Source organism: Choloepus didactylus, chromosome 8 (genome assembly GCF_015220235.1).
Source record: "Choloepus didactylus isolate mChoDid1 chromosome 8, mChoDid1.pri, whole genome shotgun sequence".
Classification (NCBI taxonomy): domain Eukaryota; kingdom Metazoa; phylum Chordata; class Mammalia; order Pilosa; family Megalonychidae; genus Choloepus; species Choloepus didactylus.
The window spans coordinates 136,125,513-136,197,601 of record NC_051314.1 but is presented as its reverse complement, the minus strand read 5'-3'; the positions used below and the strand labels follow the sequence as shown (position 1 = coordinate 136,197,601).

At 40.5% G+C, this 72,089-nt stretch overlaps 1 pseudogene; it reads right to left on the bottom strand.

Annotated features, from left to right (window-relative positions):
- Nucleotides 1–15,205: 15,205 nt before the first annotated feature.
- LOC119542947 lies at nucleotides 15,206–48,998 on the bottom strand (annotated as a pseudogene).
- Nucleotides 48,999–72,089: the final 23,091 nt, after the last annotated feature.

Below are 72,089 nucleotides of genomic sequence, written 5' to 3'. Positions count from 1 at the left end.
AGCCCAATTGTTCTCTAACCCCAAATGCACACGAGTCTGTGTACCCGCAGGTCACCCAACACAATGGGCCATGGAGGAGGGGCCAAATGCAGAAGAGGTTAGTGCTGAGGCCCGGGCCTTGTAAAACTATGGGTAGGAGATTTATTTCGAGCCCCCTGTGACAAGCATATTAAAGTAGTCTCAGTTTTCAGGGCAAGAATGAACTGGAGCAGAGGATGTATATGTCACTAGGAGCTCAACCATCCGTCCTTGTGTGGGATGAGAGGCAGGTGGGTCCAGCTTAGAGAAACAGGCTGACTGACCCCAAGTGAAATGCAGTCGGTCCAACAACTGTTTGACTCACTGTGTTCAACTCACGGTATCATTTCCAAGAAAGGCAGCAGGCTTAAAAGAAATTAGACTGTGCGCTTAAGGGAAATTTAATAACTGCCTCTCCTTTCTGTTCCTCTTTTATTGGGCTTTCGTAGGGATTTGCGCTGGCGAGAAAACCAAGATATTCTCTCCTCATACAGAGAGCAGGCGAAGAAAGTGACGCGAAGTCAAGGCAAACGTGCCAATTAGGGAAATTGTGTCTAGTCCAGAGATGTTTTTTAATCTGTTTGCCCGGCTCCTTTGAGCCCCAGGTATTTCAAAGAACACTTCTCTGTTTGTTAACATTCCTTTAAATAGGTTGAGACAATTCCACTAAGCAGCCATGGCACACCTTCAAGCACTCCACACACCCTCCTCTCTGAACAACACATACACAAACACATCTGTACATACACACGCGCACACACAAATAAATACACACACACACATACATTGTTTTGAATTTGTAGAGGGAGTAGGGAGCAAATCGCTTCCATCTGGCCCCACAGTTGGGAAACCGTCTGTTCTCCTGGGCTCCTCTGCATTTATTTGAGGGCCTCAAAGCATTGGCTTGGCTTCCCATCAACAACAGGGCAACTTGTGCCTCAAGATTTTCTTTTCGTTTGCTTGAATGTTCTGTTTCTTTACTTGTTTGGTGTTTAATTAGAGAAGCCACTCGATTAACATAGGGGCAGGGGAGGAGGGGCAAAGTCACCAATTATGGTTGGTGTTTAGCTTAAGTGAAGAGCCAGCAAGCACGGCCCATAGATTCTGCACCACCAGGACACCTCAAACTCAGACTTTGAAGCAACCTCCACCCTACAGGAGCGAGGTAAAGGGCCAAAACTTCTGCCTTTCCGTCTCTCTCTCTTGCTCTCTCTCTCTATTTCTCTCTTCTTAGACTTTGAGATCCCACTGTGACTCCTGTCTTGCCCCCCAGGTAATGGAGGGATACCAGAGACTCTTGCCACCAAGTCCACCCATCTCAAAAATAATCTGCTGGTTCATGCACCAGTGTTTCGGCTGCATGCCTCAGCGGGATCCCGAACTACCTCCCTTCAGGGATCTAAGAGAACGTTGGTGATGGAAGCCAGGTAGATTGTCTATGAGAAGGGGAAACGTGGGCTTTCTCCCAGTGAGTAGAATGAAAACGAGAGCATGGAGGCAGACTTTCACTGATCAGATGCATGCCCTCTTCAGCGAGGTATTTCATTCCTCTAAATGTTATAGCTGAATTTACAATATTTACCAGCAAACATAGGCTTGACTTGTTTGTGATCTGATACATAAATAAACCTTGCCCAAAGGCAAGAAAGATCTAAAGGAAAAAGAAGCCTTTCTTAAAATCATTTAGCTTCCATGATGTTAAAAATCTTTAATATAATTCCCATGTTGAAAGTACTCTGTTATACTTTCCGGTGCCATATCTATAAATCACCTCAAATAATTTCTTAAAAGGAGAATAGTACTTTCAAACACAACTACAACAGGGGTTTATGGCAAAACTAAGAACTACCTTTCTGATGATGAAAGTTAGCAGAATATTACTGGTTCTTGAAGTATGATCCCGGAACCAGAAGCATCAGCATCACCAGGAAACTTATTAGAAATGCAAATTCTCAGGCCCTACACCGGGTCTTCTGACTCAGGAACTCCAGGGTGGGCCATCAATCTATGATTCACTAAGCCCTTTAGGTGATTTGAATACAACTCAAGTTTGAGAACCACTGTAATATATAAGCTAGGTTAGTTTAGGGGATGATTAGCACCTTCTTTTTGGAAAGGCACATTGAAACCGTGCATCTTGGCTGTGAATTTGCACTTTTCACCACCATCCTCCAGGGAAACAGCTCACATTTAACAGTCTTTCCCATTCTCCCATACTCAATCACCATCACTGCCTATGTCTATGTAAATCTTCCATAATGAGAATATGTGTATATGTGTGTGTGTGTGTGCATGTGTGTATACACAGAAAATGTATACAAAATTTTCTGCATCTCCCTTTTATCACATAAATATACTTCATGTACAGCTCTTCCCTCCTCCCTCATAAGTTGTCCTCACAAATCTATGGTATTATTCAATAATTACTAGATTGCCTTCCAAATAGGGCATAACCCTTCTCTTCTCCACCAAAAGACCTTCTTCTCTACATCCCTAATTTCAATAGATGTTTGGGTTCTTTTAACTTCTTTGCAAGTCTGATAGCAATATAGTGATATCTTAATATTTTAATTTTGCATTTCCTTGATTACTCAGTGATTTTTTTTTTTTTTGTTAGTTTATTTGTCATTAGTTTAGCTCCTTTGTGAATTTTCTATTTGTATCATTGGCCTTACTTTTTTTTTTTAATTGGATATCTCATCTTTTTCTTGTAATCTGAAAATACTCTCTGAATACTACAGAAATTGGCCCTCATTCTGACATCAAATTTATGTCAGATTTGTAACTGATCTATTGACTTTGACTTTTGTCATACAAAAGTTTTAAATTTCTCAATAACAAAATATCTATATATTTTCTTTTATCACTTCTAAGAGTCCACTGTTGATCAGGAAATTTGCTGATCATTAGATTGGACATGCAGTCTCCTGATGACACTTGCAAGGTTTTAATTGTTTTGTCTTGCATGTAAGGTTTCACCATCTAGAATTTATTTTGGTATACAGAATGAGATAGAAGTTAGCTTTCATTTTCTTCCAGATGTATGGCCAGTTGTCCGGATGTGCCATGAGTTCTTTTTCTTACAAGTAGACTGCTTTGCATGTTTTGAAATATCAGTCTTCAGGTCATTTTGACTTGGGTCTTCTGTTTTCATTTCTAGTTTCCTTTCTCTCTTTCCTTCTGTTCTCACCCATCCCTTCATGACAATTTCACATTTGCTCCAACTTATTCTATTTAATGACTTAATTACAATCAGTTGATCACTCCATTTCATCAATGTCACAAGAAAACCATAATAAATCCCATTTGCTGTTCCAACTATTACTTTCTTCAACAAAACCTAAAATAAAAGCCTTTAACACAATCACTGTATCTACAGGAGAAATAAATCCCCGTATCTACTTGCATTCATTTGTTACAATCATGTCACCAGAAGGGGAAAAAGCCCGGGTGACAGAAGAACTGCATCCAATTAAGAGATATCTCCCTCAAAAGCCAAGGCTATGAGTAATTGATACCCTCCAGCCAGAGCAGAGGCAAGTCAGAGCAGAGTTTCTTTAGTACATAAATCAGGCGGTGTTAATGGCACAGAGAAACCATTCTTTGTGGCTTTTACTGCTGCTGCTTTATTTAGACTCTTGATTGCAAGAACTGCATGGGATTCCCTCAGACAGGGCTAACATGAAATGGAAGGTGAACATGAATTAAAACACAGCTCAGCATATGGTGAAAATACATATATGAACAGAAGGTGTGAAATTAAGGGAACATGGTCCATAAGATCACTCTCAGTTCTGATAACAAAAATGGGGTTCCCGGAACCACTCTCAGATTTGATGATTGCTAGAAGAACTTCACAGAACTCACTAGAAGCTGTTCTACTCATGATTGTGGTTTATTCCAGGGAAAGGTTATGGATTAAAATCGGCAAGGGAAGGGATTCATGGAGCACAGTCCAGAAGGGTTCCAAATGCAGAGCTTCTAGTTGCCCTTTCCCTGTGGAGTCACGGATGGCATTACCTCCTCTGGGCAGTGATGTGTGACAATATGCACAGAGTTGACCCAACCAGGCTGGTCTATCTTGAATTGTGCACAAGCAAAGCTAACACTGGAAAAATTAATGTTTTAACATTTTTTTCATGAAGTGGGTAGGTGTGCCAGTTTGAATGTATTGTGTTCCCGAAAATGCCATTATCTTTGATGCAATCTTGTGTGGGCAGATGTATTAGTGTTAATTAGATTGTAATTCTTTGAGTGTTTCCATGGAGATGTGACCCACCCAACTGTAGGTGATAACTCTGATTGGATGATTTCTGTGAGAATTAGATTAAGTTTAGCTTTCACGCAGGGTAGGGGCAGCTCAGGGTTAAGAAGACAAGCTGTAATTGGTGGCCGGTCCTCCTGTTTATCTGCCCACTATCCTTGCAAGGTGGAGACTGGGGGGTGGGGTAGAGGTTCCTAAAATAGCCTCATAACTTGGTACCAAAAATCTCAGACTGGCTTTGCAGTTAAAGAACAAAGGAAAGAGGCCATGTAAGCAAAGAAGTGGCATCAGTGCCTTAAATGGGCATAACAGTGATAGTCAGGGGTGGAGACTTGTTTCAAATGTTTCTTGTTTCAAATGTTTCAAATTCACCCAGGAGACTTATTTTGAATGTTTCAGTTTGCACAGACTGCATGTTTCAAATTTGTGTGGGTTAGTTAGGCCTGTCAAACAGGCTATAGCCTCTGAGGGACACAGCCAAGGGAGAAATGGGAGGGACTTGCGTATTAGGCTTAGGGCATAAATAGTACTGTGTTCTATTGCTCTGCATGCCAACTACCACATTTTGTTGCCTGCCTGTTCTTGCAAGATCGTGAATAAATTCTTTTCTTCTCCACAATTGGGTGTTTATTCCTTTTTAGGTATAGTGCTTGTTTCTCACAATTCTCATGGAGGTGTGGCACCGCCCATTCAACATGGGCCTTAATTAGTTTATTAGAGCACTGTATAAGCTCAGACAGAAGGAGTGAGCTTGCTACAGCCAAGAGGGACACTTTGAAGAATGCATAGGAGCTGAAAGAGGAGCTTCAGCTTACAGAGACATTTTGGAAATGACCTTTGAAAGCAGACTTTTGCTCTAGAGAAGCTAAGAAAGGACAAATGCCCCAAGAGCAACTGAGAGTGACATTTTGAAGAGAAGCTGCAGTGTAGAGAGGAAAAAGCCATTCTGAAACCAGAACTCCAGAGCAGACACCAGCCACATGCCTTCCCAGCTAACAGAGGTTTTCTGGACACCACTGGCCATCCTCCAGTGAAGGCATCTGATTGTTGATGACTTACCTTGGACACTTTATGGCCTTAAGACTATAACTGTGTAACCAAATAAACCCCCTTTTATAAAAGCCAATCCATTTCTGATATTTTACATCCTGGCAGTATTAGCAAACTGGGACAATGGGTTTAGTGCCTCAGGGTGTAGCACAGGTTTTCTCAGAGAAGAGAAACAATGGAAGGTCTGGAGTGGGGCCGAGTGAGGAAATTAAGTGTAGCGGTGAGAATGTGGTGAAAATGGTGCCTGACTTAATTCGTGACATTAACAGTATAATCTTGAACAAGTGGTTCCAGCCTTCTGAGTCTCTGTTGTGTCATCTATAAAAAAGGAATAATGATACATATGGTTTTAAGAATTAAGTGAAACAATATGTAGGAAAGTGCCTGACAAATGGTGGGAATTTATTAGTTTGCTTTCCTTTCCAATAAGACTTTCCAATAACATGAGACATCAAGTGTATCGTAAGGTGAGGAACCAACAAAGAATAGACTGTAAATATAAATTGAACCTAAATTGGATAATAAAAAAGCATTTCAGATTCACTCTTCCTTTTGAACTTCTAGCCTAGTACTCAACTTCCCCCAAAAGTTTTCCAGACCTCCCTGAAGCCCATGGCATTTTGTTCCAAGATGAGCCCTAGTATAGACTCAGCACACAGTTAGAAATAAAAGTATTGTTAGCCTAATAGCAATATCTGATCCGCTCTCCTAAAATTTTATCCAAGGAAAAGTTCAATCAATCACCCTCTTTTCCTCTTGGGCCCCAGGGATAAATTACATTGGGCAAAAGGTAAATGACTAAAAGCAAAAGGCAGAGAAGCAAATATTTATCGATCAATACATTCAAATTTGCAGACAATTCCCCACTAATAGGAGTGAACATTGATTGAGGTTTACTGTTTGCCAGACACTGCTCTTTGTGTGAGATTTCATTTAATAACCAAACGACTCCACCTGGAGGTACTATTAGCATGCCTAGTTTAAAGATAGGGAAGCTGAAGTTTATAGAAATAAGGAACTTGCCTAAGGACAAATAATTAGTGAGGGAGAGGGTGCAGCCAGAACCTGAACCCAGGCACCTCTACATGATACTGTCCCCCAGTGTGCTTTTGGGGACATTCTATTTCTTGTTCAGAATTATGTCCATCTATCATGTAGACCATGAGTTCGGTGACTATACTGAGTGGGTGCTTCAAAAATTACTTGTTGAATTGTTGAATGATATTCAACTTGAACTTGACAAAGGCATATAAAATAACTGACCTAGGTGACATAACCTGGAACAGGAATCTTTAACCATTGGGTGTGTAACTCTAACAGTTCTGGAAAGCATAACCCAGAATATCTCTAGGCTATTGTTACTTCTGTACATGTCATTTGCACCCTACTTCTGCCAAGTCTCCATCTTAGAAGGCTGTTGGGATTTGCATGAGGGTGGATGCACCACTTCTTTTGGCTCACTGGCGAGAATTCCTACCAGCATCCTCCTCACCCATCCCAACCCTGGAACTGTTTCTCTTTTTTTGCCCCCTGCCTCCCCAGCACGTGAGCGAATGAAACATAAAGCTCTTTCCCTCTAAAGGTTTGGAACCACTAGTTCAGTTCAGATAACGAGAAGGCCTGAATTCCTACTTTATCTGTTAATGCTGATGATTTATACAAACTCAGGGAGCATTCTTGTCCCATCAGTGTTCTCATTTTCCACTTTGACAATTGGGAGTTTAGCATAAACTGTTTTTAATCCTGAAGTTAACCAACCAGAAAACTCATTATCAAATGTTTTTTTAAAAATCATTGGTCAGGAAGAGCAATCAGCCAGAAGACCCGAGATTAAGCCAAACGCTAAGAGAGATGATGATTGCCTGGTTCACTAACCAGTGGCTGGTGTGTGTGTGTGTGTGTGTGTGCATGTATGCTTAACAAACGAAATGTCCTTCATGGGGGGGGGGGTAGAAGCAGGAGGTGGATGCAAAAAGAAGACAGGAAAAAATGGAGCAAGCCTAGAAAGAAGAGTGTTAGGAAAAGAAGAGAAAAATTAAAGACACCTAAGTGTATAGAAGCAAACTGAAGAAAAGAGGGGAAGTGAAGGAAAACTGAAGACTGGTGAAAATAGTCAATAATTTAAGTGTGTAACAGGCAAATGAGAGCTGGATAGTATAATAGGATATGAGTCATAAGTATTTCAAAGTATGCATAATGGGATGCAAACAAGAGAAGCATAAACAAGAAGCACTGATTTACAAGAATGTAAATAGTTAATGTTTTAAAAGGGGTGGAAATGGGACAGTTTCCACGTATTATCCATGTCACCTGCATCAAGATCTATATACGCACGTTCCTTTTGTCACCTCTCATTTAGAAGTGGTGACTGGCTAGTGCCCTGGATTTGAGTTTGAAGACTTGGATTTGAACCTGACTCCATCTCTTATTAGCTGTGTGATCTTGAGCAAGCGACTTAGCTTCAGATTCAGTTTCTTTATCTATAAAACAGCTATAAAATACCTGCTTCGTAGGGCTGTTGTGAAAACCGAATTAACCAAAATACATGAAAGCCTAACATCGTAAGGGGCACGCAGGGGCGCTCAGAAAATGTCAGCGTGCCCAGACAAATGATTTGCATATGTATAAATTAACTGTGCTAAACAACATTCACTATGCTTTGCTCTCAGCTAACAGGCAGAGTCCCTGATCTCGGACACAAGTAAAAGCTTTCTGTTAGGAAATGCAGTTGACTGGCTTTGTGGACTCTCTGAAGGATGATATTTTTAAACTGGAACAAGTGTATTGGAAGCAAGATAAATTTGGTGAAAAAATATTTAGACTATGCAACTGCAGAAGAAGTTTGTGAATCTTTTAGAACATGAATCTTTTAGAAACGTAATTGTGAAACATGGTCTTCGCCAAAACAATTTGAAATGCAGATGAATGTTTTGGCAACACTTGCTAAACTCCAGCATTCTAGTTCTAATTTCATAGGAAAGCAAAGCCTTGTTTTAGTGCTACAGACTCAATAAAATAAAACTGTTCAGGCGTGAAAAGCATGAACTGGTGTGGTATACATTGATTTGTTGTTTCCAAAGACCAAGTAAACTATACAGAGTCAAAGACATTATTTTTCTTATTTGTCTCATAATGTATTTATCCTTCCAGTGACTTCCAGTGAAAGTACAATGTTAAAGCATAGATTTGCCTAGAGAGAATGCCTTGTGGAGTTCACACCCAGGAAAGTAGGATTTGTATCTGAAAATACTTTTTCCAACTCCTTGCTTGCCATTAATATACATCATTGATTCAATCTCTATACCCAAATATTATCCAGAATGTAGGATTTACAATGACAGAAAATAATATAAAGGGAAGTTGATCTATCATAAGATTTTAAATCCTGGATTAACAAATGATAGGTGATTTTTAAAATTTCTTTTTTTTTTTTAGCATGGAATTCTTGTAGAAAGAAAACAAGTAAAAACAATCTGGTATTATTTGGCAGATGTGTATTCTAACAAAGAATTTGAAGACTTTCATCTTTCAACAAACACCTAAAGTGAATTCAATGAATGCAGTAATCAATAGCAAGTGATGGAATTTTTAATCTAGTAATTTTGGAGAAATTTTGTTTTGAGCAATCGGCACAACCACATCCACAAGCTACTTGCCTAAGGTAATGTGTTAGTTTGAAAGTAAACTTTATTTGCACTACATTAAGCAAAGCAAGGGCAGTTAGGACTGGGCATTTTATTCAGTTGTGTTAAATAATTGACTGCCAGAATAGCAGTTTCTCCCAGCTGGGAGCTAGCGTTAATATAATTTCCAACCTGCTCTTTTAAAGTTCAAAGCTGAATAGATACATATATGCTTGAATATCTCCCACATGTGAAATATTTTTCTTTGAAAATATAGTAGCACATGGACTTCCCTAAATAATGCCACACAACTTCAGAAAGGATTAAGTAAGAAGCTCATTTTAGACAATTTTGAAATATGGGTCTCTAAGATACCTTAATCTTCTTGACTTAAAAATATAACCATTGTTAGAAATAGTCCTAACGAAAAAAAAAGAAAAAAATTTTCCTTTGATCATCTATGAATTACGTTGTTCTTTGTTAAGAATCAGGAAAATAAGCAATGAACTTCTGAAAGCTCTAGAAAATTATATTTTCCAACTACAAGAGGTTTTATTTTTTGAAATCATGGTATTAGAATATTTAAGAATAACCCTTTTATTTAGAACCAAGGTTATTGAATTCTGTCTATAGGGGATTATTTTGTATCTGCTTATATCCTGTTTTTAAGAATTCCTCAATAATTTTTAGGCATATATCACATGTATTTTTCTTGTCACTCCTTCATAGTGACTGACTTACCCCACCCCTGCCCCCATCACCCTCCCTTGTCTGGTTTTACTTGTTCTAAGGGACACAGGTGTTCTAGCTTATATCCATATTATCCTTGAGAGGAAAGAGAGAGAATTCTAGAAGTTATGTCCTACAGGGCACTAAGGTCACCAGATGGTTAATACAGAAAATAACTAAAACAATGGAAGCCAGAGGAAGAAGGGGCCTTGGCAAGACTCATTATGACCAAATAAGTTGCAGAGCAATGGTCTGAATTAATTCCAAAGACAAAATGGCGATATGCCTGTGCAACTGTAAGGGTCAGCCGTCCCATTCAGTGGGGACAGGCTGGCCCTCCACCTCTGACCTGATTTAGGACTCTGCATGTAGACATGATAACTTGCTCTGCCATCAGCAACAAGAAGGCACACCGAGTCTTTGTGCTTTGATCTGCTCCTCTATTCAGATATACATGCAGTTTCCTTTATGCACGCTTTAGATGCTAAATACAGTGCCTTTGGGTTTGCATCCATGGTGTATCATCTCCCACCATAGCAGCAGCCCCTGAACCAGAGTGGGATCTGCGTCGTCCATCTCTGGCACTGCTCACTGGTCCAGCTGTCTTCTTCCTAAGAGAGAGCAGTGGCCTACTTACCCCACTCAGATCCCCACCGCTGCCCTTGTGCGTGATGGAACTTTCCCTTCTTTTCATCTATGCTACAGACCAGAGGAAAACACAAATGAGGAGACAGGGGTGGCCGCTGCTTACTGGCATTGGGCTTTTGCTATTTCTAAAATAAAAGGAAGGGAGACATTTTTGAAATTGGGGTTATAGCCTTATTTTAGACAAATTATTCTGTATGCAGCTTCGGTAAAAAAATAAAAAAAATAAAAAATAATTTGAGCTTCTTAGCACTGACCAAAGATGCAAAGGGATTACTAGATTTGAAAGTCAGATGTCTGATCTAGTTAGGCGAATTGAAAGAAAAAAAAGAAACTATAATTAGAAATAACAATGTTGAGAGAGAGAGAGAGAGAGAGAGAGGTGCCTAAACATCAATCAGATTTCTAAATACTTTAGTCGTTTGGCTAACAATTTGCTAAGAATCAATTACATGCATGACAGAGTTAATGCAGGATTTAGAAATAATTTAGAGAACTAAAAAAAGAAACAAAACTGATCTCTTCTGTGGAGGAGTTGGAAACTGGAAGTTGTTGTGTCCCTCTTCCCGGGGTTCATATGCTCATCCTGACAGACTCCTCTTTGTCTCCCAACCCGACTCCTATCCCAGGCATGCACAACACTCCCAACAGAATATTTTTGCAGCTGAATTGAGATGCTGACTTCAGCACCGTAAAACATTGCAGCCAGGGAGCCCAAGCGTAAGGGGTTGATTTGCTGACAGTTTTATAAGCTTCAGTAAATGCCAGCAGCCCCTTCCTCCTTTCTTTGTGTGGCTTGCAGTTCAGAATCTCTCAGGCAAATGCTCCGCAGCCTGTTCTGGGAGCTTGCTGGAGGAGCCTCCCGAATGTATCAAAATGTGGCTTAGTCCTGGGCAGAAACTGCCACCGTTTATTCAATCCCATCACATTGGGGCTGCTTCAATGCTGGTACACACAGACCAAAGTGTGGGGAAATTCTGGAGCACTCAGTACTTCTGCACAGGCTGGCAAGATGATTAACCGCAATTCAACAAACACAGAGAAGCTCCGGAAAGACGTGCTTACCAACTAAATAAAGGCTGGAGGACATGCCAGTGTTTCTTGATGTTGTCTTCTTTTTTAAAGGTTATTAGATCCAAGAAATGGAGTCCCAAACTTCATGCAATGGTGGAATCTAGAGAAAGGCGTAATGAAGAATCTTGGAGAAGCAGAGATATTCCCTATCTCTGAGGACTCTGCTCACATTCCAGACAGAATAGACACACACATTTGTGAGCAGGTGCACACACACACACACACACACATACACACCACCCTTGCAGGCTAAGAATGTTTGGCGTGTGCAAGTTAATGCTGCTGAACGAGCATGCCCATGTTGCTTTCATCACATTCAACTTGTAAAACCTGAATGTGATAGAAACAGCCAATCAGTGGACACAAACCTGTTGTTCAGATGCCTTCCAGGCTGTAGGGCATTGTACTTGGCCTTTGGCCACCACTACAATAGTGAATATAAGACAATTTGTGCCCTATGCTGTATTAATCTTTTTACTAGCATTTTCTCACCTAATCAGCTCACGTGAATACAAAACCTTTTCATGGGCAGGTACATTTATTTTCTCATCCTTCACGACAGACCTTTTGGCTTAGAAAGTTTGAATAATAGCTAAAACTAGCAAGAGACAGAAGTCAATTTAAGGCCATATCCCTTAACTCAAACCCCCTTTGCATCAGTTAGTTCCTGCCACAGAGATGCAACGTAACAAATAACCCCAAAACATAATGGTATAAAAGAACACTAATTTATTCTCAAGGAGTTGTGGGTTGGCTGGGGCTCAGCTGACCAAGGCTGCATGCAGCTAGAGGTGGCTCTGCTTCATGTGCTTCTCATGTTTTCCATGGGACTGGTGACCTGGCCAGAGCATGCCCTTCTGATGATGATGGCAGACATACAAACGTTACGTGGAAACACACAAGTCCTTGGTCTGGTCTTGGACCTGCCACATCATCATTGCCCTCTCATTCTATTGTGCAAGGAAGACTCTTGGCCAAACCCACAGCCAAGAAGTGGGGAAATAGATGTCACTCCTTTGGTGAGAGAACCTGCAAAATCTCTAGGCAAAGAATGTAGATAGGGAGCAGTGAAGAATTGGGGCCAGCGCACAATCTACCTCCTCCATGCCTCTACTCTGTGTCCCTAGAATTACTCTTGGAGGGTTGACCATTCTGGGAGCTTTATAAGTTCATTTTAATGAATATTTAATTTTAGGAGACAAAATAACTTTGTGGTTAACAGCATATTTGCTTTGGCATTAGCATCTGTTTTGGTTTGCTAATGCTGCCATTTTGCAAAACACCAGAAATGGATTGGCTTTTATAAAGAGGGTTTATTTGGTTACAAAGTTACAGCCTTAAGGCCATAAAGTGTCCGAGGTAAGGCATCAACAATAGGGTACCTTCGCTGGAAGGTGGCCAAAGATGTCCGGAAAACCTCTGTTAGCTGGGAAGGCACATAGCTGGCTTCTGCATGCTCCCACATTGCCTTTCAAAATGGCATTCCCCAAAATGTCAGCATCAGCTTTCAACAGCCATCTTCAAAATGTCTGTCTTGGCTGCAGCTATCAGTTCCTTCTGTTCGTTGGCTCTTTTATATGGCTCCAGTGATTTAATTCAGACCCACCCTGAATGGGCAGGGTAACACCTCCATGGGAATTATCCAATCAGAAGTCTTGCCCACAGCTGATTAAGTCACATCTCCATGGAAACATTCAATCAGAGGTTTCCAACCTAATCAACACTCATATGTCTGCCCCCACAAGATTGCATCAAGGAACAAGGCATTTTGGGGGACATAATACATCCAAACCAGCACAGCATCCGAAGCCTCTCTTTCTGAATCCTAACTGTTCACTCAGTAATTACAGGGACTTGAGCAATTTACTTAAACCCTCTAAGCCTCATTTTCTGTGTACATAACGTATGCATGTGCTGCATATGGTGGGTTCAGTGGATCCTGCTGTGGTGGTATGGAGCTGTATGTACCCCAGAAAAACATATTCTTAAACTTAATCCATTCCTGTGGGTGTGCACCCATTGTAAAGAGGACTTTTTGATGAGGTTACTTCAGTTAAGGTGTGGCCCAGCTGAATCAGGATGGTTCTGAATCCTATTACTGTAGTCCTTTATGAGCAAAATGAAATTCAGACAGAAAGAAAAAGAAAGCCAGAGTTTGCAGCCGGAAGCAGAACATCAACAGAGCCTGGAAGAGAAGGGAGAGAACAGAAGATGTCGCCATGGGACAAGCCAAGGATCAAGGATCATGGGCAGCCAGCCCCAAAATGCCGCAGTCTTCAGGGAGAAGGCATCACCTTGATGATGCCTTGAGTTGGGCTTTCTTTTCACCTTGAAACCATGAGTGAATAAATTCCCATTGTTTAAGCTAACTCATTGCCTGGTATTTGCTTGAGCAGCCTAGGAAACTAAGACATCTGCCATTTTAGAATGTACAACCTAGCTGGAAGTCAGTTTCTTAAATATTCTTTGGCAACTATCCATGATATGCCACTTAAAGGGGCTATTTCTGTCTCAAAGGATGTAAACCAATGGGTCCGTTTATTCATCAGACCTCCTTCTTCCCCTTCCAGGATTGGGAAATGAGAATGGCAAAGTGCTGCTCCTTCCTCTTACTCTCAAGCTACTAAAGATGAGGCATGCTTTCCTCTCTGGGCCGTGTGACCTGGCTCAGTATTTTCATGCATCAGTGCGGCGGTGGTGGGGGTCTGGGCTGGAAGTGGCCTCTGCTTGCTCTATAGAGGGTGCACTACAGCCCATACCTTGCTAGAGCCATTCAGTTCACCATCTAGTCCCCCATCTTCAAGGCCCATAGGTGAAGTAGGTGGCAGCATAGCACAGTGGCAAAGTGTACAGCTTTATAGCCAGAAGGCCTGGGGTTCAAATCCAAGGTCTGCTGCTTATTGATGGTGTGATCAAGGGCAAGTTTTCTTAACCTTCATGCCTCAATTTCCTTATCAGTAAAATAGGTATAATAGCTCTGAACTCCTAAGGGTGTTGTGGGTTTAAACCACATGTATTTCCTTTTATTGGTCATATGTAGATAGTATCTATGACACAAAGTCATAGATATTATCCCCTTACCTCCTCTCACTCTCTTGTGGAGGCACTCCTCAGCTCCCACCATCTCAGCCAGCCCCAAATCACCCCCCACGTTGATTATGTCAGGTTCCTTTGTCATAAGAGTAGCTGACAAGCAGTATCTCTTCAACGGGTTATAGTCTTGGAATCCTGGTGTCTTGGTTTTCCAGGGCTGCTTTAACAAATACCCCACACAGTTTGGCTTAAACAACGGGAATCTATTTTCTCACAGTTTTGGAGGTTAGTAGTCTGACTCAAGGTTATTGGCAGGCCATGCTTTCTCTGAAGTCTGTAGCGTTCTGGGGGTGTCTGGCCACCATCCATAATTCCATCTTAGTCTCCATCACATGACCGCCTGTCTCCATCTCTCTCCTCTGCCCTCCTACTGCCATCCAAATTTCTTATCTTCTAAGGACTCCAGTCATATTGGATTTAGGCCTCCCTGATTCAGTTTGGCCTCATCTGCAAGGGCACTTTGAAGATTTGTTCACAAGTGAGCTGACATCCACAGGACCAAGCGTTAGGGCTTGAACATGGCTTTGTAGAGGACACGATTCCATACATAACACCAGTTTTTCAAAGGCCTTCACGGTCTGGACCAAAATAGCCCTTCGAATTCTATCACCCAGCACTTTCGTAACATGAACCTTCACTTGAGTCACACACACCATTCATTGCCTCCTGAAAAGTTCAGGTAGATTTAAGCCCCAGAGCCTTTGCTTCTTCAGCCTGAACTCCTTCCTCCCTTCTCTCCATCTGAATCTAACCATTCTACAGGGTCCATGCAACCAGACGCCTCACTTCTCCGTGGGCAGCCAGCAGGGGATGGCTGGAAGGTTGGAGCAGAGATGGTGGGAGCTGCGCCTGGCATGGAGACCACAGCGCTGCCTACTTTTGAGGGCTGTGTGAGCTCAGACCATAAGAGCATCTGCGAGAGCACGGCAGCCTGAAAACGGAGGACCTGACCAATATTCTGCTTTATGTGGGGTCCCAGGGCTGCTGCAGGACTGTGGCGAAGGAAACGCCAACTCCGGCTAAAAGAGAATTTTTCCCTAACATTGTGAGATGAGCTCTAACCAAGAGTAAATGTGATTTTAGGAAAATAATATCACATGACAATTCTTGCAAATCTAAGCTTGTGGAGGAAAAGTAGTGCCTGCTATTTTCTGAAACAATGTAAGTGCGAATCTGAGTTTATATACATTTCAGTGAGTGCCAGATTTGGGGGAAGATATTTCTACTTTTTGGGGTCAAGGGATTTGGGATAAAGAGCATATTCTAAGAGGAGAGCATATTTGAGCTGCTGATAAAAGATAAGGATTGACTGCTTGGCTACAGAGGGCCACGGGCACCTCCAGGCAGGGAGAAGAGTGTGAGTCTCACATGCAGGCAAGACCTGGGTGCAGAGAGCCCCAGGCTCTCCCCTTCCTTGGGCCACTGAGCCACCCACCCCCTCTGAGCCCAGGTCCCTCTTCTGAGGACAAGGTCACATGACCAAGGGCTCTAGCAAGGAGCATGTGAGAGAAGGCTCTCACCCTCCCCCCTGCTTAACATTTACACGGGTCATGTGTCCACAGCCCAACATTTCCCCCAGACGTTCTCTGAGGCATGTTCTCATATTGTTATTTCTTCTGGGGGTGGGGGAGGCTGGGGGTGGTGGTCACGTCCTCTATGGGTGGGTGGATTATCCCCCACTGCTGGGTAGGAACAGTGGCACATTTTATTTCCCCACCCCATGGTAGATTAGCAGCACGCTCTGCACCAGTGAACCCTCGATAGTGATCGATTGAATGAATGAATGAATGAATGAGCAAAGGAATCAGTCCATCAGAATGCACTTTACCTTCTACCACAGGATGGCAAGAACAAGTAAATGCTTAAATAAATATGATGAGACTTTGTGGCAAAATTGCATGTGGCAGGAAGCAAGTATGGGTGGGGATGTGATCCTTTTTGACACTGAAACCATTGCAAAGAGCTCAGTGAGTGGTTCCCAAACCTGAAGGAGCATCCCAATCACCTGGGGAGCTCTATAAAAATGCAGATCCCTGGGACCCTTGCCTTCCTTATCGAGTCAGAATTCCCAGGGCTCTGGATTCTCAGGTGAGCCTGATGATTGCCCAGAGGTAAAATCCAGAGATGAAACATGGTGGGTCTCTAACCTCAGAGAGCATCAAAATCCCCTGGGGGTGGGGGTGGGGGTGGTATTTGAAAACACAGCTCCCTCAGCCCCGCCACCAGAGTCTCTGGTTTAAAAGGTCTAAGGTGGGACCCTAGAATTTGTACTTCCAAAAAGGTGATGCAACTGCTGGTCCAGGGATCACACTTTGAGAACCACAGATGTGGCTGGTCCCTCCGCAGCTTCCTGACCATCGCCTATCCCTGCAGGCTATGTGTGTCTCATTTCTTATTTTTGTCCTGTCGTTAAAGTCACCAGTATTAATGATTGGAAGATGTGGAAAGAAGATGGCAGGGACTTCAGAGTTGTCTCCAAGCACCCCATTTGCTAGTAATAAATTAAATTCCCAGGAGCCAGCTCTAAATTCTAAATTCTAGAGCTGACAGAGCTGTGACAAACATACTTCTCCATACATCCTTGATAGGTGTTTGTGGCAAGAGCAGCCCATCCAATCCTCACAGAAACGTGACTGGGAAAGGATTTCTGTCGGCTCATTGCATTTGAGAAAAATGCTGTCTTCTAGGACACCATGTGCAATCTATGTGGGTGTTTTATTTGCAATTTATTTTTTTTGTTTTTCATCAGAATTCCCTCTGAACTAAAACCACTCCCTTATGTTCATTAACTTGAATTACAAACGAGCAGTCTTCAGGGATCGATGTTTAAATATACCTTGAGATGGTCTCGTTGAAATACGGCTCCCCCCACATTTTCTAAATGACTGTTAGAACTCACTCTAGTTTTCTGCAGGTTTCTCTTAGAGTTGAGTTCTCCCTGGTGTTGCCTCAGCTTTATTGCTTTTACAAATGGTTTGATTAATACCTGCCTACAAAGGCATTTGCCGTGGGCTGTTTACTTCAAGGGATCCTGATGAACAGCGGCAATTAAAAAGGCAAAATTAGTGTGGGGACTGTCGGGCGATGAGCAGAAGGGACAGAAAATCACAGCAAACCTCCCTAACGCTGCAAAACTCCGGATTCGGGGATGTTATTCTTCGAAAGCCATTCGCGCGTGTGTGTATGAGCGTGTGCACACTGTCTCCGGCAAACTGTTTTCCTGGATGAAATACAATCACAATTCGGAATCACAGGCCCTTTGATAGTTTTAATAGATTTGATTTTATGGAGCAGTTTTGGGTTTACAGAAAAATCGTGCATAAGGCACAGAGGGTTCTCACATACCCCTTCTCACTCCCTGGCCCTTTGATTTTAATATCCAAACCCTAAAATTCCTCCTGAAGAGTTTGGCATGAAACCATTGTGAGAATAAATCTTCACCTCTACCTGCTTCACTGTAGGGACACTGGGCCCTAGAAATAGTACTGCTGTAGATGCTTTACTGAGGATAAACAAAGAGTGTCAAAAACCTTATCAGAGCAAATTGCAGTACATCTTGTAGTGGGGTCAGAGCATCCATAAAAATGGGCATCTGGTCACCTTAGAAGGTAGGATTATAGACTACATTTCTCTCTTCCTTTGTATTTTTATTTTCTGAGTACTCAACAAGGAACTTTCCCCAGGAAGTGGCCTCACTTCCTACTCCCCTGCCACATCCTATCCCACCTCCACATCTGCCTTATGTGGACCCTCACCCATTGTCATAATGCCCCATGCATGCATCCATCATTGCACTTACCAAAGAGCATTTTAATTATCTACTCATTTTCCTGTCTTCCCCATGAAGCTATGAGATCCTTGAGGTCAGGGGCAGTGTTTTATCAGTGTGTGTCCTCCCAGCAACTGAGGGCATAAATACCACATGGTAATTGCTAAGTGAGTATTTGTTGGATGAATGAATGACCCAAACCATTAAATGTGGTTGCCTCTAGGTGGTGAATTTTATTTTATTTTCTCTTTGCTTTTTCTTCGTCTACCTTTTTCACATTGAGAATGTATTACTTCTACAATCAGATTTTTAAAGAGTTTTAAAAATTTAGGCCATTCCTTTCTCCTCATTGATCTAAGTCAAGAAAATACTTTGATTAACTATATCAAACAACACACTTCTGCTTAATCCTACTATGTGTACAGCTCCATGTTGTATTTAAAGAGTTCCTTGGGTTTTATCAAATATATTCCCATCCAGAATTTTTCAAAATGTTTTGATACTTTGGAACTCAAATGTGTGAGAAGAATAAACTGCAGTAGGTCCTTATCTGGCACCTAATAGTTTAAGATACAGAGATGGGTGGTTATCAGAAAAGAGACTTTTTCTCCCTGAACTGGTACGAGTGGTGTGTACTTTTTAAATACGTGCACTTACTTGCCCAAGTCTTAAGATTGTTTTATTTCTAGCTCATGCAACCCCATTAAGAAGAAGGATGTTCTGTCTCATAAACAATGAAGGGGCAGCACCCTAGGCAGATCACAGCTTTCATGTGCACAGAGGAGCGTCTCCATCACTGCTCTAACCTGAGGGGCCCAGTCCCTCTTAATGTGCAGAAGAGGAGGAGGGGAACGGTAATGGCGGCCTGAATTTGGGGCAGTCTTGTGGGATCCACTTCCCTACACCAGAGAGTGCTAGGCACAGTGAAATGAGGAGCAAGGGCCTCGAGCGCCTTTCCTTACTTCTCCAATGACATCTCAGAAAGAAGACAAGCCTCCCCTGATGTCTGGGAGTTGATCTGACCTCACATCCAGGCCTCAGTATTATTACAAACTGATCTGATGCTTACAGTTGAGCCATTTTGTTCTCCTGTTGGACATAAACAGTTTCACAGTACATCCACCTCAGACAAGGGTCACCATGCAACCCATACATTCCAAACCTGCTAAATGGGGAACTGCTACATCTTTACAGCTTATCCTTGCTCTAGTCTGTCCTTACTATAGATAAGATTTATTGAGCTGCTCACTCATGGAATTGCCCATTTTCTGACAGCCCAATCTAGAGCAAACCTCTGCTTCCTTAGACCCTCCGCCAGCCACCCAACCAAAGCCCTAATCCTATAATAGATTCTTACAACCCTCTTATGTTGAGACTCTCTCAGTTCTCTGTGGTGTGTATTCTCTCTAGCAGTAAGGAGAAATAAACCCAACTCGTTCAACTACCATCTTTGGTAGTTCCAAAGGCATTCATGAATATAAAAATGAAGACCTATGTTTCCCATTCAATCCTGTTGATATTCTGCCTGACAATTTCATTCTGGTCCTGATTTTTACGGATTTCCTAGGAAGCCTATCATTATCATCTACTTTGGAATTGCTGGAATTGCTTTAAAATGCTGGGTGACATCCATCAGTGTACATGAGCTACTTTGTATGATGAGAGACATCAGAATGTAAATAGTAAGGACTTGATTGGAAATAACCCAAAATAAGAAATCACAAGATAAATGTGGCATTAAGACACCAATGCCCAGAAGACGTGCCATGCAGAACCCTCCATGGAGAGGTTAACGTGGCTGCAGAAGGGCCCCCTCCTTTCCCTGGATCCCCCTACATGCACTCCCCATGGAAGACCTCAAATACCAATGCTGAGATTGGGCCACCTTCTACACTCTCAGGATTTGGCCACTGCCTCCACCTCCACCATTTGCACAATCATTTTGACAATTGAAGAGGACCCTCAGAGGTGGTCAGCAGGCTCAGTTCTTATAATCTTAGAAAAGATGTCAGATCTGCATTAAAGTCTGAAGTTTTTCCCTGCCCCATCCTGCTCTCCCCTTTTGTACTTTGTATATGTTACCCCCAATAAACTTCTTGCCATAAAATGTTGTAGTTTGCTAATGCTGCTGGGATGCACAACAGCGGAGACAGATTGGCTTTTATAAAAGGGGGTTCATTTGGTTACACAGTTACAGTCTTAAGGCCATAAAGTGTCCAAGGTAACACATCAATTGGGTACCTTCACTGGAGGGTGGCCAGTGGTGTCCGGAAAACCTCTATTAGCTGGGAAGGCACATGGCTGGCATTTGCTTCAAAGTTTTGGTTTCCAAATTGGCTTTCTACCAGGATGTTCCTCTCTGGGCTGCAGTTCCTCAAAAATGTCACTCTTAGTTGCACTTGGGATATTTGTCCTCTCTCAGCTTCTCTGGAGCAAGAGTCTGCTTTCAATGGCCATCTTCAAAATGTCTCTCATCTGCAGCCCCTGTGCTTTCTTCAGAGTGTCCCTCTTAGCTGTAGCTCCTCTTCAAAATGTCGCTCACAGCTGCACCGAGTTTGTTTTGTTTGTCAGCTCATTTATATGGCTCCGCTGATCAAGGCCCACCCTGAATGGGTGGGGCCACGCCTCCATGGGAATAACTCATCAGAGTTATCACCTACAGTTGGGTGGGGCACATTTCCATGCAAATCTAATTAGCACCAAAACGTCTGCCCCACAAGACTGCATCAAAGAATATGGCTTTTTCTGGGGGATATAATACATCCAAACCAGCACACTAAAAAAAAAAAAAAATGCCCTCATTTTTTGGTCACTGAGAAGCCCATGTTGTGTGTTCTATTTGTGTCCTCTCATTCACCTGGATCAAAAACGACCTCCCATATCACCATTCAGGAATTTGGAATCGGTGAGTAAAACTTTACTGAGCATCTATGGGCTTAGCTTTGGCCTAAATCTCATTGGGGAAAAGCTTTGTCCTCATATTTGTTAACTAGCCACCAAGTACTTTATACAGTGTGGAGACAGCTTGCTTTGCACGTTCCCTCTAGAAGCTGTGGAGATTACCAGACAAGTGCATTTTAATAAACTTGAAGCTACATTCATGAACCTGTTATGCCATCCATCAACTCTTTCTTATCATGGAATTGGCAGGATGCATTAACAAAAGGGTAATTATTTTTTAATGGTTACTTGAAACCTGGAGTTTCCCCATATGATTTCAAAACACACAAGGCCATTTATTTTGAGCAGTTTCGACTTTGATAAATTGAGTATTCTTTCATGCTGGGAAAGGCAGAAATGCAGGGGTGCTAACCAGGGTAGCTATAGAAACTATACTATCCCAGTCCAGTCTTAGAACATCCCGGAACAATTATGCATGTGAAAGAAACATCAAGGGGATAGAAAAACCATCTGGTCTTTCTAGCTAGAACACTTGAACAGCTTGTAAAGGGGGGAAAAAAAGTAAAACTCAAACAAAAACCTGGCAGATGATAAACATAAGATTTTTACATTTATCAAGCCAGTTGCTATAGACCAAGATCAATACACAGAGAATGGAGAGCACTGTCAGAACCCAGCACTTCTGACTGGAATGAAAAGACAAGCAGACGAAACTCAAAAAGATTGAGACTGATTATGGTTATACTACCACAAGCACACTGCTCTCACAAAAGCAATTTATTTTCCTTACAGATGATGGGAAATCCACACAGAATAAAATTATACAGAATGCTGCAAGATAAAGCATTTCTTTGGGTGTTTCCAGCTCAGCTAGAAGCAGAGTATAATGACAGTCCGAGGAAAAAAGTCTATTCACCAGTAATGTTCAAGCCAGTTTTGCAGACTTGACGGTAAACAATTGAGTCCAAAAAGGTTTGTAAACCCAAGCTCTTCGATGGAATAGGTGAAATTTCCAAACCACCTCCAGCCTATCAGGCTCAGGCCGGGTTCTTCCTAAACTGTCTCTGGCTTTGCTGCTTGCTCACCTCCTTTGTACCTTCAGGCAGTTTTCAGCTCACAGTTGACTTCAACAAACTCAGCATCATCCTGAACCAAACTGGGTTCAAGATGCTCCATAATGAAGCAGCTTTGCTTGGGTGTGTCAAGCAGATGTGCATAATTACCCAGGTCACTGGGTATTCCTGTTTGCTAAAGCTGCCAGAATGCAAATTACCAAAAATGGATTGGCTTTTGCAACGGGTTTTATTAGTTCACAAATTTACAGTTGTATGGCCATGAAAATCTCCAAATCAAGGCATCAAGAGGTAGATACCTCCTCCGAGGAAAAGGCCAGTGGAATCCGGAACACCTCTGTCAGTTGGGAAGGCTCGTGGCTGGCGTCTGCTGGTCCTTTGCTCCCGGGTTGCATTGCTTTCAGCTTCTGATTCCAGTGGCTTTCTCCCTAAGCATCTGTGGGTTCTCACTTAGCTCCTCCGGGGCAAACTCTGGGCTTCATCTCTTGGTTTAGCATCGCCAAACATCTGGGTCTGTGTTGGCTTTGAGCTCTCTCTTTTCCTGGGCTTGCTTAAGGACAGTAAACTAATTAAGACCCACCTTGAATGAGCAGGATCACACCACCATGGAAATAATCTAATCAAAAGGTCTCACCCACAATAGGTCAGTACCCACAAGACTGCATTAAAGAATGTGGCTTTTTATGGGGTACATAACACTGGGTTTCTCTGAAAACTGAACTGGAATGTTGCTCGGGCTTGACCCTCCCTCCCGAGGTCACCACTTTACCACCGCCAAGATATTTTTCTTGTAATTTCCATCTGTTTCTATATAGCCAGGATCTGAAAAGTTGGCCACATAAGATGATAATAACTTGACTAACTAGGGCATTTTAATTTTTTCAAAGTTCCTTGATAGCCATTATATGCATATATGCAAAATTCTGTGTATCTTGCCAGAAATACAATGTCCTAGTAACTGTAAACTGTTTTTTCCTCTGACTGTCAAGAGAAATGTGGGTGATTTCCCTGTATCTCAGGTTAAGAAGCTGAGCTTGGGAAGAATGTATCGTGAGTTGGCACCTTCATCCTCCCAGTTTCAAATGCAAGAATTATAGACATTAAAAAAAAATACTATACTATACTCCTTCCTATCTTTTACTTCCAAATTTAATTGAGCACCAATTCTCATCTTTTCTTAATTTTAAATATTTCCCAAATATATCCACTTTTTCTTTCATCTTTCCTCCCACTCTGCTCAACTATCATCTCATATCTGGGTCCCTGCTACCTCCTCTAATGTGAGCTATCTATTCCTCTCTTATCTCCCTTGCATCCACTTTCTACCCAGCAGCCAGATGATCTTTATAATACTCAATTCACATAATAGTATTCCCCTACTTAAACCTGTTTGTGGTCTCATTACGATGAGGATAAAGTAAATGGTCCACAGCATAGCTTTCAAGGTCCCTTATTTTCCTCTTCAGCCTCATATTTTGTCTTTTCCCACATCACATCCCATGCTCCAGGCATGGAGAACAACTTTGAGGTTCTCAAAAGCACCACGCTCTCCCCTCCCCTTCTTGGGCGTTCACATCTGCTAGCCAGTCCTAGCCATTTCTACATCCTCTCTCCCAAGTCCCCTCAGACACCAGCTCTATAAGGAGTAAGCTCAAATGCTAGTTCTCCCGGAAGAATTCCTGATACCCTCCCCACTCTCCAGGCCAGGTGAGATGCTCTTCTCACCCCACCTACCAGCACCTGGTACCTCCCCATCACTTATCACACTTCTCACAAATGCCCGTTTATTTGTGTGCATTCACCCTGTATTTTAGTTTGCTGAAGTTGATGAAATACAATATAAATGGAATGGACTGGCTTTTAACAGTGGGGATTTATTAGCTTACAAGTTTGCAGTTCAGAGGCCGTGACAAACATCTACATCAAGGCATCCACAGGATGAGACCTTCTTCCTGAAGAAAGGCTGCTGATGATCCTCAGCTCCTCTGTCCCATGGGAAGGCATGTGGCAATGTCTGCTAGTCTCTCTCTTGTCTTCCAGGCGTCATTGCTTCCAGCTTCTGGCTGCTTCTCTCTCAGCTTCTCTGAAGATTTTATCTTCTTTTACAGGGCTCCAGTAAGAGGAATAAGACCCATCCTAAATGAGGTGGGTCACATCTCAACTTAAGTCAAGCTCCTACTCACCAAAAGATCCTACTGACAATGGGTCCACACCAATGGGAATGGATTAGCTTTAAGAACATGCTTTTCTGGGGTACATACAACTTCAAACCATTGCACCTTGTTATGAAATATTCATGGAAAAATGTTCTCCACAGAGAGTCCTGGGTCCCCTGTGATACATGCACAGGTTGCTCCTTCTCCTGGGAATCCAATGAGGCCAGTAGACTTTGATGATTATTCTTAAATTTGGTGCAAAATATGGGTGCTCCTCCCCAGAGATAAACCCCTATCTTTCTCATGAAAGAGAGTATACAACAAACCTATATCCTATGGAAAACTGATCATTAGTTAGAAAGCATGCTTCTTTCTTGATGATTTTTTCCTAACATTTCTGTTAGAGAGATAATATGGAGAAACCTGCACCATATGAGGCAAGGGAGCTGTGATTGAGTGTCACTGGGAATTATAATTTTTGCCCTAAGCAGTAACAATTAGGAACACAATCCTCATTGGCAGGGTCACCTAATTGCTTAGCTGTGCATTGGCATCAATATAACACTGACAGCAAGCCATGCCAGTTCTAGGGTTCAAGACTGTTTGGACCAAGAAAAAAATCAAACACCAACCTCAGTAGAGGGCTGAAATCAGGGTGATCAATACCTGCAAATTGCTTACCAATGAACTTAGGAACAAGGGGATAGGGAACCCTTTCAGCTGGTCCCTGCTTCTCGGAGTTCTGAACTAAACAATCATATTAGCCTGTCTCAATGAGGCAGTCATCCCCGATGTTGACAGATCTTAAAACACCCCCAACACTGCAAGCTTCAAAAGGTCAGAAATCTGTCCGTCTTGTTTACCATGAATCTCAAGCATCTTGTACAGCTCATGGCACATGGTAGATGTTCAATAAATATTGGTGGTAGGAATGGTGAACTGAATGAGTGGAAAAGAATAAAAGACAGCAAGGGCAAGAGTTGTTTTTCTTCCCCCTTTCTTTCCATAAATAGCAAACTGCTCTAGCAACTCAGGACAACTGTGGAATCTTCTGCATCCCTTCTGAAGTGACAAAAGGCAGAAAAGAAGAGTGGGGTGGAAGGTAAAGGAACAGAATAGAGAAGGGGTGACAGTAGAGAAAAGTGTCTTACCAGATCTTCAGAAGTTGCCCATGTATCACTGTGCATCACCAATAAAGAATGGAGGGCAAGGATTTCTTTCAGCTTCGTTGTTATGGGGAAGGCAAGCAGGAAAAATGCAGGACCAGATGGTGTTCATACAAATGCAAAGACACTATCTTCTAGCATGACGGCAATACCCTACATCAGCCAAATACTCCGACACTTATTTTCAATCAGCATTTACACTTAGCGCTTGTTTTAGTTTCTTTGGCTGCTCAAGCAAATACCGTGCAATGGGTTGGCTTAAACAATGGGTATTTATTTAGCTCACAGTTTTGAGGCTAGGAAAAAGTCCAAATCAAGGCCTCATCAAGGCGATGCTCTCTTCCCAAAGACTGGCATTCTGGGGCTGGCTGCTGGTGATCCTTGGTCCTGGGCTCTCCTCTGTCACATGGGAATGCATATGGCGGCCTCTCCTGACCTCTCCCTTCTTTTCTGGGTTCTGTTGACCTTCAGCTTCTTGCTTCCCATGGCTTTCTCTCTATCTGAATTTCATTTCATTCCACCTATACAGGACTACAGTAATAGGATTAAGACCCATCCTTATTGAACTGGGCCATACCTTAACTTAAGTAACTCCATCAAAAGATCCTACTTACAATGGGTTCACACCCACAGGGATGGATTAAGTTTAAGAACATGTTTTTCTGGAGTACTTTGGGCTCCAAACCACCACAGCATTGTAAGGCAATACTGCAACACCCTAACAGGAGACTGCTACCCCTGCATACTCAACCCACTGGACACTGAATTATCTGGAGACCAAACTGCTGTCAGCGTTCCTTCTTGTACTTGCTGGGTGAGCTGAAGAAAACCTATTTCATGAAGTCTTGGAGCAGCATCTCCTACAGTGTGTTTTATAGAGCACTGGTCCCTATGGAAAAAAAGTGGTCCCCTGATCAGATAAGCAAGGAAGTCCTTCATGTCACCATCCCTTTTTTGAAAAGAAATTATGCAAATTAAAAACTCAGTAACCCAGAGTTAACCTAAATTTTTATTCATGGGACCCCTTTTTTAATTCTTTCAGTCTATCATCCCTGAACTGCAGTTCCAAGGGGTTATATCGTAGTCTAAAGCTTGAGAGTGCACTCGTAAGTAAACTGGAGACTTTGTGGGCAGGGAAACTGGGAACTGGAGGACCAATAGCCACAGACGACAAAGCTGAGGCGCTTTTGATCTGGTGCAAGATTAAGCAAATGGGGTTGCATCCCCTGCCCGTACTCCAGCCCGTAGTCCCAATGGCCACAGAGAGGTGGCTGCCTAGAAGAATGTCCCAGGACCACAGGGACCTAGTTGCTGACAGCTCTGATGCTTCTGCCTTCCAATTTTCTCTAAGCTATTTCCGACCTTGGAGAGAAAAAGAAGACCATTCCTTCTATTTCTGTATCCTTGGCCACATCTTGCTCTTGCTCAAAGGACAAGGTAAAAGCTTTCTTTCTGTCACACACAAGCTCCTCCACTAGATATTACAACAAGACCCATTTTACCAGCTAGGTTGAACCATATGCAATTGCCAAATTTGACTTTTTCTTTTTTTTTACCTATAAAAACAGTAATTTCGAATAGTATAACCTAAATAATTATATCTTTATAATTCCTACTAACCTCCAGCAGTGGAATGTACATTGGGAAAAGCTGTCTCAGAGCACCCTCTTTCCAATCTAAATGTCCTCTATAAATTTCAGCAAGGTCCTGGTCTTCCCACACTAATCTCCCCCACTCACTTCCCCACCACCAGAAATTCCCTCCCTTAAGCTATTCCCTGGCAGATCACTCAGCATTTCAATGAACCACTACACTTTCCAGAAGCAGGAGTCATTAACACTCTCATGACATTCCCAGCCCCCAGTGTTGCATTTGTACTTTTCCATTGTGACCACACATTCTAGTTTCAAAACCCTCCTCCCTTTAATACATGGAGCATTAAACAGACACAGATGTGCACACCCTTCTTCACCTCCATTGTCCTCTATGATTCTAAAGGTTTAGTTCACCTGCTAACGTAGGTCTCTACCTGCTGTACACCGAAGCCCTTCTGGTTCTAAATCATTCCATATTAGAGTTTGCAGCTTGGGTGTCTCTGCAGGAAGCTTCCCTCTTACACTTTTAGTCCTTCTGTCTACCTGCTTCTTTCGTTTAAAATAGCTTGCCCATTTCCAACCTGAATCTCTCTAGAAATTTTGAACATATTTCTAAGCTGCTTTCTCCTATACACTTTTCCAGAGTGCCCCACCTTTGTTTTCTGCATCAGAGACAACCTTACTTGTACATATGAATGGAAGTGTACTATTTGTTACCAAAGTATCCTACGTTGAGCCTAGATATTCCTTGGGAAACTCCTATAGATGTATTTATTTTACATATCTATTTATCCATTTGATTTTCCTACGCAACTCTAAAAGCCTTGAAATACATAAATAAAGATTAAAGCACTTCACCACTGCTAGACAAACCCCTAATGTTGAGTACAGAACAGGAATGTTCCAGAAACAATTGATAGTGAGATTATCATTTAATTTTTCTCTTAAAATGAAATAAAAATCCAGGTAGATTAAATGATGCCAAAGCAACTCATTTCTTTCATTTCAATTTCTTGGTTGTGATAAGTCATGTTAGCTGCTCTAACACATCTCCATGGCCTAATTCATTAATGGTTTACTTTTTTGTTCATGCCACTGTCTGACATGGGTCTGAGCGCTGTCTTCAGTGGTTTCCCACCAGCAGCGCTTCAGGAATCCATTACTCCTTCCATTTTGCAATGCCTCCGTCTTCAACATGGTCTTGCTGGGGAGCTCCTGCCGTGCATCACTCCTGCCCATATTCCATTGGCCAGAAACTGGTGCCAGCCTAACTGCAAGAGAGATTGAGAAATATGGCCTTGCTGTGTAACCAGGAAGAGGAAACAGGATCAATGAGCATTTAGCTAGATTTGGACACACACAAAAAATACTGGCATATGCTATTAGATAGCCTCCGTAGAGGCTCCTCCTCAAAGAACTCACCATAACGATACTTAGGTAGAGCAGGAAAACTGTTATCATAAACATAGTTATAAATTATTTGGGGGGCTATGTGAAAAGACCAATTAGTTCCTTGCTAATGTCAACTAAGCGGATCTCTCCAAGCCTTTGGCTCCCCTCGGGACGCAAACCGAGACTTATTCCCTCTCTTTACCCCCAGAATTCCATCCTATTCCAAATACCATTCTATCCCCATTCCAGGCCTTTAAGTGGTTTATACACCATCAAGTAATCTTTGTCACTCGCATTTGGATTCACTTAGAGTTCAGTCATTACCCAACTAGTGATCCACTCAGCCCACCGGCTCCATCTCTTCTCCTCTCATCCAAACCAGGAAGAGAAAATTTTTGATTGGTGCCAGGCATGGCGTCCATAGGCAAGTTCACCATAAAGCTCACTGAGCTTAATTTTCTGGGCCCCTCATTTACTCTTGTTCCTTTCAAGACCCTGTACCTAATTGTAAATTCATGACTTTTTGCCTTTTTATTAAAGAGTGTCTCCCAAATTTTATAAACTCCACAAAACTTGGATCTTCCCTTGCTGGCCATTGAACAGCATCACCAAGAAATCCTTCATTAGTTGCTTCCTCTCCCTCCGGGGCCGTCCTCTTCTGTCCTACTTTTGTCATCTCCTTTATAGGATCACACAAACCATCTTCTACAGATCAGCAGATTTCTATTTTCTCCAGATGGATCCCAATGTGCTCTTTCCTTCTTCCTCCTCACACACACTTCAAACCTCTTCATTTATCCCTCTGCACTAGACCTTGATCTTCTGTGCTGTCTCTAACACTCTCTAATTTAGTGTCCTTGGCAGAATTTATGTGCATCCTGTTGACTGGTTCTTCCAACACATTGATAAAGATTTTTAATAAACTCAGTCCTCCCAGTGTCCTCTGGGACATTCTGCTAAACACCTTCCTTCGGTTATTTATGCTGCCATTTTTTTATCAGTCCCATGACCCTTGGTTTATGCTTTTGGAGCCAGTTTCCAAGTTCCTCTGGCCAACTTGAACTTGTTTTACAAGTAAAATTTCATGGGACAAGTGCTTTAGTAAAGCCCAAATAGATCACATCTGCTCTGTTCCCCTTACCCATTCATTCCAGTGGGTTGTGTGTGTGTGTTTGTGTGCATGCATTTCTTTTAAAGAAGCAAGCTCTTGAGTTTGCTAGCAGCTAGCTGTGGGAAAGCAAAGCTATTGGAAGCAAGTTATTGGATTTGCCCCTAACAAATCCTCACTACGATTACTGGTCACGGATTTCATTATTCTCAGGTTTGGTGCTAGTTTCCATAGGTTAGTATTTTTCCCCCTCCTAATATTTGTCTTCCAATTATTTTAGCGAACCGTAAACTATTAACTACATACACAATTATTTTAGATGAACATTGAAGTTGAGTTTGTAAGACTGTATTTTACCAGTTCACCTTTTCCCTCATTTGAGCAGCGTTCTCTGCTCCCAGCTGCTTCTAATCAAGTCTAATTCTGCTGCAGTTTTCACCCTGCTTCATGTGCTGACATGGTTCTCCCCATTAGACTAGATGACTTCAGGGTGCTTGGGAAGCAGATTCTCATTTCCTTTGCTTTCCCGCAGTTAGCTGCTTGCCTCCCCGTGGTAGATTTACCTGTTTTCTATGCAACTCAGAATCTCGCTTGCCCATCTCTCTGCATCTCCTATATGTCCATATTTTCTGGAGTGGGATTGGTTCCCTGCCCATCCCTGCCCCAAGTACGGCTAAATCATGTACCAGTTCTCAGGCCCTTGGGGTGCTGCTCAGTGAGGATTCGTTCTAGCCCTCAGGCTTCACAAAGCCAGGTGAGGAGAAGGAGAAAGAGAATGGAGGCTGAAGGGAATATTCCAGACTTAAAGGTTGTTTAAACGAATGATTTGTGCAAGACAGAGGTGGAAAAATTGGAAAAATAGAGATTGCAGAAAGGTGAACATGTAAAGGTCAATAGCTTCCCGGAAATAAAATACTTCACTAAGAAAAGTCAATGATGATGGCAGGAAATGTCTTCAAATGCCAAAAGAAAACATGGGCATTAAAATCTCTGAATTGCAATAAAACTGAATTTAATAAAAAAAGAAAATCTCTGAATTGAAAGTTGGAGGCACTCTGAACATAGAAAGTTCGTAAACCTCTTTCTTTCAATGAATCCTCATCTTTCAGATTACAGAAGACAGGGAGAACCCGGGTTAGCACTTAGAGAAGTTGCTGCACCTCACCTAGGTTTGCCTCCCGCATTTCCCTCAGGGGGACACATGGAAGTAATGATGCTGCCGTATGTCAGATATCTGAGTACTGCTACCTTTTTCCTTTCTAGACTCACAGGGTTCATTTCCTGACCCAGTTGTGACATTTATTTAGGACATCCTGTCATTCAGAATTAGGACAGGAAATGAACTTTGTGGTTCTGGGAATTGAGTCAATCCTAGGTTCTTAAATCTGTTAATCTTAAATCACCAGTGAGACTCTCACTGCATAGAGCACTTGATTATTCCCACCAGTTGTTACTATGACGAATAAGCTTAAAATTATTCTGTGACTGTCTAGGGAAAAATAGCATAACAGGTTTGATGGCTTGCTCTCAGAATTTCCATTCCATTTTTCTGGTTAAATGTTAAAATGGGTATCATGAAATTCTATGTTAAGAGTCTAACTAATACTATTAGGGTCATTAAAATGTTATTACTCCTTGATGGGGTAAACACAAGTACTGGTGAAGGGAGTTGGAGACACTTCACAACCACTCAATTATTCAATTATTCACTTATTTAGTATGTATTTATTAAGTTAGATACTATTTACTAGCATTGTATGAGGCTGTAGGGAAGTTCCCTTCAGTCTGCCTGTGGCTTTGACTATAGCTCTCCACTATTTTTGTTCCACCTCCTCTCCTCCCTGTTTTCCTCTCTGTGCCAATTCCGCCCCCCAACCTTACTATCTCCACCTTCTGGATGAGAAAGTAAAAATTAGCTCAAACTGAGAACGTGAAAATCCGCTGAACCATTCATCAGTCTGGAATGAGAGACACAGATAAAGCCAGTTGCAAAGCTAACAGGAAACATTATTTCTCTCAAGGACATGCTGCAATTCTAACGGGTCATAACCACCCCTTCTTTGAGTGACTGCTGCTTTTTTACTCACTGAGAAACTTTGTTCTCTAAATCATAGACTCTCTAAACCTTTGCTGTTTGAAATTACATCAGCCAGAATGAAACCTCCCACTTTCTAGTTACTTCTTGACCCAGAGAAGCAGCCTGGATTCACACGCCAAATGTAGAGCTTCAGATAAGGGGATTTTTGGGCACAACACTTCATGTACATCTTAATTTTATTGTTTCCAAGGAAACAGGACCCTGGAACCACTTTTCAGTCTAGACCTGATACTGACTTCTTGATACTACCCTGATTTGCTTTGAATATATCAAGACACTGCATAATTCAAATTTAATCTAGAGTCCACCATTCCCCAGAATCCTATAATAACTGTGTTTTGTTTTCTTTGTTTGATGAGCTGCCCCATGGTTGCTTTGGTGTGCAGTCCCCTCACTGCACAGGGTCAGTAAACCTGGATATGCCAGGTCAGGGGTTTGTTCCTAATGGTCTTAGGCTGATTGGGCCAGCACTTTGGGTAACTAATGTTAACAAGTAGGCCATGCCGATTTTTTTTTTTTTTTAAAGATACAGTATGATTAAACACGGTCTCTCACAAATCAAATAAATTTCCCAAGAGATTGGCAGAACAGCTATAGAGTTCATCACCTATACTTACATATGGATCTATATTGTTTTCAAAGTATTTAGAAGCTAGAACTTCTGTCTTTCTTAGGTTCTATTCCAGTTTGCTAATGCTGCCTTTACGCAAAATACCAGAAATGGATTGGCTTTTATAAAGGGATCTATTTGGTTACAAAGTTACAGTCTGAAGGCCATGAAAATGTCCAAATTAAGGCATCAATACAAGTATACCTTCACCAAAGGAAGGCCAATGGTGTCCGGAAAGCCTCTGGTAGCTGGGAAGGCACGTGGCTGGTGTCTGCTGAGCCCAGGTTGTGTTCCAGCTCCACTCTCAGCTCCTGTGCATTCTTCAAAATGTCTCTCTTGGCTGCAGCAGCAAGCTCCTCCTGTCTGAGCTCTTACAGGGCTCCAGTGATTTAATTAAGACCCACACTGAATGGGCAGGGCCACATTTCCATGGAAACATTCAATCAGAGGTCACACCCTAACCAAAGGTGTCGCTCGCATTTGGGTGGGTCATATCTCCACAGAAACAACCTAATCTCAATATCCCATGAGATTGGGTTAAAAGATCATGGCTTTTTCTTGGGACATAATATATCCAAACTGGCACAGGTTCTTAGGGCTATTAGGACATGAAAGGAGGGACCAGCATTCAAATTATGCAAATCTCATACTCAAGGAGTCATGATCAGTCAACACTTTCATGTAAACTTGAAAATAATTGCCCTAAATCAGGGACAGGCCATTTTTACTCAGTAAAATGACATAGTAAATATTTGAGGCTTGATTGCATCTGGTAAACTATATTGTTGTAGCACAAAAGCAGTCACAGACAATATGTAAATGAATGAGCGTGGTTATCTTCCAATAAAACTTTATTTAACTAAACAAGCAGGGGGCTGGATTTGGCTCAAGGGCCACAGTTTGCTGTCCTTTAACCTAGACCATAATAATAAAACAGAATCACAGATTGTAAGTTTGCTAATTGTCCTTTCCACATGGATATGTATCAGTGCTAACTTGAGTGTCTAGAGAAGGAAGACCACAATCTGAAGAGCTTTGAGTGACCCCTGAAAAACACATATTGCTTATTATTGGTGATGAAGGATAATGGGAGTTGATAAATATTTGGTACGTACGCTGTGCTTGGTGGTTTTCATAAAATGTCAAATCCTCCCAGCACTGCCAGGGAAGGCATTTTTATCCTCATTTTACATATAGGGAAATCTGAAGTCTTAGTGCATCTTTCCCCTAAAACTGTCAAAGGTTGGTAATAAGATTCAAAACCAAGTCCATCTTGCTCTAAAGCTGGTCTTTCGTAAACACACCCTTTAAGAAATTAAGAAAGTCAAATCTCCTTTGCCCATCTGTCCCTTCTTAGTCATCATTTTTAGCACAGCTGGGACATGATATTCCACTCTGTGCCTTTCAACAGAGATTTCTCTGGGGACTCTTAGTGAAGTGAAGTTTTATAATAATGAGCTACCAACTTCCCATCTAAGGAATCTTCTGACAGCATCATTCCAAAAGCCAATGAGAAAGCGCTGGAACCCATGAAGGGTGAAAAGTCAAGCAGCTCAGCAAAGCCAGGGGAAATAAGCAACATCCCCAGCTGATCGCAAAGGTAGAAGAGATCCCACAAGTGGGTGTGCAATGGAACGGCTGCTGATGGGAAAAATATTGAGCTTCCTACCTCCAAAGCCCCTCAAGGGAAAGACACATATAAAAAATCCTTGATATGGACTCGTCTCCTTAAAAAGTGCCATTCAAAGAAAACGATACAATATCCGAGGGAACAACCACCTACATTCCCCCTTTAGTCATTTTTGAGGCCTGAATAAAATAACTTGTTTTGGCAGAATCATTTAAAGATTTTTCCTTTGATTGTTCAGATAAAATTTGAATGGATTTCTATACTAGACTAGGCTATGGTTTTTTTGTTTTGTTTTGTTCTTTTGGTTTGTTTGTTTTTGCCTCCCCTTCCTCCTGAAGGATCTGCTTGCCTGATGTCTATCAGCAACAGTTAATGGTCTGCGTTTGTGAATTCCGTAGGTGACTTAAGTACCCATTTTGGGGAAGGCTTTTAAAAAAAGAAAAATCTAGCTTCCTTAAAGAGCACACTGGTAGTAATCAACTTCTTCTTATGATACATCTTAATGCCATTTTACTTCCTTTGTAGGGAACAGAGCAGGAGGGGGAGGGTAACCGAGATTCAAATTACAATTCATGGAATGTTGGAAACAAATCCCCAGTATAATATGAATAACAAGTGTGCAGTTCAGACAGGATAACCAGTGCCTGAAGATAGATCACCTTTAGACTAAGCAATCAGGGACCTCTTTATGTCAGGCAAACCTCATCATGGCCAATTTTGTAAGCTATTTCTTATTACACCTATGTACAGTAAACCACCCTCATTACTCCACTCAGGCCAGACAAGAAAGCTGTGGTGTCGCTGGGAGTTTAAACGAGTTGAGGTGGCCTCAAAATTCCCAGGGAGTAGATCAGAATCAAAACTCTCATTTCTGCACCATAAGGCTGCCTCTGTTTCCCACTCAAGTCTATTGAATTTTCTGGGGAGGGGTCTGATAAAAGAACATCTTAGTAAATAACCACTATATTGAAATAATAATAAACTAGAGCTGATTTTTCTCCTATGCCATGCTAGAAACCAGTGTTCATGAAGAAAGCAAGATCTCATCCTAGTTAAGCAAGGGAAGCAGCGTCTTTATTTTAATGCCGTGGCTCAACCATCAGACAGCCTATCAGATAGCACACGAGGGGATTCAGTATCACACATTTTGCATGGAACAAACACGAGACTAAACAAACATGGGACTAAAGTGTGAGTCCTAGTTCATTCATTTACTAGCTCTTTAAGTTTGGGTGAATGACTTATGCTGACATGTGCCTGAGCTTTCACACAAGTAAAATGAAGTTCATAACATCTACCAGCAATTGGGCTGTTGTGAAAGAACAAAACGTGCTGTGGAAACTGTGAAAAACTATATACAAGTGGGGTATTATTAAAATCCTTCCTGTTTCTGGGCAAAATGTTGATGAAGAGGACCAAGGAAGAGCATGAAGTTGAAGGTATTGGTCATAATTGGTCATAAATACGTCGTAATTCACAAGCTTCATTTTATTGGCAAGTGTTTTCCAGACATAGACCAGAACTCTTCCTAACTCAGATAAGGTAATGTCCAGAAAAGGTGTTTGGGAGAAGGCCTTTGACTGTTACAATAACCCTCCTGGGGGAGCCTGGTGATCGGTTGGAGCTTCATGACTTAACTGAAGACCTTTGGCAGCAGTTGCTCTGATGTTTGGCAATGTGTTGGCAAGCACATGGAGGCAGAAATCTGGGTTGGTCCCCTGCTTTGCCAGCTCTACTCATGTAGCCTGTGGCTTTTACTGGATTAAGACGAGGATGGCAATACCTACCTTGAAGTGCTTTTACTGATGGAGGAATAAACTGCTTTGGGCACAAACCAAGTATCAGTAAACATTCTACTTTCACTGTTATAAGGAAGATGAAAAAGAGAGGACAGATCTCCTGCCAGGGCTTCTACTTTGACAAACACTCTTCCACATGCCAATGTTTTTGCTCATGAAGTAGAGGGCATCATAGAGGCAGAAATCTTCCCAGAGACCCAATGGGTCAAAACTTCCAGTGGACAAAGTTGCTGCATGTCATTGCTTCATAAGGTGCGTTATCCAATTCATTAGAACTGCGGGGTAACTAAGATCGTGCTCTCTGCGCCATGCTCCAACTTCTAGGGTAGAGCCAGAAAGGTGGCCTCTTTCCCTTTTCCTCTTATTGTATGATAGACTAATAATATGAACCACATTTTAACAGGATGGGAACCCTCTTAGAGGTTGATTATCTAAAATAAAATGAGGAGGGTCTGTACTTGAGAATAACAAAATATATAGGGCAGTTGACACATGGATAAACTCTAAATCTGGAAGAGAGCCCAGTGGGTGTCCATTCAATGTACCCTATAAACTCTTAGTTTCTTTATTCCATATTAGCCTTCTTGGAAGCGGGTGGCAAAGAACCCCTGAAGATGAATTAAAAAGTTAAAGTCCACGGTAAATTATCTTCAGATTGGGAAGAAACTCGAAGGATCCTATAATTCAAAATGTAGGCTGCAGGGAAAACCCACCTCAGTCATTAGGAGGCAATGAATGAAGAGGCAAGACCAGAATTCAGCTCTCCTGCCTCTCAGTTCTACACACTGACCACTGAAATGAATTTCCCCTTCAAGCACAGGATAAAAAGTAATTGGATTTTCTAAGTGTTATTAAGGTGTGACTTGCATTTCAGAAGAATCTGTATATTTATTTACTCTTCACCTAACCCAGGGGGATTAAAATGAAATTTAAAAAAATAGAACAACAATGCTGGAACTGGGCTGGGATCATTCCTCAGTGAACCCTCAGCTTTTTCCCTGCTCAGTAATTGCACTGCTGCAGCAGATAAAGGGATGGAGAGCGCAGCAGAGCCCAGCTGAATACAAAACTGAAGCTCTTTTCCTCCTCCTCCTCCTCCTCCCCCACCCATAATTAATCATTTCTGCTTTCTGCAGGAACTGTCCTCTGCAGCGTTTGGCATTTGGCTGGGACTTTGGCTTTTTGTGATCCCCGTCGCTGTCTCTGGTTTTGGAAAAGAAGAAAAAATATCTATGACACTTGGACTCTACATGTCAGGGAACTAAGTTTCCCATGCTCCATGTCACATGTAAAATTCATGTAGCGCTCTCCTTCCTTCAAATTGAACATTATATCTATCCCCAAAGAATTTATGAAATCCAACACCAACCTGTTGTCTTGCTAAGATTATAGTCCAAATGTTTTTACTCATTAATAACAAAGATCACTCTCTAATGAGTGTAATACTTTTTTAAAAGCCACCAAATACATCCAGTAGAATGGAGGTATTCTGCTTATGCACCGAAAGAAACCAGTATTTCTGAACCGCTTTACCCTTCACTGAGGTAGTTTCCATGGAAACCATAACATTAAGCCAGGCAGTGACTTACTTCCACATTGCATAATATTATCTAATGCTTAGTTACTCCTGAACAAATGTGTTTATTCAGTAGTGTTTTTTTTTTCGGGGGGGGGGGTGGTGGTCCATGTAATCAACCATATCTGCTTTGATTTGATTAAACAAGGAACGGCGGCATAAAATCATCTATTGCAATGCGCATTGTGTCTGTTATGCATCCGGAAAACGACATGCTCTGAATTGGCCAAAGAAAGAGACTGTACATGTGAAATTGCAGAAGGAGATTCTGGCACCACTGACACAATAAATGGTCATGGATTAGAGTAACTAAGATTAAAAGGATATAAAGTTAGAAATGAGAGCAGAAATATTTAGGGTGAAATTACAATGGTTTTGAACCATCTCTCTTTTTTTTTTGTTTCTCCACAAAAAGGAGAGGGGGCAGCTCAGATTCTCAGGAGATCTGTTATGTATTGGTAAAGTACTTCAGGGAAAAAAAATGTTTGCTATTAAAATTCTTGCTCCATATTAGTAGTGAGCTCCATTGCGTGATTACTATTGGTTTACAAGCTATTTGTGAGAACATAATGGAGGAGCAATTTTCAGTGACCCCAGGTAGGTCATTTTTTACTTACTGCATTAGGCAGTTCTTTTATTCCTCTGACTCTTTTTTTAGCACGCAACTTTGTGCTCTATCTCAGTAAGTGGAAATAATGGACAGAGCACCCAGAAATAAACAATGCTTGTTGAGACAAAGTACTTTAAGGAGTATTGACACTTGGTTTTGTACATCAGGTAGGGTTTACACTACATAGGTGTCTGTCTATTTATTGTTAGATCTGGAGGGATTTTCCTTCTCTCCCTCCCTCCCTTCCTTCCTTCCTACTTTCCTTCCTTCCTCCTTCCTTCCTTCTTTTTGTCTGTCTTTTTTTTAAATATTAGTGCTTAGAGAGTTGTTAAGGATGTAGAAGGATTTATTGGAAAATGATCGAATCTCTAGGTTGAACAATTACTTTTAAACACTTCACTAAATATTTGTATAACTATGTAACCTCTTTAGTGGGTTTCTGATACGTCCTCTTCAAGCATATTCTTACTAAAGATCTGGAGATAATGTGCACTCTTGTTTTAGAAAAAAAGAAATGAGTAATCTATAAGAAAAGTCCATGAAAACCTCTCAAAGATCCCACAACCCAGAAATAAGCACTTGTTCTCTTTTTATGTAAAAGGTAAGAGTGTTTCATTGGCATTCCTTTGTTCTGATTTGCTCTGGAACTCTTTCCTCCCTGGGTTTTCTTGTAATGGTTGATTCCCCCGTTCTGCACACGCAGGTGAGTTTCTTATTTAAGCTTCCTATTTTGTGCATCTAGTTCTTAGTCTTTGCATCTGCAAAAGCTCAACGTTGACATTTCCTACTATTCTAGAGGCTGCATTTCCCTGCAATATCCCCTCTTCTTTTTCTCCTCTTGTAATTCCTAACTACTCCCAGCTGGCCAGTGCCTCAGCTTCCTTTGTCTGCTTATTTGCCCTCCCTCCCCTCCTCACCTCTTACTATACTGCTTAGTCCAGGCATCAAATCCCAAATAAAGTCACCGCTGCATCACCACCCCTAAGTTTCCTGCTGAATTTTCCCTCCCTGCTTCCAGCCACCCACTTTTCTTGGTTTCCTAGAGCTGCTGTGATAGAGCACCAGAAACTGGGTGGCTTAAAACAATAGAAATTCATCTCACAGATCTGCAGGCTGGAGGTCTGAAGTCAAGGTCAGTAGGGTCACACTTCCTCTGAAGTCTGTAAGAAGGGTCTCTACCATGCCTCTCTCCTGGCTTCTGGTGGTGGCCAGAAATCCTTGGCGCTCCTTGGCTTGGGGCATAACTGTTGGTCTCTGCCTTGTAGTCACATGGCCATCTTCTCTCGGTCTGTCTGTCTCTCTCCCTTTCTAAAGGGACACCTGTCATATTGGCTTAAGGGCCCAACCCACTCATGCAGGATCTCATCTTAACGTGCCTAATTCAACCTGTAAGGAGTTTCCAAATGGGTTCACATTCCAAGATCCTGGATATTAGGACTTCAACATATCTTTTGGGGGACCCCATTCAACCCATAATACCACTCTAGCCTGTATATGTTTGTATCACAGCACTGATAAAATATCACATTCTTATTTCTTGATCATTTATTGAACAATATTTACAGAGCCCTCCTTTGTGCCAATCCAAGGCACTGGGTCTACAGAGGTGAACAAGACCAACAAAGTCCCATTCTTACGGAGGACAACTGAAAACAAGCAAATGAACATGCAATAAATGAACGATGCAAAGGAAATAAACAGGCTGATTCCATAAAGAGAGCTAAAGGGGAATAACCCTGCTGGACTGAACACTGCTTGAGAGCAGAGCCCCCTGCTCTCATTGCCTAGTGTCCTCAGTGCCTGGCAAAATGTCTGACCCATGGTAGACACTTAATATTTGTTTGTTGAATTGTTTTTTAAAATTTAAAATTTTACTACATGGTATTACTTATAGTTTAGAAAATTAGAAAATACAAATCAACAAGAAAAAAAAACCCTATTAACTGATAACCTGGCTAGCCAGAAATTAACACTCCCACATTTTTTTAAATTCTGTTTTATTGAGATATATTCACATACCATACAATCATCCATGGTGTACAATCAACTATTCACAGTACCATTATATAGTTGTGCCTTCATCACCCCAATCTATTTTTGAACATTTTCCTTTCACCAGAAAGAATCAGAATCAAAATAAAAAATAGAAATAAAAAGAGAACACCCAAATCACCATACCCCTCCCCCATCCTACCCTATTTTTTATTTAGGTTTTATCCCCATTTTTCTACTCATCCATCCATACACTGGATAAAGGGAGTGTGATCCGCAAGGTTTTCACAATCACACTGTCACCCCTTGTAAGCTACATTGTTATACAATAGTCTTCAAGAGTCAAGGCTACTGGGTTGTAGTTTGGTAGTTTCAGGTATTTATTTCTAGCTCTTCCAATGAATTAAAGCCTAAAACGTGTTATCTATATAGCGTGTAAGAATGTCCACCAGAGTGACCTCTTGACTCCATTTGGAATCTCACAGCCACTGAAGCTTTATTTCATTTCATTTTGCATCCCCCTTTTGGTCAAGAAGATGGTCTCAATCCCACGATGCCAGGTCCAGATTCATCCCTGGGAGTCATATCCTGCATTGCCAGGGAGATTTACACCCCTAGGAGTCAGGTCCCATGTAGGGGGGAGGGCAGTGAGTTCACCTGCTGAGGTGACTTATCTAGAGAGAGAGAGAGAGAGAGAGGGGCCACATCTGAGCAACAAAGAGGCACTCAGGGGGAGACTCTTAGGCACAATTATAAGCAGGTTAAGCCTCTCCTTGCAGCAACAAGCTTCATAGGGGCCAGCCCCAAGACTCCCACATTTTTATGTACATTTTTTCCAAATTAAAATTTTCTTGTGGATTCATATAAACCTTCTTTTAAAAATAGGATCATATGGCACATGCTTTTTGTACTCAAACTATCCATACGTGTCTACATCAGCTTTCTGAAAGGCGGCATGTGGAGTCAGAAAAAATGGTTTCGAATGTGCACCAACTCGAATCAGGTGATTCTTCAGCAATTTTTGCCTTGGGTCTGGTTCTATATTTTTATAAACGTACTACAGTGAAGTCTTGGCTGACTTTTCCTTTCCCCAGCCACCTGGAAGGAAGGGGAAGAGACAACATAAGAACAGGATTCCCTGAAGACAAAGAGCTCAGTTTCAGGCAGGAGAACAGACCAGTATTAGCCATGTTTTATTGGTAGTTTCTAATAGAAGATTTCCATTTTCAATAACTCTCTTACATTCTAAAGCTCTAATACATAAACTCCTTTATTTGAGTATTTGATTTTGCACACAAACAAACTTGGCTTTCAAATGCTAGTTCTGCTTTGGGGATACTTTAGAAAAGCTGTCAAATTCTTTGGAGTCTCAGTTCCTTTTTTTGTAAAATGAGAGCAATAATAGATTAACTGAAGTAAATACGCATATAAAACCCTAAGCACAGTACCTAACACATAGAAAGCATTTAACAAATATTAATGCTGTCATTTCATTCTCTTTCTCTGTCCATATGTATACACAGATACAAATGCACACACATACATATATAACCCAAATATACAAGTGTTATATATTTATCTCTTTTGAAAAAAGTTTAGGTGTTTTTCCCCTAAAGTAATACAATATTAATTACATTTATACTTTGAGTACCACCCCCACCCCTTCTATTAAAACGCATTCTACTGGCTGGATATCTAATCAGCTTGTTCTTTTCAACTCTATAATTTACTTGTCTTCTAGTACAAGTGATTTCCTCCCCTTTAAGCCTCAATACTCACTGCACTGAGAATTTTGGTAGCAGTCATTTTGCTATTGTTCAGGCTGATGATGACATAAGAGACAATTTTTCTCTTTAATAGTTCTAAATTATTTTACTACTAATTTGACACTTCTGAGATAAATCTGATTGGGGGAGCGAATTGAAACCATTTCATAAAACGGAATTTAATGCAGAGAATTGCAAAGTATGAATGTAAAAACAGTGGACATGATTATCATTACCCTAATCCCCTTTGATTATTCAGAATTTTGCAATTGAGTTCCGTTGAGAAACACATTACGTGTAACGAAAGGCAGACCGGGGACTTCCTTATTTGATATTCCAAAATCACAAGATGGAATGACGTAGCCCTCATAAATTCCAACAGGAATCCCAGATATTAGACAAGAAGGAAACAAAGCTGACCCTTCAAAACCTGAGGTTTCTGACTTAAGACCCTCAAGCAACCAATCCACTTAGACCAAACGGAAAAGACAGTGAAGAGTATGAAGGAGACAGAGCAAAGGAGAGTGCCCATCCAAAGGTTCTTTTAATCTTTTTCACGGAAAGTTTACAATTCCAGTAGTCTCAGCACTGTGTCCCATTAAAGGATGGACATGTGTTTACTCTGCTACTAACTAATCAGGAAGTGTTGCTGAAATGTCTTCTTTAGCCTCAGAAATATTGTAGTTGGTAGAAAAGGTCAATCCAGCCAAACACTCTCTCTATTGTACTAATAATAGTGGGGCTTTCTGGGGAAAGGCAACTATATATACAAATTTTTTGAAAGAACCCTACTTTTCTGAAGTTGGGGTACCTACATGTATCTAAATATTTGTCGAACATTTTCATAAACCAGCTTTCAAGGTAAATGATTTATAAGATTTTATGGCCCACTGTGTATTTACCCTGAAAACACCTCTTTCAACAAAATGCATATATACTTACATTTGGCTTTTCATAGTTTGAGGCCTTATCTGAGTCCCCATCTAGTCTTTGAAGTATTTAGAGTTGATTGTCTCCATTTTATAAATAAGACAGGCAAAAGTTCAGAGAACCAGTTACACACCCAAGGTCCAACAGTTAGTAAGTCAGTGACACTTCATTTTTTAATAAAGGCTAGCGAGTCTGACCCCAGAGAAACACAGAGACACATGAATTTTCAGTATATTTTCTGAGTTTGTAGAGTCCCCCAAACCCATCCATGGAACTCCAGCTTAAGCATCCCTATAAGTAAAAGGTCCAGGATTTGGACCCACTTCTTGTAGATCCAAGTCAAGTGTGGTAGCCCACTGTTTCAGTTTGCTAAAGCTGCCGAAATGCAATATACCAGAAATGGATTGGCTTTTACAATGGGGGTTTATTAGTTCACAAATTTATAGTTCTAAGGCCATGAAAATGTCAAATTAAGGCCTCAAGAGGTAGATACCTTCTCTGAGGAAAGACCGATGGCATCCAAGTTTCCTCTGTCACACGGAAGGCACATGGCCGGCTCTGCTGAACCTTTCCTCCCAGGTTTACCTTCTGGTTTTGGTGGCTTTCTCCAAAATGTCTCTGGGCTTCTGTCTCAGCTCCTGTGGGTCCTTGCTTGCTTCTTCCTGGGGCAAACTCTGGATTACATATCTTAGCTTCTCTGAGTTCTCTCTAAAAATGTCTCTGCCTTTTATCTTCTCATAGTGGACTCCAGCTTGAAGGGGACACATCTCCATGGAAACAACCTAATCAAAAGGTCTCACCCACGGTAGGTCTGCCCCCACAAGATTGGGTTAAAAGAACATAGGCTTTTCTGGGGGTACATAATAGATTCAAACCAGTACACCCACATTCCAAAATTTTCCACTAAGTCCTTGTTTGCTTGGTCCATGTTTACAGATTTTTAAATGATATACTCTCATTTTTAAACATTTCCTAGCCAAGGCATAATTTTTTGTCTGCCTCAAAGGACAGTCCTCCACCCCCTGAGTCATTTTAGGTCTTCTCTGGACTTGACTTTCAGCAACCAAACTGCACAAGGAATTCCATGAGCATTACATCAAAAAAAGGAAACTGCTCTCTGCCCTTGATGTCCAGAGTTTCACTGATATTTCTAGACAACAGTACATTGAATCCATGTTGTCTGAGCATGAAAAATTCATTTAACCTTTGGGTATTTCTATTTTATACCTACTAACCTTTTCGTATAGTCATTGTCAAATGTGATCTCTGCTCTGCTAGCTGACCTGTCTTTGGCATATTTTAATGGCCATCTTATGTGAACATAAATGTTAAAATCCTAAATAAACTGATTAAATCTAACTGCACATTAAAAGAAGGGCCAAGTCATTTTCCTTTGTGAGCAAGTCAGATTTATTCCAGAAATATGATTTGAGTGCAAGATTAAGGATGTAATTGACTTAAATTAACAAATGAAAGGAGAAAATTCACACAATCCCCGAACCCAATGGATGCTGAAAGGGCATTTGATAAAATTCAGCACCCACTCATGATGATAAATGCTCAGCAAGCTAGGAATAATACTTAAAATACTTAAAAATGAAATATTAAGAATACATATTCCCATTATTTTAAAAGTCAAGGTACACACTTGCTCTAACTATTGCTATTCAACATTGTTCCACAAATCTGAGCCAGTGCAATGGCATAAAAATAAATAGGAAGGCTAAATGCAATAAAGGAAGAGACCAAATTTTTTTTTCTTTTGCTTACAATCAAATCGTCTAGCCTAGGAAATGCATGGACCTTCCCATCCTCGCCACAGACCTGTGGAGTAAATTCGTATAGTGTCCTCACTTGCCCAAGGTCAAAGAGCTGGTGAAATTGGAAGCCAAGACTTGACCTTGGGCAGCTGGAATTCAGACCACAGGCTTGATCGCCATCCGTTATCTTGTAGGTGCTCTTTGAGAACTGAAAATTAAAACAAAGAACAGCTACCAAAAAATGATCGGGGCTGTGAAAGGAAGCATCAAGGTTTCCCAGCCATTTTCTCCGTATCTTCTAAAAAGAGGTAGGGGCACTTTGTTTAGGAATCAGAGCCCTTGCCCTAATAAACAAAACAAAAACTCTTTCATTAAAAACCAAATTTTACTAGAGCCACAGATTTGCCATGAACATCAAGTCCTCCCTGGAATTCTAATTTACAGATTTCAGATCAAGGATATTCCTTTTTTTTTTTTATAAGACCTTGTGGGTCAGCTTAATTCTCATTTCTATTATAAAATAAACAGCATATTTATGTGACCTGTCTCTGAAGGTTCTGGAAAGCCTAACAGGTAAGGTATCCTCAAGTATTTCACAAAATTGTATGTCTAAGAGAGGCTTTACAGTAAGAACAGGAATATTTTAACCAAACTGCTTTTTGCTTCAATATCAGTTTCTGCCCTGTTGGTCAACATTTGTTCTGAAACTTTTAATAGAAACTACATCAGATCAAGAAAAGGAAAGAAGAAACTTATTTTGTCCATTAAATCTTAATTTTTCACATTTTGGTCGACTACACTGTTCTAGGTTAATTTAGTTGCACTCAGCTTAAGGCAGCGTTGAGTTTTTCACTTTGCATGTGGTTGATTATAATTCCTTTTCTTCTACTGGTAAAAATCAATGTGCAGATTAGAATCTCTTGCTGGGTCTTTAGAAAAGAAACATCACCAAAACCTGGTATTTAAAACCAGGCTTCAAGGCAGGCAGAGAACCCCAGAGCTCTGTCTCAGAAAAAGAATATATTATCAGTAACATATTTAAATGCCAAGAGATATTATGAGAAATTTGGTGTGAACCTTCTCTGGCTTCAGGCATGAGTCTTTATGACTAAGTATATTGATATTAACTATCATAGATAACCATTATAAAGTAATATCAATATGTGGATTTCTCTACTCACTTTAAAATAACTGGTTTTAATTTTACCTTAGGCAATCACATAGAGCCGAATCATGTCTATACATCTTTTGAGGTTAAATAAATAATTTCAAATCGTTTCCAGAGCATTTTGTTTCTGCAGAACATGTTGGCCACGCTGAAAACATTGGGAGCAGAACATATCTTAGAATCACTTGTCCTACTAGGTTTGGGAGAGCTCTACTGAGAAAAGGAAGGTTGCCTTGTCTGGGAGCTGTTGCTGCTGCACTTACAGTTTCTGACACTGACAATTTGTGAAGCTATTCACCTTTTGATAAAATAAGTACAGATAGGGTGAAGAGCCGAGACTCGGATACGGTGAATTACAGAATTGCAGAAACCTTCCCCAGCTTCATGGTTTTATTGTACAACATGGATGCGGATTTTCTCTGTCATAATTGATTCCTTAAAACCAAAGGTCAAAGTGGGTTTGATAGATAGTTTAAAAAATATATGCGGCTCCCACTGTGTATTCTTAGCCTGGTTTACTCATTCTGGTCTGAACTCATCCGGAGAAAGACATCATCTTCTCTGAATTTGTTCATAAGGATGATGGATGTTTTGCCAGAGAAAAATGAGCTCTAATGCACTCGCAACTCTCCCAGGGATACATGTTCTTCCTGGGAAATATTTGTTGCTTGACCTAACTGCTGGACTCTGTCCTCCGACATGAGCATGAAACAGGGCTTCAGAAGTGTTCATGTTATGCATCAACCTCGATGTTTATAAGTTCACCCGAGCAGATGTCTTCTTGTTTGCTCGGCCTGCTGAGCTGTCAGATGGAGTCAACTCTGGCACTTAGGAGCTGTGTGCACCATGTCACAGTCCGTATATGTTGATTTGACATGTACCTTAGATGATGATCCAATTTCTCGGGGGTCCAAGGGGAAATGACTGGCCGCATCAGTGTCAAGGGCAACACCATCGACATCATTTCTATGAATACTCATCAGATACCTAAAACGAGTAAATGGCCCTGGAACAAGCAAAAATAAGGTCCTTGGATATATATCATGCAGCACAAATGTAACATTATCTCTAGCAACCGAAGGATTACAACTAAAAAGAGCCAGTCCTTATTTAATGTTCTTTCCAACTGTGCTAGGTACTTTTATAGCACACATCCTATAGGGCTTTGTGGATACTTTAATCAGCTAAATCTCAATAGATACACAGAAGGAGAATCCTGTACACATGCTTGTTCCAAATGGAGAGTCTGTTTTCAATTCAGACCTTATTAAGGAAGTTGCTAGTCCAAGCAAAGATGTAGAACAGAACTCTTTCCATGGCCGCAGTAAACGAAGCTAACACAATGATAAAGAGACTGTGACTAAGACGGTGGGATTTATCCTCAGATCGCCTGAGTCTCAATCCCAGCCCTCACTGGCACCTGACACTTCCCCTTTCCGTATTTCACTAGCCCTGTCTGGAGGTGGGAGCATAACTGTAAGACATATTCCATAGGCTTGTTGTGAGACTTAACCAAGAATTCAAATAAGCCTTCGGTGCATAAATAAATACATCACGGCCATCGTCTACTTTTGTTATTAAACAGATTCAGATGCACCGTGTTCCGAGCAGGATGTGAGATGGCAGGACTACAGCGACGAGTGACATGAAGCAAGAATTCCCTAGAACGAGTGATTAGCATCAGGTGTTGTTTGGCAGAGCATAATGGAGGAAGCAAACCGACTTAAAAATACAACTGATAAAGATTATACCTGATGTTCACTTTGAGGGTGGGCTGAGGTTGGAGACCTTTGGATGAGAACATGCTTCCCAAGGACAGACAAACAGACAAGGGCCAAGAATAGCACTGGCAGACATGAAAGGGTCGGCAAAATGTGGTCAACCCGACAGGAACAGAAACCCAGACCCAAATAGAGACTATTCTTAGCCACCTCTACCTATGAGTTTTTCCTTTTCTTTCTGTTCCTTCTTTTCCTCTTTTTTTTTAAAGAAAATATTTTAAACCAATTTCTTAATGAACTGGAAATAGAAAGAGATAACAGAACCCCACAGTGCAATAGTCTCATTTACACTTGAGTAAATTGCAAAGTAAAATAAATATAGTTTGAATTCCATTCTTTTTATATCCACTAATTGTTAGCAGATCTCCTTGTTCATTGTTAAAGGTTTTGGAGGCACCTTATCAATAAGAATATGATGATCAAGTTTCCAGGACCCGAAGGTGTTTGGCTGCACAGCTTACAGAAGAATGCTGTAGCACCTAGAAGTCTCCCACCTTTTGGTGTCATTTCCTTTCCTTCTTCCATGCCCCCTACGACACAGTGAGGCAGGTCTTGATTTTGCTTCTAGGACACCAGGTGACAGACCCATCTGTCATCTCATACACTCTCTGAAACTAGACTGGTTCCTTACCCAATTTGTGTCTACTTCCATTTATCCCCCACTCCCACCCCAAAACCTTTGTAGATTGAGAAGGAGAAAAGCTACCAACATCATCTCATTTCCCTGCCTAAATATGAAATTATCATATTGTTCCCCCTAAGATCCATCCCAATGATACATGCACTTTTTTTTTTCTATTTTTCCTATTATTTTTTAAACTGAATTGCTCAGGTCGTACTCACCAATAGCTTCTACCTCTTCTCCCTGCCTGCTGTTGAGCTCCCTTCCACACCCCCAGGGGAGGCGTCTCTGGTCTCTTTGGCTGTCACCTCCTGGGAGGAGAGGCCAGTGAAGAGAGTGGGCAGCCAGCAGTGGGCCTCCCTGGGGGTCTGCAAGTCCAGCCAGGCCAGCCCCCCCTTCAGCAGATGTTCCAGCATTTGCCCCTCTTGCTGTGCCTCCCATTTAAGACCAGCTTTGATTTCACTGACAGTCATGCATTCATTCTTCTCTGCCAGCTGCAGCACCACGACATGACCATACTGAGCTCAGCTGGACAAGACCGAATGGGGTAAGTTCCATCTGCCCACAAGAATGATGCCGAAGCCAGTGCCAAGTGCCTTTGATTTCCTGATGGTCCCAATCAGGTTGTCTTGGCTGATGTCTTGGGCAAACTTGCCCCTTCCCTTTAACACCTGTTAATGTAGTTCCTCCAGAGTTATCCATTCCTAAGCTTGAGGGCCAGGTGTACTTTGATTATCTGGACACCCATCTCCTGGTAGAAATCCCCCAGCCCAGCATCGCAAGCCAAATCCTTTTCCAGAGCCCAGGGGATACATCCCAATGGTGACACACATGTCCAGGAGCTGCACTCAGACCTCAGGATTCTCCCAGATCTCTTGTTTTTGTTTGCTGGCAAATTCCTCCAGGATGGTCTTGAACTCTCCAATTGCTTTGATATCTGAGCCAGCTAGTCCTCTGCCAAGAGTGTCCCTCGCTGCTTATACTTGGCCTTGGCAAACATCTTGGTGATGGCATGGCTCCCATCTTTCAGTGGTACAACCCAGCCCTGAGCCTGCAGGCCCCCCAGCTGCCTGCCCAGTGGCCAGGACCCCAGATCTCTGCATCCTAGGTCCACTATTTTTTTTTTCTTCGAGAATTTATGAGTTTACAAAATGATCACGCATAAAAAAATACAGGATTTCCGTACACCACCCCACTACCAACACTTTGCATTGGTGTGAACATTATTTACCATTGATGATAGCACTTTTTACACAACTGTATTTTTTTAACAGTAGTTACTTTTGTTACAATTGATGAAAGATTACTGAGATAGTTCTATTAATCGTCCATAATTTACATTAGGTGTATTTTTTTCCCCATATACCACAGTATTATTACCACTTTGTCATATATTGTTATAACCCATGAAAGAACATTCTTATACTTGTACCATTAACTATAGTCCTTCTAAATTCTGATTTTAAGATCTGTTCACCACAGGCCTGTGGATAATATTGATATTTTGCTGTTAAGTTCCCTCTTGTGCCTGCATGCTTTACCACTGTGTGCCTTTGGTTTGTATTATCAGCTTATTTGGGGCAGAGAAGGATCATAAAGCCAGATGGGCTAGGTATTCATTACAAAATGCTTTCTGCTCATATGAATGATAGGGGTGTACTTTGGGTTTAATAAACATGGAAAATGTTAGAAGACACTCCAAAATTACATGAGTGGGTTATTTTGTGACTAATGCACTTTTGGTATTGGGAATACATTCAGAGATCACTGATTTACCTCTTCTTGCTTGGCGCTCTAGGTTGCCTTTCTCCTTTTCTCATTATAGAAAATAAAGAGGCTGTGTGGATGTCCCACAACTGTGCTTGAGAAGAGACAGAAAAAAATCAGTCCAGATATTATGGACGCACATTCTAACTTGGACGTCTCCTTTTAAGGGCAGCTGAATGGTGCTGACATAGATTCTTGACATCTCCACAAGACACAAACATAAAGCAAGTGGGGAAAATAAGGCAACAGACACTGGGCAGTGTCCTCAGCAAAACAAAAGAGGTGCCAGACATTCCTACCAGTATTTGCTTCAATGAATGAAGACATGATTATCCAAGTTATGTCCTCTGTCAGAGCAATGACAACTGAATCATTTTATATTTACAACTTTCTTCCAGCTACCTGTATTTCATTTAGCTTCAAAGGGAAAATCACAAAGGAAGGAAAAAACATAGGTGGGCATTTCTGGGTCATGTTTAAACTTATTTGGAGCCATTGTCCTTGAAGAAGCTCAGGCTATACAATATCAGGGCAGCCCACCCCAGCCCATCAAGAACAGAAAGGAACCCCAGGGAGAGAATGCCTTCTCCCAGGGCAGCCATGACTGGTTGTGCAGGTTGTGCAGTGAACAACACTTGGGGACACCATTCACATTGTGGAGAACTTGCTGTCTCTGTGGATGGCACTTCTTACAATTGTGCAGTTCACGGCCTGAACAGATCCACTGATGATACTGCCCTTCAGTCATAGTGTTGACATGTCTTGAAAATTTCATGATGGGGACTTAAGAATTGGGGTCCATATTAATGGACAAATTGGGTGTTTTGTTGAAAATTAGAAAAGAGGAAAAACAAGAACCAGAGAGCTTTCACTGTGACATGATGAGTGAGTATCCTCCACCATTTATAATTATAGCCTTGGATAAGTTACCTCACCTCTCTAAGCTTTGGTTTTTCATTTGTAAATAATGGTTAAATCATAGGTTTCAAGTATGCTATGAGGGATAGAGATAACCTCATGCTGGTAAAGCACATGGTGGACACTAACCAATTGACAGTCATTGTTTTTATCACCATTATTCACTCATCCTGTGAAAATCTAAGTGGAACACGACCTGGGGATAGCAAGGAAGAGCCTCCTTCAATTCCAACCCTGCAAGGATATTCATCTAAAAGCAAAAAGAAATCATTGTGAATTTGCAGATCAAAGCCAGCAAGCACACTCACCAAAATATTCCATTTAAGGAAGGAAGGGGCCAAAAGATATATATGTATATATGTATATGATGTAAACCCTGCTCACTTAAAAAAAGGCTTTGAATCACCTTACAAATTCATATTTGGATGGCCCAAGGCCTCTTTCTCAATTGGCCTACCATTATGGCAGAATTTTAAAAATATGGTTGAGGAAAATTGCATAGAAGTGAAATAAAGGCAGGAAAATAGGTTCTAGCCGGGCATACATTTGTATGAAATTTGTATGTCATGAGGTCACATATGTAGTTACTAAGAATTGGACACTAAATTTCCCCTGAGCTCTTTAAGAGACAAAACAAAGAGAGACATTGTCAGAGTCATGCTGTCCTCAAGATTAAAACAAACTACTTTTTACTCAAGGGTACAGATTTCCCTGGTCCCAAGAGCTCAGAGAATTTCTCTCTAGGTACTCATAAAGAAATGATTGAATAATTACAAATTATAAAGACCATATATATGAATGCAAAACGAAACATTCCCTAAGTTTAAGAACTAAGTTCACATCGTTTGTGCCATGAGTCTGTTCAAGATAAAGGCACAGTTTAGAAAAGAAAAAAGATACAAACAATCAATAAACAGCCCAGGTTTAAAACAGATTCCACTGAGTCATTTTAATCCATTCACTTTCACTTTCTAGCATAGAGAGATGTTCCCCAGATTAAAATCAGACAATCCTATAATTTGTCGACATGGGATGAAGAAAGGAAATAGTATCTGGGTGGTGGTTTTGATATATTCCCCAAACTAAAACATCAAGTGTGCAACTGATAGCTTTGCTTTTCCCGTGTTGACAAATGCATTCCTTCCCAATTTCTCTTTGCTTTTCCTCATCAAAGTTTTATTTTAAGGGTGAACCTGCACTATTAGAATAACCTATTTATACAGCTTCCATTTCTTTGGTTTAGATTATTAAATAAGACTCCATCAATTTGAGGTCAGTGATAATTCAGGCAGGGAATCACTAAAGTTTTCCTTTGTATTACTCAGGGATAAAATGATTTGCTAAGTAAATTAATAGTGCCAATGAGATTTCAAGGGAAATGTTTGCCTACTTCAGAAAACAAACTATTGCCAAGTATATTAGAAGTGCAGGCCAGACACTGTTTAAATGTGTGGAGTGGCAGACAGAGATGGGGAGCAATTCCAGCTCAGCTGCATATTAGCTCAGTAACCTTGGGCAGTTTACTTCATTTGGCTTCTTCCTTGAAAATCAGAATGAAAATACCTTAAGTGAGCAAATGAGTCTAAAGCACTAGACAGATGTTAAATTGCAATGTGTCATTTGCCTTTCCCCTTCCTTCTCTTCCTTTTATTCTAAAACATCATCTCCCTCCTCCCTGAGAGAGAGAGAGATGCATGCTTAGTTATCCCAGTGTAAGGGCTTTGCACTTGAAAGTAATGAAAACTCTATGTCTTTTTCAAATTTCCTATTTTGCAGAGTGGCCTTTAAACTGAATTTGTGAGATGGGATTGTACCTTCAAGGTTCAATGAGAATATCTAAAAATATAACAAGATTATATTTTGTCCCCCTAAAGTTAGATTCTCATGAACATCTCTATGATGAGCCTAAATAGCTAAAAAAATAACAATAGTGACTTCCACTATTGGGAAATACATTTCAGAATATAAATTCCTTAGAAAATGCACTGGAAATGTTATCTTCATATTTAAAGGGTGACAAGAGCATATAGCTAACTCCAGCTAAAAGGAAGAAACTCTAGAGCAAGGGTATAGTAAATAAAGCAAAGAGACATGCATTTAGCTTTAGATACTATTTACTGAGCTGTGCAGAACCAAGCTAACCATGCCCTAGAGACCTGCCTCCAACACCATATTAATGATTCCTGCATATACAAATTCATTAGTTGTTTAATTAAGTTAAATCATGAATTGAATTTATTTAATCATTAATTAAGGAACAAGTAGTGCTGTTCTAAAATTTAGCACCTCAGGGAAAAAAAGCAGACGAAAATAACAATTCCAACTTCCTTGCACCCTCTACCCACCAGTGGTTTCCAATTCTATCCTCTTCCCCTCTGTTCACACACACATACATGCATGTGTGCACACATGCACACACACACCAAGAAATCATTTTTGGAAAATATTTTTACCTTCCCATTTCAAACTTGATATTGCTTTCAAAATAAAGTGAAAGTCGGAGGACCTCCAGGTAAGATGGCAGAGTAGGAGAACAGAGTAGAAGAACACTGTACAGCATACAAGGAAGAGCGGGAGGAAGAGGCTGATCAATTACATTAAAGAACTGCGAATTTCTCTCTCCGCACGCAGAGCTGCTGTGCACATCTCCCACTCTTGTGGCAGGTTGCTGTGCAGTTCAGTCCCTGGCTAGCTGCTGGTAACAGAAAGGGACACAAAAACCCTCTTTCCTAAGAACAGTGGACGGCATGGCCAATTGCTAGTCACGACTTTTTATCAGCAAATTTGGATTACTGGTTCTCAGCTCTGAAGGCAGCCATTGTTTCAAGCCTCCCCAGACAGGGACAGAGGTGGAGGAGATTTAAAGACACAGCATCTCCTCAGGGCTGCAAGGGACAGCCAGCTGAAGGCCTGCATTTGCTGGGCAGGCCAGGAAAGCTCAGCTTTGAGGAACCATCAAAGAAGATTTGGGTGCCCTTCCTGGTCCCCTTCCCAGGGCACTTTGGAGATGGTCAACACCCCCTTCATGGATTCTTGGCCCTGTTTTGGCCAGGAAAATCCTCTCTGGGGTGACCCTCTTCCCAGGATTTGCCCTCCAGGTGAAAGCAGCTTAAGACAACAAAAGGAGGGTAAAAAATTACAGAGGTAGGCTGTCTGGGATACAGGCCTGCCTGTGTCAGACACCCGAGAGAGGGAGGTCTGTCTCCTGGGGAAAGAGGGGAGAACCAAACACCTGCAAGCAGGGGAACTTCAAAACAACTGACAAGCAAAAGCCTAGTACAAGACAGAGGCTCAGAAAGACAGGGAAAACCCTGCATACTTATTCACCTTGGGCAGACCTTCCTGCTCAAGAAATCCCTGTCTTATCATAGCAGGTTACAAAACCAAGAAACAAACATTCCAGGAAGTAAACCCCAGAGTTAACATTTTAAAATATTAAAATGTACAGTGTGTAAGATAAGAGTACAAGACAAACAAAGAAACAGGAAATGATAGCCCATCCAAAGAAGAGACTAAAAATACAGAAAACGTCAAAGAAGAAGATGATAATGTGGACATACCAAACAAAGCCTTTTAAAAAAAATGATCTTAAAAAGGCTTAGGGAGATGAAGGAAAGTACAGAGAAAAAAACTAAAGGATTTCATGAAAACAATGAATGAACAATATGAGAGTCTAAGTAAAGAGATAGAAATTTTAAAAAGAAACAAAACAGAACTGCTGGAGCTGAAGACCACAGTAACTGACATGAAAAATGCAAAGGAGGGTTTCAAGAGCAGATTGGCACTGACAGAAGAAAGAGTCAGTGAACATGAAGACAAGACACTTGAAATAAGTCAGGCCAGGAGCAGAAAGGAAAAGGAAATATTAATCTGGTAATAGACTAAGACAGCTATGGGACACCATCAAGCACACCAATATATGTGTTATGGGAATCCCAGAAGGAGAAGAAAGAGAGAAAGGGACGGAAGGAATAATCAAAGAATTATGACAGAGAACTTCCCAAACTTAGCAAAAGGCATGAATATGCACATCCAAGAAGCTCCAGGAGCACAAAACAGGATAAACATGAAGAAAAAATGCACCCTGTCATATATGTATTACACTATCAAATGCAAAGGACAGTACAGAATTCTGAAAGCTGCAAGAGAAAAGCAACATGTTACATACAAGGAAGTCCCAATTAGATTGAGTGCTGAGTTCTCATCAGAAACCATGGAAGCAAGAAGGCAATGGGTTGATTCCCATATCATTAAGATGTGGGAATGCTCAGGAATGACTATGGTTCATTAATTTTCTTGTGGTATGGTAGGAGCATATTGGAAGAAATGAAGCTATTTTAGGATATTTGTTTTTCCTATTCCTTTGCTCGTTTGTTTGGAAATGCTTTTTTTTTATTATTATTTTTTTTGATAAATGAAGTTTAAAATATAAAAAATAAAAAAAAAGAAGGCAATGACTTAAAATACTTACAGTGCTTAAGGAAAAAAATGGCCAGCCAAGGATTTTATATCCAGTGAGACTTGCTTTCAAAAATGAGGGAGAGGTTAAGACATTCTCAGATAAACAGAAGCTGAGGGAGTTCATCACCCTTAGACCTGCCCTACAAGCAATGCTAAAGGAAGTTCTTCAGACTGAAAGGAAAGGACACTAGAAGTGGTTCAAAGCAGCATAAAGAAATAAAGATCTATGGTAAAGCTAACCATTGGGTAATTATTGTATTATAGTATTGTACATAAGTGGTAACAAGTATAAATGGTGGAAAGACACAGGGGTGTAGGAGAAGTATATATGTATGCTATGAAGTTAAGTTGGTATCAAACAAAATATGATCAATATATATTTAGGTTGTTAAATTTTAACCCCATGGTAACCATAAGGAAAACAGATGGAAAATATATCCAGATAGATAAGAGAAGGCACTCAATATGGTACAACATATAAAGCAAATAAATATGTAGGTAAGTTTAACAGAAGTGAGGGACAAAAAAGTTATAAGAATAATAAGGCTAAATAACAATATGGCAGAAGAAAGTCCTGTATTATCAGTAGTGTCTTTAAATGTAAATAGATTAAATGCTCCAGTCAAAAGGCAGAGATTGGCAGAATGAATAAAAAAAGCATGACCCAATTATATGCTGTCTGCAAGAGACACCTTAAATTCAAGGATTCAAATAAGTTGATGGTGAAAGGATGGGAAAAAATATATACCATGCAAGTAGTAAACAAAAGAGAGCTCAGGTGGCTATAATAATACAGGATAAAATAAACGTTAAGTCAAAAACAGTTATGAGGAACAAAGTCATTACATAGTATTAAAGGGGTTAATTCAACAGAAGGATGCAACAATTATAAATAAATATACACCTAACAGTGGTGACCGAAAATATATGAAGCAAATACTGAAAGATTTGAAGGGAGAAATGGATGGTTCTACATTAATAATAGGAGACTTTAACACACCACTCTCAAAAATGGATAGAACATCTAGTCAGAAGATCAATAAGGAAGTACAGACTTGCATAATACATATATAGACCTAACACATATATAGAACACTTTACCCAATGAAAAGAGAATACACAATCTTCTTGAATGCACATGGATCATTCTCCAGGATAGACCATATGTTAGGTACAAAAAAAGTCTCAAAAAATAATAAAAAATATTTAAAACCATGCAATGTATGTTCTCTGACCACAAGAGAATGAAGCTAGAAATCAATAACAGATGCAGAAATGGAAAATTCACAAATATGTGGAAATTAAATAACATACTCTTAAACAACCAATGAATTAAAGAGGAAATCAGAAGAAAAATCAGGAAATATCTTTAGGAGAATAAAAACACAACATGCCAAAACGTATGGGTTGCAGTCCAGTGCTGAGAAGGAAATTTATAGCTCTAAATGCTTACATTAAAAAAGAAGAAAGACTTCAAACCAGAGACCTATCCTCAAAACTGAAAGAAGTAGAAAAAGTAGAGTAAACTAAACCCAAAGTGAGCAGAAGGAAGGAAATAATAAAGATAAGAATGGAGATAAATGCAATAGAAACCAGAAACCAATACAGAGAATCAACAAAACCAAAAGTTGGCTCATTTAAAAGACCAATAAAATAAACAAGACTTTACCTAGACTGAAAAGGAAAAAAAGAGAGAGGATACAAATAATGAAACTCAAAAACGAAAATGGGGCATTATCATCAGCCCTGCTGAAATAAAAAGGACTATAAGAAGTTACTATGACCAAATATATGTCAATAATTAGATAATCTAGATGAAATGGACAAATTCTTAGAAACACACAAACTACCTACACTGACTCAAGAATAAATAGAAGATCTCAACAGATCAAGATCAATTACTAGTAAAGAGACTGAATCAGTAATCAAACACCTCCCAATAAAGAAAAGCCGAGGATCAGAAGACTTCAAAGGTGGATTCTACCAAACATTCCAAGAGGTCTTAACTCCAATTCTGCTCAAAATCTTCCAAAATCATTGAAGAAGAGAGAACACTCCCTAACTCATTCTACAAGCCCAACATCACCCTCATACCAAAGCCAGATAAAGATACCATAAGAAAAGAAAACTATAGACCAATATAGATTCAAAAATCCTACATAAAATACTAGCAAATGGAATCCAACAGCATATTAAAAGGATTATACGTCAGGATCAAGTGGGATTTATCCCTGGTATGCAAGATTGGTTCAACATAAGAAAATCAATGTAATACACCACATTAACAGAATAGAGGGGGAAAAATACATGATCATCTCAATTGATGCAGAAGAAGCTTTTGACAAAACCAGCAACTTATCTTGATAAAAACACTTAGAATATTAGGAATAGAAGGAAACTTCCTCAACATGAAAAAGTGCATGTATGAAAAGCCCACAGCTAAAATCCTACCTAATGGTGAAAGACTGAAAGCTTTCCCTCTAACATCAGGAACAAGACAAGGATGCCCATGGTCACAACTGTTATTCAACATTGTACTAGAAGTTCATGCCAGAGCAATTAGGGAAGAAAAAGAAATTAAAGGCATTCAAATTGGAAAGAAAGAAGTAAAACTTCCCTATTTGCAGGTGGCAGTGATCCTATATACAGAAAATCCTGAAAAAATTCACAGCTAAGTTCCTAGAACTAATAAATGTATTCAGCAAAGTGGTGGGGTACAAAACCAACACCCCAAAATCAGCAGCGTTTTTATACACAAGCAATGAACAATAAGAAGAAATTAAGAAAAAATTCCATTCACAATAGCAACTAAATTAATCAGATATCTAGGAATAAATCTAACCAAGGATATAAAGGACTTGAACACAGAAAACTACAGAACATTGCTAAAAGAAATTAAAGAAGAGCTAAATAAATGGAAGGATATTCCAAGTTCATGGATTGGAAGACTAAACATCACTGAGATGTCAGTACTACTCAAAGCAATTTATAGATTCAGTTCAATCCCAATCAAAATTCTAACAACCTTCTTTTCAGAAATGAAAAAGCCAATCATCAAATTTATGTGAAAGGGTAAGGGGCCCTGAATAGCTAAAGCTATCTTGAAAAAGAAGAATGGTGTTGGAGGACTCATATTTCCAGACCTGAAAACGTATTACAAAGCCACAGTAATCAAAACAGCATGGTACTGGCACAAGGGCAGTCATATAGGCCAAATTGAGAGTCCAGAAATAATCCCTTGCATCTATGGCCAATTGATTTTTGACAAGGTGGCAAAGACCACTCAATTGGGAAAACTGGGTCTCCATTTGCAAAAAAACAGGAGGACCTCTACCTCATATCATATACAAAAATCAACTCAAAATGGATTAAAGACCTTAATATAATAACTAGGACTATCAAACTCCTAGAAGAAAACATAGTGAAACATCTTCAGGACCTTGTGGTAGGCAATGATTTCTTAGAAAGACTTTATACCCAAAGCACAAGCAACAAAAGAAAAAATTATATAAATGGGACCTCATCAAAATTTAAAATTTTTGTTCCTCAGAAGACTTGATCATGATAGCAAACTGGCAGCCTACACAATGGGAGAAAATATTTGAAAACCACATATCTGATAAAGGATTAATATCCAGAATATATAAAGAAATCCTTCAACTTAACAACTAAAAGACAAACAACTCAATTTTAAAAATGGGCAAAAGACTTCAGTAGACATCTCTCCAAAGAAGACATACATACAAGTGGCCAAAAAGCACGTGAAAAGATGCTCCATATCATTAGTGGTTAGGGAAATGCAAATCAAAACCATGATGAGATACCATTTCACACCCATTAGAATGGCTGCTATCTAAAAAATGGAAAATAACAAGAATTGAAGACGATGTAGAGACATATGAACACTCATTCATTTCTGGTGGCCATGTAAAATGGTACAGCCACAGTGGAAGACAGTTTGGTGATTCCTCAGAAAGCTAAGTATAGGAGTGCCATATGACCCAGAAATCCCACTACTAGGTGTATACTGAATAGAATTGAAAGCAGAAACTCCAACAGATATTTGTACACTACTGTTCATAGTGACATTATTCACAATTTATAGAAGATGGAAGCAACCCAAGTGTCCATCAACTGATGAATGGATAAACAAAATTTGTAATATACATACAATGAGGCATAAAAAGGAATGAAGTCCTGATATATGCAACAACATGGATTAACCTTGAAGCCATCAGGTTGAGTGAAATAAGTCAGACACCAAAAGGGCAATTATTGCATGATCGCCCTGTTTGAAGCAACTAGAATAAGCAAACTCAGAGTGTCAGAATCTAGAATATTAGCTTACCAGGGGACAGGGTAGAGATAAGGAAGGGGAAGTTAAGGCTTAAAATGTACAGGGTTCCTATTTGGAATGACGGAAATGTTTTGGTAATGGATGGTGATGTTGGTAGCACAACATTGTGAATGCAACTAACAGCACTGAAATACATATCTGAATACGATTTAAAAAGGAAAATATTAGATTGTATATATGGTAACAGAATAAAAAGTGTAAAAAAAAGTCCATGTAACTATACTGCACAAATAGTGAACCTTCAGTTAAACCATGGACTTCAATTAATAATACAATTATAAAAATGTATTCTCATTAACTGTTAACAAATGTTCCACAGCAATGCAAGGAGTTGGTGGTGGGGTGGTATATGAGAATCCTGTGTTTTATGTATGATTGTTCTGTAAACCCACAGCTTCACTAATAAAATGTTTTTAAAAGTGAAAGTAATTTGTTTACAGATCATATGTTTGATTCTTGTTCCTTCTACAGATGGCATTTTTCTTATTTATGAGAACAAAACGATTTGCCTAGCTTCACAAAATCGAAATGTTGGCATTTTTCCCCCGAAGGACCAATATTCAGTGAAGGAATTACATTCCAACCCAACTGGATTCTTGAGAGAACTCTATCAATAATCTCCAGCCCTTCAATACATGTTCTAAGAATTCAGGTAACAGTACGGTTAGAATCACAAATATTTTCAGGCTTCTAGCTTATCATGAAAGTGAGAGTAAAATGAAAAATTGCATTGAAAGTGAGAGTAAAATGAAAAATTGCATTTATTCAACACCTAAAATCAAACTCCCTCTCAGCAACTGCAGTGAAATGTTGGATGCAATGTAGAGCTTTTAGGATTAAAACACCATTTAAGTCCTGGTCATTTTCTCTGTGAATATAAACAGTTCTTGAACTGTGATCTTGGGAATAGTTTGTGAATTTCACGGGTTCTCTAGAAGGTTTGTGTTTTGGTGTGCTGTTGTAGTGTTCTGTGGCAATTTATTCTGGTTTCTAGCATCAATCCATCTTTAACTCATTTATAGTATCTCTTATAGATATTTCTCCCAAACAGGATGTGAATTCCGGCAAGCTTGATTTTGTTCTTCATTTTGACAAGTGGGGATTTGGAGGGCTGTATTTGGCAGGGTGGCTCAGGGCTCAAGAAGGCTGAGAATCTCTGCATTGGCATAACTGTCCACGTCCTCACTGAAGTGACTGGGTTAGTTGTCATGACAACAGACACAAAAATTATCTACCTGATTTTTCCTTCTGGCTTTTCAGGGTACAGAACCGTGACGTGCAGGAAACTTCTCTTTCATTGCTCTCACAGGAAAGCAGGTGAGTTCTCACCCGTTCCCCGTGAAAGATGATTTTCAAAAATCTTCTCATTCAAGTTGTAGGCTGAAAGACTGGTCAGAACATATGCACAATTGAATCATGTGTAACTCTATAAAGCTGTATAAGCCATGTCAGATAAGTAGGGCCCACTACAATTGCCAGTGGAAGGTGAGATCTGTGTAAACTGCAATGAGAAGAAGGGCAATGAAAGGTAGAGAAAGAAGGAAAGAATTATTTGTCCCCTGAGCTTACTGAATGGAAATAGGAAGAGTACTGGATCAGTAAGTTGTCCCTGCAGAATTCTAATGTTTCTTTGAATGATCCAGCAAAATACAGACACTTTTAGAGTCTTAGAAGTCATACATATAGGTTCATATGTAAAAATAAATATTTACTTGTATATATATCCAGAATCTACTTCAAAGAATAAGTTATTATTTGAGTTAATGATCAATATTTCATATTCAACACAATTCTACAAATATTTATTTAGCAGTTACCTGTCAGTGAACTGCAAAAGTGTGAAGGTGAGAAAGAGAACCCAGAGATAACTTGTCCTTCCAGGAGTCATAGACAAATATGCAAGTAACTACAACATGAAGCATGATAACAGTACTTTAAAGAGAAGTGCAAAATACAGGGAAATGCCACAAAAGAGCCTGGCTTCATAATTGGAGAGACGAGGGAGAGTGTCACAGAAGGAGAGGCATTAAGAACAAATAGAGTGGTGATGAACGCATAACTATGTTATCATACTGTGGACGGTGGATTGTATACCATGGATGACTGTATGGTGTGTGAATGTATTTCAATAAAACTGAATTTAATTAAAAAAAAAATGACTAGAGCATTGGCAGAGAGAAAACAGGGAGAACTGAAGGCGTCGCAGACGGAAAGGATAGTGTGAATGAGGCTCACAGGTGGGTATTCACTACATTTTTCTCAGGACACAGGAGTAAAAAATTAGAGATAAAACTATACGGCAGATGGGTACAGTGCCAGGGAAGGGTTTACATTTAATTTGGGGAGTTACATAGAATTTCTTGAGCAGGTAATGACCAGAGTGGAGCTTCACCAAAGGAAGATGAATGGGACACCAACTAGTACATAAAATTAACTGAAGTAGGGAAGAAAGTAGGCATGGGATGGTGAGAAAGATACACAGAGGGCCCCTATCTAACTAGTGACAAGGTATTTGGCAAGGAAGAAGGTAGACTTAAAAATGTCTCTGAGGTTCCTGCAGCTAAAAATGGAACAATTTGAATATCAGTAAAAATAATAGCTGCAGTGTATTGAAATACACACCACACACACACACACACACACATATTGCACTGGTTACCTTTGGAGGATATTAGTTAAGCAATTCCTTATTTTGAAAACAGGTAAACAAAGGGAAAAAAATCAAACATTGATTGTGACTTTCTTATACAAATTGTACTTCAAGGTAACCAAATGGTTGATGAAGATAAGTTTCTCTTTATAGAAGCAGACTAGCTAATGAATGAATGCATCCCCTAATAAAATAATTATCCAGGCCAGTGGTTCTCAAAATGTGGTCCTTGGACCAGCAGTATCAACATCTCATGGAAGCTTGTTAAAAATGCAAATTCTTGGGCCTAACCCAGAGCCATTGAATTAGAAACGCAGATGGGGGCCCAGCAGTCTGCATTTTAAATGTCCTCCCGGCGGTTCTGATGCACAGTCAACATTGAGAATGACTGACCTGGGCAGTAATCATCAGCGGAAGTTAACATCACCAAAAGAGACAACCTGATATCGTCCGTTTCCTGACGGAGGTACAGCAGCCATGCAGTAGTTTTGCCAAAAATTCATATTATGCCTCTATATCAAACTATCATTTCATAGGAAATACAGAGGACCGTGGACTATGCTAAACAAATTTTCAGGGAAATGCAATCAACAAAATAATGACTGTGGGAAATTCTACAGGACAAACACACTATATTCTTCAAAAAGTAAATTATAAGGAAAGAGAGAGAGAGAAGCATCTACAGACTAAAGGAGTCTTAAGAAACGTCTCAACTAATTGCAATGTCTGACCCTTATCTCAATCTGATTCACACAAATGACAACCACCATAAGAAAGTACGAAACAATCGACAACAAGGGAAAGGGGAACATTGTTTGGAAATGTCATATATTGTTAATTAATTTAGGTTGCTAAATAGTGTTGTAGCTATGTTTAGAAAGATAAAAGAATTCTTATATTTTAGAGATACATACTAAAACAGCTTTGGGCTCAAAATAATCTCAGGGAAATGGATATGGTAAAGATAACACAGGATTAGCCATGAGTTGATCATTGTTTGCGGGATGATGGATATATGGAGGTTCATCATACAATCCTCTCCACTTGTGTAAATGTTTGGAAATTTTCCAAAATAACTTTTACAAAAACAGAAAAACTTAAAAGACATGTCACCTCTGTCTTCCCCCTACAACACACACACTGAATCTGAGATTTGGCAGCTGGGGTGATTGTAACACTGGTGATAGGAGGAAATGCTGGATTTGATTTCGACTATGTTGAATTCAAGGTGTTGGCTGTAAATTCATGGGAAGAGTTTGGGCAGTCATTTGGAAAGGTAGGTATTAGAGAATCACTAGGTTAGATATCATGTGTTGTAGATATCAACACAGCCTCAAAAAAAAAAAAGCAAAAAAAAAGTTAATTTCAAGAATAAGTATCAGAGAAGAGTGTTTTATGATGCATTTACAGTGCATATAACAGTGTATGTTAAGGTGCATGTTGGATTTTATAAGTCCCAAATGTAACAGCAAACTAATTCTTAACCATGTGCAAGTCAGGAGAGGAAGGTTACTCACAGGCAATTAACAACACCCCAAATCTCAATAGCTAATTGTGTTTGTTTGTTTCTCACTCATGCTACCTGGCTCTCACGGGTCACCAGGGGTTCTCTGCTGTCGGGTTCCACTGATGAAAGTGCCATCTTGTTATGGAGTTCCAGAACCACTGTTGTGAGATGCAGGGATGTGAGGATTCATGTTCTGGCTTTAAAAGCTTCTTCCAGAAGGTCCCATGTCCCTTCTTCACACACTTCATTGAGCAAAGCAAGTCACACGACCTCATCCAAGTTCAAAAGGAACTCAGATGTGACATCTTACCACATACCCAGAAAAAGAAATGGAATGTTTGGGAAAAGCCCTACTGGCTACCACAACCACAAAGGCTACACTTCAGTTCAAACAACTCACTTGGCCTTAAACAGCTTTATTAAATTTCAATGGCATCACACTGAGGTTTAGAAGATAGTTCAGATCAAATGAATCTGGTAAAAACAAATAGAAATCAGACACAAATTACTGCTTCATTATGGATTCCTCCACATCTATGGCAAAAAGAATTTTCTAAGGGTTGTTTTCATACATTTGCGATCAGGATAAATATTCCCAGGCTCCAGCTTTCATCCCAACTTCTTTAAAAAAAGAAAAACAGAAATGTTGCCAAGTAAACTGTATTATTTCTCTCAATTTAGCATGGAAATGATCTGGTACAGAAACAGAATACCACCTGCTGACTGACTGCTGTGTGTATAGATAATAACACAAGGTGTTTATCTTGTACCTTTCATCCAAAATGCTCACGGTGCTTAGCAAACATAATCTGATCATACTAAAAGGCATGACGTGAAGAAAGAAGTCTTTTATTTAATCAGCCCAGAGACACAAAACTTGATGTGAGAAAATGTGGATTTGTGAGGACACCTGTCCTTAAATGGAATACGGCATTTCTTCTTTTTGCTCCTTATTCCAACTTTACAGAACCGCTCCAATTTCTCTCACCCATGAGCCTTAGTGGTTCTCACTGCCTGAGATTTCCACAGATTCTTGAGGGACCCCTTCCTCTGGCAACCTCCCGGACTTATACTTGAGGGACTCTGCTTTCACCTCCCTGTCCCTGGAGGGTTTTCCTCTACCCATCAAGACTGGGGTAAGTATCCCCTTTATCTTTTTCTTTAGTGTCTTTTTACAACACTTATTTGCATATTGAAATTGCCTTTTTACCTGGTGCATCCCTTGGGGGAAAGTTCTGCTTTGACCTCAGGAAGGTGCTTGGCCAACAGCTAGGGCAAGGTTTGTCATTGCCGAGTTTGAGTTGAGGCAGACGGTCTCACTGTGGGCATTTGACCAGACCCTGATAAATCAAAGCAGAGTGAAGTTTAGAAAACTTGCCAAAGCGAAACCATCAGAACTTGGGAAATAATGATAGCAAACATATATATATTTTTAACTTTGCTTTCTTTTTTAAGTTTTGTTGTGGTTATATATACAAAATAAAAGTTGCCAGTTTAACTATTTTTAAATATACAACTTGGAGGCATTAATTATATTTACAATGCTGTGCTACCATTATCTCCATCCATTACCAAAACTTTTTCACACACTGCCAAGAAACTCTGCACCCCATAGCAGCACATATTAATTGAGCACTTATTATATGCTAGATACAATTTGAGTGCTTTACACATAGAAAAGGATTTTTTAAAAGGGCCTAGGGGGTAAAAAAAGTGCCAAGCATCCCACTTCCAAAGTGAAGTTGAGCCCCGACAGCCTATGTAGTTTGCAAGGAGGTGCTTGAAAACAGGTTTTTCAATGCCTTGCTCACCGGCTACCTCCAAGGTGCATCAAGAGTGGGTAGGAAATGGATTAGAGATTGCAGAGTAGCATAGAGATAATCCTTTTGAGAGAACTGTTGATATGCAGAGACGTTTCCTCAAGAGTTAGCTCTTCCCCACCTTAAACAAGTAAGAGAAGCTTCAAGGGCACATCTTAGTTTGTGTCTTCTGGATTTGGGAGACACCAGGAGGGATGTCTGATGCATCTAAAGGTAAAGTCCTATGGCGATGGGTCAAAGGCAACAAAGGGCAGGAAGACCCAGAATGGTGTTGGGGGAAACCTGCCTTCCCCCATGATGGGGTGTCATGCAGGTGAGTTTCCCTTGAGCCAGTGGGAGCCAGATGGAGTCTTCTTGCACTGGATTCTGTCCAAGGGTCCAGGAAAGAGTGATACAGGAAGGAGAGGATGGCCAGAAGCTCTAGAAGGAGGGGAGAGTCCATTGCTCACATGTTCAGAAGCTGCAGTGAGGTTGTCCCAAATTAACCAGGTATCTCTGCAACCCCATACAGTCACGTCAGACAAGGAGTCTCCTCAAACATCTGCCAAATCCAGAAAACACCAATGCTGGATGGAGGCAGGACCAGCCATGCAAGGTTGAGCACGGTATCTCCTGGTCCTCTCTCTCTAACCCTGAAGGGCCAGGAATATGGGGTGAGGTTGGGGGGTGGGAGTTAGGCTGGAGAGGGAGCTAACAATGTAAAGACACTGCTCCCTCCTCCACCTCAGCCCCTAGGTCTAGGCATCACTGAGAGGAGGGAGAAAATCTAAATTGATGGAGAGTTCTGAGTTTGTATGAATACTGGATATTCTAATTACTGACAAGAGAACATTCTTATCACTAAAATGGACCAAAAAAGCTATAGGACCTGTCTGTTGGGACAGACAAGCATCGTTCCTGTTCCGGTTTGCCAATGCTGCTATTATGCAAAATACCAGCAATGGGGGAGGCTGGGCAAGATGGCAGACTGGTGAGCTGTAAGTTTTAGTTACTCCTCCAGGAAAGTAGGTAAAAAGCCAGGAACTGCGTGGACTGGACACCACAGAGCAATCTGTCTTTGGGCATACTTCATACAACACTCATGAAAACGTGGAACTGCTGAGATCAGCGAAATCTGTAAGTTTTTGCAGCCAGGGGACCCATGCCCCTCCCTGCCAGGCTCAGTCTCGTGGGAGGAGGGGCTGTCAGCTCCAGGAAGGAGAAGGGAGAACTGCAGTGGCTGCTCTTATCGGAAACTCATTCTACTGATTCAAACTCCAACCATAGATAGACTGAGACCAGACACCAGAGACTCTGAGAGCAGCCAGCCCAGCAGAGAGGAGACAGGCATAGAAAAAAAACAACACGAAAAACTCCAAAATAAAAGCAGAGGATTTTTGCAGTTCTGGTGAACACAGAAAGGGGAAGGGCGGAGCTCAGGCCTTGAGGCGCACATGCAAATCCCGAAGCAAAGCTGATCTCTCTGCCCTGTGGACCCTTCCTTAATGGCCCTGGTTGCTTTGTCTATTAGCATTTCAATAACCCATTAGATCTCTGAGGAGGGCCGTTTTTTTTTTTTTTTTTTTTTTTTAATCCTTTTTTCTTTTTCTAAAACAATTACTCTAAGAAGCCCAATACAGAAAGCTTCAAAGAATTGCAATTTGGGCACGTCAAGTCAAGAGCAGAACTAAGAGAGCTCTGAGACAAAAGGCAATAATCCAGTGGCTGAGAAAATTCACTAAACAACACAACTTCCCAAGAAAAGGGGGGTGTCCGCTCACAGCCACCATCCTGGTGGACAGGAAACACTCCTGCCCATCGCCAGCCCCATAGCCCAGAGCTGCCCCAGACAACCCAGTGTGACGGAAGTGCTTCAAATAACAGGCACACACCACAAAACTGGGCGTGGACATTAGCCTTCCCTGCAACCTCAGCTGAATGTCCCAGAGCTGGGAAGGTGGAGCAGTGTGAATTAACAAAGCCCCATTCAGCCATCATTTGAGCAGACTGGGAGCCTCCCTACACAGCCCAGTAGCCCAGAACTGCCCTGGGGGGACGGCACTCACCTATGACATAGCACAGTCATCCCTCAACAGAGGACCCGGGGTGCACAGCCTGGAAGAGGGGCCCACTTGCAAGTCTCAGGAGCCATACGCCAATACCAAGGACTTGTGGGTCAGTGGCAGAGACAAACTGTGGCAGGACTGAACTGAAGGATTAGACTATTGTAGCAGCTTTAAAACTCTAGGATCATCAGGGAGATTTGATTGTTAGGGCCACCCCCCCTCCGCGACTGCCCAGAAACATGCCCCACATACAGGGCAGGCAACACCAACTACACACGCAAGCTTGGTACACCAATTGGGCCCCACAAGACTCACTCCCCCACTCACCAAAAAGGCTAAGCAGGGGAGAACTGGCTTGTGGAGAACAGGAGGCTCGTGGACGCCACCTGCTGGTTACTTAGAGAAAGTGTACTCCACGAAGCTATAGATCTGATAAATTAGAGATAAGGACTTCAATAGGTCTACAAACCCTAAAAGAACCCTATCAAGTTCAGCAAATGCCATGAGGCCAAAAACAACAGAAAATTATAAAGCATATGAAAAAACCAGACGATATGGATAACCCAAGCCCAAGCACCCAAATCAAAAGACCAGAAGAGACACAGCACCTAGAGCAGCTACTCAAAGAACTAAAGATGAACAATGAGACCATAGTACGGGATATGAAGGAAATCAAGAAGACCCTAGAAGAGCATAAAGAAGACATTGCAAGAATAAATAAAAAAATGGATGATCTTATGGAAATTAAAGAAACTGTCGACCAAATTAAAAAGATTCGGGGCTCTCATAGTACAAGACTAGAGGAAGTTGAACAACGAATCAGTGACCTCGAAGATGACAGAATGGAAAATGAAAGCATAAAAGAAAGAATGGGGAAAAAATTGAAAAACTCGAAATGGACCTCAGGGATATGATAGATAATATGAAACGTCCAAATATAAGACTCATTGGTGTCCCAGAAGGGGAAGAAAAGGGTAAAGGCCTAGGAAGAGTATTCAAAGAAATTGTTGGGGAAAACTTCCCAAATCTTCTAAACAACATAAATACACAAATCATAAATGCTCAGCGAACCCCAAATAGAATAAATCCAAATAAACCTACTCCGAGACATATACTGATCACACTGTCAAACAGAAGAGAAGGAGCAAGTTCTGAAAGCAGCAAGAGAAAAGCAATTCACCACATATAAAGGAAACAGCATAAGACTAAGTAGTGACTACTCAGCAGCCACCATGGAGGCGACAAGGCAGTGGCACGATATATTTAAACTTCTGAGTGAGAAAAATTTCCAGCCAAGAATACTTTATCCAGCAAAGCTCTCCTTCAAATTTGAGGGAGAGCTTAAATTTTTCACAGACAAACAAATGCTGAGAGAATTTGCTAACAAGAGACCTGCCCTACTGGAGATACTAAAGGAGCCCTACAGACAGAGAAACAAAGACAGGACAGAGAGACTTGGAGAAAGGTTCAGTACTAAAGAGATTCGGTATGGGTACAATAAAGGATATTAATAGAGAGAGGGAAAAATATGGCAAACATAAACCAAAGGATAAGATGGCCGATGCAAGAAATGCCTTCACGGTTTTAACGTTGAATGTAAATGGATTAAACTCCCCAATTAAAAGATATAGATTCGCAGAATGGATCAAAAAAAATGAACCATCAATATGTTGCATACAAGAGACTCATATTAGACACAGGGACACAAAGAAACTGAAAGTGAAAGGATGGAAAAAAATATTTCATGCAAGCTACAGCCAAAAGAAAGCAGGTGTAGCAATATTAATCTCAGATAAAATAGACTTCAAATGCAGGGATGTTTTGAGAGACAAAGAAGGCCACTACATACTAATAAAAGGGGCAATTCAGCAAGAAGAAATAACAATCGTAAATGTCTATGCACCCAATCAAGGTGCCACAAAATACATGAGAGAAACACTGGCAAAACTAAAGGAAGCAATTGATGTTTCCACAATAATTGTGGGAGACTTCAACACATCACTCTCTCCTATAGATAGATCAACCAGACAGAAGACCAAGAAGGAAATTGAAAACCTAAACAATCTGATAAATGAATTAGATATAACAGACATCTACAGGACATTACATCCCAAATCACCAGGATACACATACTTTTCTAGTGCTCACGGAACTTTCTCCAGAATAGATCATATGCTGGGACATAAAACAAGCCTCAATAAATTTAAAAAGATTGAAATTATTCAAAGCACATTCTCTGAGCACAATGGAATAGAATTAGAAGTCAATAACCATCAGAGACTTAGAAAATTCACAAATACCTGGAGGTTAAACAACACACTCCTAAACAATCAGTGGATTAAAGAAGAAATAGCAAGAGAAATTGCTAAATATATAGAGACGAATGACAATGAGAACACAACATACCAAAACCTATGGGATGCAGCAAAAGCAGTGCTAAGGGGGAAATTTATAGCACTAAACACATATATTAAAAAAGAAGAAAGAGCCAAAATCAAAGAACTAATGGATCAACTGAAGAAGCTAGAAAATGAACAGCAAACCAATCCTAAACCAAGTAGAAGAAAAGAAATAACAAGGATTAAAGCAGAAATAAATGACATAGAGAACAAAAAAACAATAGAGAGGATAAATATCACCAAAAGTTGGTTCTTTGAGAAGATCAATAAGATTGACAAGCCCCTAGCTAGACTGACAAAATCAAAAAGGGAGAAGACCCATATAAACAAAATAATGAATGAAAAAGGTGACATAACTGCAGATCCTGAAGAAATTAAAAAAATTATAAGAGGATACTATGAACAACTGTATGGCAACAAACTGGAAAATGTAGAAGAAATGGACAATTTCCTGGAAACATATGAACAACCTAGACTGACCAGAGAAGAAATAGAAGACCTCAACAACCCATCACAAGCAAAGAGATCCAATCAGTCATCAAAAATCTTCCCACAAATAAATGCCCAGGGCCAGATGGCTTCACAGGGGAATTCTACCAAACTTTCCAGAAAGAACTGACACCAATCTTACTCAAACTCTTTCAAAACATTGAAAACAATGGAACACTACCTAACTCATTTTATGAAGCTAACATCAATCTAATACCAAAACCAGGCAAAGATGCTACAAAAAAGGAAAACTACCGGCCAATCTCCCTAACGAATATAGATGCAAAAATCCTCAACAAAATACTTGCAAATCGAATCCAAAGACACATTAAAAAAATCATACACCATGACCAAGTGGGGTTCATTCCAGGCATGCAAGGATGGTTCAACATAAGAAAAACAATCAATGTATTACAACACATTAAAAACTCAACAGGGAAAAATCAATTGATCATCTCAATAGATGCTGAAAAAGCATTTGACAAAATCCAACATCCCTTTTTGATAAAAACACTTCAAAAGGTAGGAATTGAAGGAAACTTCCTCAACATGATAAAGAGCATATATGAAAAACCCACAGCCAGCATAGTACTCAATGGTGAGAGACTGAAAGCCTTCCCTCTAAGATCAGGAACAAGACAAGGATGCCCGCTGTCACCACTGTTATTCAACATTGTGCTGGAAATGCTAACCTGGGCAATCCGGCAAGACAAAGAAATAAAAGGCATCCAAATTGGAAAAGAAGAAGTAAAACTGTCATTGTTTGCAGATGATATGATCTTATATCTAGAAAACCCTGAGAAATCGACGATACAGCTACTAGAGCTAATAAACAAATTTAGCAAAGTAGCGGGATACAAGGTTAATGCACATAAGTCAGTAATGTTTCTATATGCTAGAAATGAACAAACTGAAGAGGCACTCAAGAAAAAGATACCATTTTCAATAGCAACTAAAAAAATCAAGTACCTAGGAATAAACTTAACCAAAGATGTAAAAGACCTATACAAAGAAAACTACATAACTCTACTAAAAGAAATAGAAGGGGACCTTAAAAGATGGAAAAATATTCCATGTTCATGGATAGGAAGGCTAAATGTCATTAAGATGTCAATTCTACCCAAACTCATCTACAGATTCAATGCAATCCCAATCAAAATTCCAACAACCTACTTTGCAGACTTGGAAAAGCTAGTTATCAAATTTATTTGGAAAGGGAAGATGCCTCGAATTGCTAAAGACACTCTAAAAAAGAAAAACGAAGTGGGAGGACTTACACTCCCTGACTTTGAAGCTTATTATAAAGCCACAGTTGCCAAAACAGCATGGTACTGGCACAAAGATAGACATATACATCAATGGAATCGAATTGAGAATTCCAAGATAGACCCTCAGATCTATGGCCGACTGATCTTTGATAAGGCCCCCAAAGTCACTGAACTGAGCCATAATGGTCTTTTCAACAAATGGGGCTGGGAGAGTTGGATATCCATATCCAAAAGAATGAAAGAGGACCCCTACCTCACCCCCTACACAAAAATTAACTCAAAATGGACCAAAGATCTCAATATAAAAGAAAGTACCATAAAACTCCTAGAAGATAATGTAGGAAAACATCTTCAAGACCTTGTATTAGGCGGCCACTTCCTAGACTTTACACCCAAAGCACAAGCAACAA